This window comes from Spermophilus citellus, assembly GCF_964194105.1.
Source record: "Spermophilus citellus genome assembly, chromosome: 6".
Classification (NCBI taxonomy): Eukaryota; Metazoa; Chordata; class Mammalia; order Rodentia; family Sciuridae; genus Spermophilus; species Spermophilus citellus.
Window position 1 is genome coordinate 33,991,890 of NC_138187.1, and position 71,552 is coordinate 34,063,441.

Sequence of the window (71,552 nt, forward strand, 5' to 3'; positions counted from 1 at the left end):
AAACGAAGGTAGAATGGGACTGTTGGAATGCGCTTGGTGAGAGAGGAAAGGACCACTCGAAGAGAGGAGGGTCAACGTGACTTGGTTTAAGGGGTTAGATCATGTTGGGGGAGAAGAGAGGCAGAGGAGGTGGAAAATTCAGGCCAGTGCACGACAACGTCATGTCCTCAAAGCAGGCAGGAGATCGAACAGTCATGGTGTAGGGGAGATGCAATGATGAACTAGTTCTGTTCGACCTCGCGGTCAGACGTCCAATAAGTGATACACGTACGAATCTAGCAATGGGGTGCAAGAGCCAGGCCACTGACCCCCAAAGACAAGCAGAACGCTAGGATTCGAGGTGAAATTTTGACAAGGTGGCAGGGATTTGTCATTTTCCAAAGCCAGAATTAAGATTCTTCTTTTGGGGCTGGGTAACTCGGTGGTAGAGCGCTAGCCTAGCATGCGTGAGGTCGTGGGTTCCATCCTCAGCACCCGGAAAAAAAAAATCAGCCTTCCTTAAGTAAAAGAGTGTGCAGCCTGATGAAGAGCAGCGCCCCGCCCCGATGGGGTTCCACTGACCAAAGGGCCGAGGGTCACGCTCCGCACTCGGGGAGGGTGAGGCGCACAGGGAAGAACTTTCCTCTGAGTCCCTCGATCTTCGGGGTCCAGAGCTCTAGCATCCCGTAGCGGGACAGCTCAAGACCCAGACGTCCGCCGCGCGGTACTGCCTGGGGCGTAAGGGGCGGAAAGAGCCCCGCCCCGCCCCGCCCTGCTGCCCGCTCGGCCAATCAGCGTAGCCACTCCGTCGGTCGGCCGGCGCTCTGCTGACGTGCGAGGCCGGCCTGCGCCCGCCGCCCTTTGGCGACAGCCCCTCCCGCGCTCGCCGGGCCCGTTAGCTGATCGCCGCGCCTCTTGAGCGACGGCCCCTGGGCGGCGGCGCGTGCCTGCGCGGCCCTGGCGCGCCCCCTGGCGGCCCGGCGGGGAGCTGCGGGCGCGGCGCTGACCCGGAGGCGGCGGCGGCGGTGCCCGGATGGAGGCACGTCATTGTCCCCCGCCGGGCGGCTGGGCTGTGTGCGGCGGCGGCGGCGGCGGCGGCGGCGGCGGCGGCGGCCGAGGGGGATGGAGCGAGCGCCGAGTCGGGTCAGGTAAGCTCCCGCCTCCTTCCGCCCGCCGCAGGCCGGCGTGGGACCCGCCGAGCGCCCCGCTCGCCTCGGCCGCTGCTGGCCCAGCCGCCCCTCAGCCGGCGCGGCCCGCCGGGGGCTGGTGCGGCCCCTCGCCCGCCGCTCCCTCCGCAGCCGCGGGCCGCCTGGGACCCCGCCGAGCCGGGGGCAGCGCCGCCACCGCCCGGCCGGCCAGGCCGCCGAGGAGGGGGCGGCGGCCGTGGCGGGCGGGCGCCGGGCGGGCCGGGCTGCTCGGGGAGGCCGGACCCCCCTGGTTGCCATGGACACTGCGCGCCCACCCCCGCTGGCCCCAGCCCGCCCCCTCGGCCCGGGGGTCCGGCGGGCCAGCGGGCGGCTCCGGGGCGGCCGGGCCAGCGCTGGGCGGCCGGGGTGGGCGTGTGCCGGCCGCCACCGCGGAGCCGGCGTCCCCCGCCAGCCCGCCGCCCCCCGCGTGGCTGCCACCTCTGGGCCCCGGCGCCCCTCGGAGCTCCGAGCTGGCCTCCCCGCCCCCATCGCATCCCTAACAGAGACAAACTTTCCCACCCGGAGCGCCCGCTCCCGGGTCCCCCGTGCGGGGCGGTCTGCCTGGCCTCTGCCGAGTGTCCGAGTGCCCGCGCCGGCCGCCTGAGCGGGTGCGGGCACCCGAGGGGAGGCGGGCGGGCAGCTGGCCGCGGGAGAGGAGGAGCCGGGTGGCGCGTCCCCCAAAGCGTGTGTGCCTCCCTCTGGGTCTTTATCTCTGGGGCAGGAAGAGCCAACTTACCTGGAGAAGGCGGGGTTGAGGGGGTCCGTTTCTGATGTTTGAAAGGAAAATTTGACCGGACAGAAGTTTTACAATCTAGGACTTTAACCTTTCCATAATGAATACCGTTGAGATTACTTTCATTGAATAGCTCTTTTATATTCGCGAAGGCCTTAGGGCTTACTTGTTTATGGGAAAACATGTTGGTTATTTCAAGTAAATACACTCAAGTAACAGTAAAAGTGGTTGGAAAACTATTTAGTTAACGCCTCCTTTTCAAAGTAAACCATTTTACAGGTTCTGATACATGTCCTTGGAGCCTACATTTTTTTCGAAGATTTGTATTTTTTAAACACAATTTTCTTTTTATTGTGTTACTCATTCAAAGTGCATAGGGTCTATGAATAATCAGTTTCACTTGTTTGTTTTTTACTTAGGGTCAGTTTCACTTTCTTTTCTATATCATTGAATCAAGGCGACAGTAAGTATTTGGTTTGTAAAGGTTTAAGGTTAATCGTTTTGTTCACTTAAATATAATTAAAATCAAAAGTTTTGTTTTTGAAGCTTCTGTGTGTGTGTGTGTGTGTGTGTGTGTGTCACTTAAAACGGAAATGCTAGAAGAACCTGGATTACATTGTTTCTGAAATAGAGTGTAACAGTTTGTTTTTAAATGTGTCGATGTTATTACTTCAATGTATGTGGAATGCCACGTAATTTAAATACTGATATTCTTTAAAAATTAAAAAAAAAGTAACATCTAGCATTTGGTCACTACGAGGGAGACATAACATGTAAAGGACTTGGGAATTCTAAGGCTTTTGAGTAAAGGATGGTACTTAAAGCAGAGGAAACATTTGTGAAGTTGTCTCATTCTTTCATATGCAATCCAACTTTGTTTCATGTTCCTGTTTTGTTTTGTTTTGTTTTGTTTGTTTAAAACATGCTCTTATAACTTTGTGTATCATTAGAAGGTGTTAAACTTTTCATTGAAGTTGTTACTTCAAAGTGTTGGTATTTGTAACAGTAATATTTAGAGGCTTTACTGGGCATAAAGAACATGAATCCTAAGTCTTAACATTGCTTGGTTTGGAGAAAGGTTGTCTCTGTAGCAGATGGAATTTAGTTTGATACCTGATGGTTTTAGGGTAAGGTTTCATTGGCTGACTATATAAATAAAGAGTGGATGGGTTTGGTTTGTTTTTACAAAATTAAAATGAAAATATTGTTATTAATGATTTGTGTTTTCCTTAAAATTTTTTCCAAGAGTGTTTTTTTCTCTTTCTTCCTTTTACTGGAACAAATAAAATGATTTTATTTGGTCAATTTGTTAATCATTGGAGGGGATATTTATCCCAGGAAAATCAAGGTTTTTGCTGTTATTTGATATTGTTGTAAATAAGGCTGAGTTAACCTTTTTTTATTACTTGATTTTGGCTTTCTTCTTTCCTCACCCACTTCCTTCTCCTCTTTTTATTTTCCTATTCCTGTCTCCACAGCTTTTCATAATTTCTTTTGCTTTTTTGATGTGGAAAGTGTAAACTTTATTTAAATGATCGGCTCAAGCTTTCTTCTGAAAGATCCTTTCTGAATGAAGATCTTGTGTCCTTGGTTGTTTAAAATTTATATATATATATATATATATATATATATATATATATATATATATATTTTAAGCTTATTAAGATCTGATTAACAGTTTTTCTTTGGCTACATAAGCATCCCAAAACTTTTAAGGTTGTGCCTCTTGGGGATGATAATCTTGCCTTAATTAAAAATTATAAACAACAAAATGAACATTTTTATTTTTTGGTACTGGAGATTGAGCCCTGGGGTGCTGTTCCACAGAGCAACATCTGCAGCCCCCCCCCTTTTTTTTCCAGGGGTGCTTTGCCACTGAGCTATGTCCCTAGCCCTATTTATTTACTTAGAGACAGGGCCTTGCTAAGTTGCTGAGGCTGGCTTTGAACTTGTGATGCTCCTGCCTCAGCCTCTCCAATTGCTGGGATTACAGGCATGTGCTACTCCTGGTCCTCAGTGCTTTTTATATTTTATTTTGAAACAAAGTCTTGGTAAGTTGTTGAAGACCTCACTTAAGTAGCTGAGGCTGGCCTCAAACTGTTCTCTCCTAATCACTGGGTTTATAGGTGTGTGCCAGCATGCCCCACCAAAATTGAGCTTTTTTGGGGGAGAGGGGGTACTGGGCATTGAACGAAGAGGGTAGTGTAGGACACTGAACCACATCCCTAGTACTATTTTGTATTTTATTTAGAGACAAGGTCTCACTGAGTTGCATAGTGCCTTGGTTTTGCTGAGGCTGGCTTTGAATTCTCAATCCTCCTGCCTCAGCCTCCCAAGCTTGCTGGGATTACAGGCGTGTTCCACTGCACGCCTGGTGAGCCTTTTTCTTTTATGTGCCTTTATTTTTTCATGTGGTACTGAGGATTGACTCCATTGCCTCACAGGTGCTGGGTAAGCACTCTACCATTGAGCTACAACTCCAGTCCTAAAATTGAGCCTTTTTATAAACAACCTTATCATGAACAGCGAGTGCCTGGTAATATTTGAAGTGGCAAGTATATACATGGATATTTCATAATGCTTTGTACTTTACTGAATTTTTTTTTGAGAGAGAGAGAATTTGTTTTTAATATTTATTTTTCAGTTTTTCGGTGGACACAACATCTTTATTTTATGTGGTGTTGAGGATCGAACCCAGCGCCCCACGCATGCCAGGCGAGCGCATTACTGCTTGAGCCACATCCCCAGCCCCTTTACTGAATACTTTTAAAAACAAAAATTTAAGGCAGTCCCTACTTTGGAATTGTTAAAGTATTAAATGAGATGTTGTATATAAATCATACAAGACAAACTGAGTGCTAAAAACAAATGCAAGTTTTATTCATTTGTTGAAGACTTTTGTATGGAAGCTTTCTCCACACCAGTCAGGGGATATAATTAAGAACATAACAGAGAGCAATAAGTAAAATGGCTGTAGAGTAAATGCTGAAGTGCTACCATAGAAATTAGCATGGGGTGCTGGGGGATGTTTTAGAAGTGGTTTCTAACCCAGTCTTAGGCAAAAAGGAGTGGTCAAGGAAGTGTTGCAGAAGAAATGAATTGTAATCTGAGAAGTTCACTGGCTGAAGGAGGTAGGATGGGAAAGAGTAGATGAAAGAAAAGAGCATGTACAGAGTCTGGAGCAGGCAGTATGATGGGAATGTGACATGGGAGTGCTTGAGGTGTTACTAGGTCAGGGAGTGCCAAGTCTAGGTATTAGGACAAGGTGCTGTCAAAGGGCAGTTGCAGCACTCCTGAAAGGTTTTTCTTTTTTTGGTACCAGAGATTGAACCCAGGGGTGCTTACCCATTGAGCAACATCCCCGGCCCTTTTTTATTTTTTGAGACAGGGTTTTGCTAAGTTACGTAGGGTGTAGCTAAATTGCTGAGGCTGGCTTTGAGCTTGTGATTCTCCTGCCTCAGCCCCCTGAGTTGCTGGGATTACAGGTGTGCGCCATCATGCCTGGCTTGAGATAGGGTCTTACCAAATTGCTTAGACCCTTGCTGAGTTGCTGAAGCTGGCCTCAAACTTGGAATCCTCCTGCCCAGCCTCTGAGCTGATGGGATTATAGGCATGTGCCACCATGCCTGGCCCTGAAATTTTTTTCTGCACGGGGGTAAGATATCTAGATTTAGCTGCCTGAGCAATTTTGGGAACGTTCCTAAAAGTGCTATGTTCCTAGGTGGTTTAGCCAGAAGGAAGCCCAGCTGCGTTTATTGGACCTGGCTCCTAGTCCCAGTTGCTGACTAGTTTGTTATAATTGCTTCATTTTATAGACCTAGGAATCTCTGGTCTTTTGTAGGTTCATTATGAAAAGTAAGCAAGTTAATATATGTTCAGCATACAGTGCAATGCCTAGCATATAGAAAATGCTCAATTAGTAGATTTTAACAATAGGATTCAGAGAGAAAAATTATAATTACTTTTGTATCACATATTTGTATTCAGGTTTGATATCAGTAAAGTCTTAACAGGTTTCATTTAAAAAGTCATAATGAACCACTACAGAAAAGCAGTTTTGTTTCAAAGTATATATGTGTGTGTGTATATATGTATATATACACATACACACAAAGTATATATATATATATATATATATATATATATATATATATATATACTTTAAAAAATTTTTAAATATATATGTATATTTTAAAGCAGTGTATTTTATATAATGTCATTTTGGATTTTAAGCTAAAAATTAAAGTTAGATTTACTCTTCATGTAGCCAATACTTGTCCCTGAGAAATTATTTGAATTGAAAACTTAGTCAAATGTATTAGTATTGTATATAGTATTTCTAATTTTAAGGAATAGTGAGGAAAAAAGCATGCAGTTAGTAAAAATATAGAAATGGAAATTGAGGTACCTGATTATAAGCTGAAATATAATGTTCTGGGGCATAGAATAGGAAGTTCTAATTAAATGCATTCTTGAAGATTTTAAAGTAAAAATTGTTGAAATATTTGTATTAGCATGATTCTGAATGTCCCAAGGGAATTATTACAAACATGGTATAAAATTCTGTTCTTTTTATATTTGGGTAATTTGTTTGAAAATAATTTAAAATGGCTAGAAAACTTTTCCAAGATACAATGTTAGGATAAATGGATTACTTTTCTCGAACCTTATGAAAGAGATGTATGCTTTTCGTCTTTTGCAGAGTTGAACAATGACCATAGTTGACAAAGCTGAATCTTCAGACCCGTCAACCTATCAGAATCAGCCTGGCAGTTCTGAGGCAGTCTCACCTGGAGACATGGATGCAGGTTCTGCCAGCTGGGGTGCTGTGTCTTCATTAAATGATGTTTCAAATCACACACTTTCTTTAGGACCAGTACCTGGTGCTGTAGTTTATTCAAATTCTTCTGTACCTGATAAATCAAAGCCATCACCACAAAAGGATCAAGGTATTATTTTTTTTTAAAAAATGGGTTGGGGGGGCTGGGGTTGTGGCTCAGTGGTAGAGCACTTGCCTAGCATGCGGGAGGCACTGGGTTCGATCCCCTGCACCACATAAAAATAAACAAAGGTGGCCTGGGTTCGATCCTCAGCACCACATACAAACAAAGATGTTGTGTCTGTTGAAAACTAAAAAATAAATATTAAAAAAAATTTCTCTCTCTCTCTCTCTCTCTCTCTCTCTCTCTCTCTCTTTAAAAATTTAAAAACAAATAAACAAAAAGGTATTGTGTCCATCTACAACTAATATATATATATATTTTTTTTTCTTTTTTTTTTTAAATGGGTTGGTAGTTTCAGAGAGGGGCTTATTTTGCAAGAAATGGCCAGCATTCTTTGATGTATTTCATTTTCCTCTGATGAATGATTATTTATTATTAACCCATATATCACAACAGGGTGGATTACTTTTAAGTTAATATGAGTAGTTTCTTTTATTACTATTTTTTTGAAGGATAAATTTTATTTTGGAGAAAATCAATATGGGCAAGCATTACAATACATTACATCTGTCTTTTAATTTTTTTTTTCTTTTTTGTGGTGCTGGGGATTGAACCCAGAATTTCACCCATGCTAGGCAAGCACTCTTAACACTGAGCTACATCCAGGGTCCTTTTTTTTTTTTTTTAATTTTTATTTTGAGACAGGGTCTCACTAAGTTGTCCAGGCTGGCCTCCAGTTTGTGTTTCTCCTGCCTCAGCCTCCCAAGTAGCTGGGATTACAGGCATGCATTACCATGTATGGCTAAAGATGATTTTAAAAATCCTTGCCTTTAGATAAATGGACTCTAAATTTCTTTTCTTTTTTTTTTTTTTTCCAGTCAGTTAAAAATCATCTGTAGCACTGGGCACAATGATGCATACCAGTAATTCCAGCAACTCAGGAGGCTGAGATAGGAGGATTACAAGTTCGAGGCCAGACTGGGCAATTTAGTGAGAGCTTGTATCAAAAAGAGCTGGGCATGTAGCTCAATGGTACAGTACTCCTGGGTTTGATCTCCAGTACCACATAAAAAAACAAAACAACAACAACAATGATGACAAAAGACCCAAAAACCATCAGTAATAAAATTCTTTGAAAAAGAGCAGATAATAGAAATATTACTTTTGTTAAAACAACGTAAATATGGTTACATTTGTTAACATATGTATTCAGATAAATGAAACATTGACATTTTTATTGGAACTTGTAAGACTTTTGGATTTGAAAACTTGGAGATCTGAAATTCAAGGAAACTTAATAGAATTAGTTCCTACTCATAATGTTATTTGGTAGAATAATTTAACCTTTTTTTTTTTTGATTCTGGGGCTCTAACCCAGGACCTTAAGCATAAGAGACAAGGGCTTTACCACTGAGCTACATGCAAAGCCCCTTAAATTGTTTTGATGAGTCCTCTTAGTAAGTTCGATATTGTGGTGTAGGAGTGGGCAGTATGGTTTGATAAAAGTTTTTGTATCACTAAACACAACTTAATTCAATATTACACAGAGGTTTAAGGTCTTTCAGCTCCTTCTCCAGCAATACTTTCCTATAGTACGTCTTTTTGCAAGGCTCCAGCCTCCTGTCATGCTGCTAGGATTTCTCTTTCTCTTCATAAGCACTTAGCTCACTGCCCCTTTTGGGGGGGGGTGCTATTTTCTCATTCTCTCTGGATTAATTTCTCTTTTCCTAATTTTGATTTCCATATCCTATCAAGCCAAAGTCTGCCTTTATAGGGTATCTCAGCCTTTGATAACAGTGAGGCACTAGCTATCCTCTGAAAAAATTAATTTGCTAATTGATTATTTTGAACTTTTCTAAATAAATGGTTTCTTGCACTTGTTCTATTAGCATAGTTACTTACTAGTAGTCTGTTTATAAGTTTTAATAATGGACACAAACCTTTCACGGACATGTTTAGTATACTTACAAGTACATGTAGTGGTGCCCAGAAGCCTGACTTTAAAACTTGTTTTCTTAGTGGTAAAATGGGGACATTAGTACCAGCATTAGAATTGTGAGACTATGACCTGGTGAGGGCTCAATAAGTGATGTGTGATGGTAGGGATGGACATGGTGCTGCATGTAAGCATATGTGGCCAATGTGACAGGGAATTGACTTATAGTTTCTGTTGATTGTGTTTATTTAAAAAAAAAACTTGGATTTTTATGAAAAATTTTAAGTAGATTTAAGAGTAATTATAATGAACTCTCATGTAGCTATTAGCCACCTTTGACATGTATCAACTCATGGCCAATTATACCTCTACCCACTGATCCCTTCTCCAATATTTTAAAGTAAGTCCAATACTTAATATTTACCTGTAAATATTTAGTGTGTATAGCAAAAGGATTATTTTCTAAAAATTAAAACATCTTTATATTAAAAATCCAATCAATATTCAAATTTCCCTGGTTATCTTTTTTTTTTTTCCTATAGTTGGTGTTGAAAACAACATCCAAACAAAATCTACACTTTGCATTTGGTTGATATGTTTAAACTTCCTTTTATCATTTGCAATTTGTGTATTAAAGAGATCAATCATTCTCTCATTCTGGGTTCTCTGTTTTAAAATGTCCAGTTCTGCGCTGTATTTATGGCAAGCTGGTAATGTGATTTAGAATCATGGTCAGATTCAGGTTTGATCAAGTATTGCTATGTATTTAGCTTCAGAACCATGCAAAGCTTTGTTTTAAAATCTTTGCTGTTTATTGTTCCAGCCCTAGGTGATGGCATTGCTCCTCCACAAAAAGTTCTTTTTCCATCTGAGAAGATTTGTCTTAAGTGGCAACAAACTCACAGAGTTGGCGCTGGGCTCCAGAATTTGGGCAATACCTGTTTTGCCAATGCTGCTTTGCAGTGTTTAACTTACACACCACCTCTCGCCAATTACATGTTGTCACATGAACACTCCAAGACATGTAAGTGTTCTGTTCTGTGGTATGTTTGTAGTATCACGGATACTAACCTTTTATTTACTTTTTTCTCTGAAATAAAAGTGAAAAATTAGAATTAAGAGTTATATGATCATTAGAAGTTGGTTTATTCTTTTAGAGACCAAGGAGGACTGACTCTAAGGATTTGTATTCAAATTGATAAGAAAAATTTTGCACCTAATTTGACCTGTGAGGGTATTTTAAAAGAAACATTTTGTCAGCATTTGGCACTTCCAATCCTCCTGTTAGTTTTCTACACTTGTTAAAAAAATATTAATGTCTGATGCTAACAGCTTGAGACAAGCAAGGTTAAGAAATCCTTTCTCTACTAGCATTCATCTTGTTTTAGAAGGCTTGATTCATTGTCAGGCTTGTAAGCCCTAGAGGAGAGGAACCTTTATCACTGCCCAGAACTTCTAGAATCCATATAAGACTTTGCCTTATCATTTGAGAGCTCTTTCTTCAATCCAGAAGGCAGAAAATAAATTAAAACATATTAAGATTTTTTTTTAACTAGGTGGAAGCCCCCTCAGTGCCAACCAGTGACATTCAGAATTTAGAAAATCCATTTTTGAGGTTTTGATAGCTACATATAATGTGAATTATCCATCATCAGCCTTTATAAATGAAGTTTCCCTGTTCTTTAACCTAAATTAATGCTCCAATTTGTGTGCATGCTCTTATGCTGTTCATCAATGATCAGGATTAAAGAACAAAACAAAACTCTTTGGTTTCCTTTTTGAATAGTTCTTCATTTAGTGGAGAATTTAAAGTGGTTCTTTTAAAAACTGTTTTTTCCTCCAAAGAGCGAAGTAATGCTTGTAAAGAATATGGGAAGCACAGAAAAATTTAAGTAAACAAAAGTAAAATCACCTAGAATCTCACTACCTAGAAGTTTTTGTTATGCCAAACAGTTTGTAATTACAGAATGAACATTGCTTGCCCTCATTTTCTCCCTAAGTCCATAATTCATTCCCCACACACAGCTTTCCTATCACTTTTGTGCTTAATGAAAGTAGGGTATGGATAAAAACCCAGCACTGGCATTTGGACAGCAAGAAAGGAGACCAAGACAAAATTCAGAAGCTCCCAGTGTTCAGAATTAGGTGCCTATCTTTTATGCTTTTGGTAATTTATTTCCCTCTCTCTTTATTCCCCCTATTTTCCCAACTTTATTGAGGTATAACTGATATATAATAAATTGCACATATTTGAAAAAATAATTTGCTGCATTTTGACATTTGTATATACCTATCACAATTAAGAGAAGTAATGGTCATATCACGCCTAAAAGTTCCCTAATGCCCCTTTGAAATGACCCCTTCCATAACCTCCCCACCCCCATTTCATCTACTTCAGACAATCACTGATTTCCAATTTGTGTCACTATAAAATAATTTATATTATCTAGAATGTTGCAGATGTAGAATTATACAGTACATATTTCTATATTATCTTGCCTTACTTGGCAAGTTAATTATTTCAACATTATTCCATCTATTGCATGTTTCAATAGTTCATTTTTTATTGCTGAGTAACATTCCATTGTATGAGTGTACCATAGCTTGTTTCTCCATTTACTTATTGATATTTAGATTATTTTCTATTTTGGGCCATCAAAAATTAAGCTGCTATGAACATTTTAAAATCTTTGTAAAGGATGTGTTTTCATTTCCCTTGGGTAAATAAGAGTAAGATGGTTTAGTCCCATAATAGGCATGTATTTTATATTTTTAAAAATACTTCTAAAGCTGGGTGTGGTGTGCATGCCTGTAATCCCAGCAACTCAGGAGGATGAGACAAGAGAATTGCAAGTTCAAGGTTAGCCTCAGTAACTTAGTGAGTCCTTAAGTAATTTAGTGAGACCCTGTCTCAAAATAAAAAATAAAAAGGTTGGGAATGTGGCTCATTGGTTGAGCAACCCTGGGTTCAATCCTCGTGTGTGTGTGTGTGTGTGTGTGTGTGTGTGTGTGTGTAAATACATAAATACATAAATAAAATACTTCTAAACTATTTCCCAAAGGGATTGTAATATCTACTTTTCCATCACCAGCCAACAAAAGTTTTGCTTCAAATCTATCCCAACACTTGGTGTGGTCAATCTTTAATTTTAGACATTTTCATGGATGTGTAAAATAGTAGTATTTTTTTTTTGCTCTTCTTTTTTAATATGCTTGACAGTAAGAGTGTATTTTGATATTATACAAATGTGGAGTATAACTTATTTTAATTAGGATCCCATTCTTGTGGTTGAACACGATGTGGAGTTATACTGGTCATGTGTTCATATGTAAACATAGGAATAGTAGTACCTTATTGTGGTTTTAATTTGTACTTTCCTAATAAATATGATGTTGAACATATTTTTAGAGATTATTTGCATTCTGTATATTTGCTTTACTGAAATGCCATTGTAAATCTTTTTATCTATTTAAAAAGTGGATAGTTTTCTTATTGTTGAATTTTGGGAGTTCTTTATGTATTCTGGATATAACTTCTTTAACAGGCTTATGATTTGCAAATATTTTCTCCCAGGCTTATCTTTTCATTCTCTTCAGTGTTTATTGAAGAGCACATTTTTTGTTTGTTTTGAGAATTTTCAATTCATCACTTTTTTTTCTTTTTATGAATTGTGGGTTTTTTTTAGGTGTTGCATTAAGAAATCTTAACTCCAGAAGTCATCACAGTGATTTTTACTACATTTTCTTCCAGAAGTTTTTTTTTTTTTTTTTTTACATCTTTATTTTATTTATTTATTTTTATTTTTTTAATTAGCTATACATGACATTACAATGATCTTGGCAATTCATACATTTGAATCATTGGGGTATAATTTCTCACTTTTCTAATTGTACAGATTGCAGAATCACACTGGTCATAGAGTCATCTATATACATACAGCAATCATAATGTCTATTCTATTCTGCTGCCTTTTATTTTTATGTGGTGCTGAGGATCGAACCCAGCGCCCCACGAATGCTAGGCAAGCGCGTTACCGCTTGAGCCACATCCCCAGCCCCTTCCAGAAGTTTTAATAGTTTTAACTTTATTTGGGTCAGTGATCTGTTTTTATTTATTTATTTTTGTTTGAGATGTGAAGAATGGATAAGTTTTGCTCATTTGTTTGTTTATGGTATTGGAATTGAGTCCAGGGCCTCACATGTGGTAGGCTAGGCTCTGCCACTACCTAAGATGCATCAACATCCCATATTTTTTCCTATGAATATCCACTTATTCTAGCACCATTCACTGAAAAGATAATCCTTTCTTTACCAAATTATCTTGGCATCTTTGTCAAAATTCAATAAATCATACACATATGGATCTATTTCTGGAGTCCATTCTGTAACACTGATTCTTTACTATGACACAGTGTCTTTTTTTTGAAGAGGATACCAAGGATTGATCTCAGGGGCACTTGACCAATTGAGTCATATCCCCAGCCCTATTTTGTATTTTATTTAGACTCAGGGTCTCACTGAGTTGCTTAGCACCTTGCTTTTGCTTATGCTAGCATTGAACTTGAGATCCTCCTGTCTCAGCAACCCCTTACCCCAACCCCATCCTCACCCCTGCCTCAGCCTCTGGGATTACAGGCATGTGCCACTGTTCCTGGCCACAATGTCTTGATTGCTTTATGTCTAAAAGCTTTGAAATCAGGTAAGTCCCCTGACTTTTCAAAGTTGTTTTGACCATTTTTGGTCATTTGCATTTCCCAAATGGATTTTGGCTTTTGTGTATCTTAATGTATTTTAATTTTATTTGATACATAATGCTTGTGTGTATTTGTGGTACAGTGTGACATTTTAATTCATGTATACAGTATGTAATAATAAGTTGCAGGTAATGGATGTATCTGTCACTTCAGGCCTATTTTGTTTGTGTTGGGAACATTCAAAATCTTTTTTATTGGCCATTTTAAAATAATTAATTGTTGCCAACTATATTGTATTATAGAACATTAGAAATTATTGTTAACCAACTGAACTCCAGTACTCAATAGCCATTCTTTGTCCCTTTTTCCTCCTTCCTCCACACCTTTCCCAGGCTCTTGTAATTGATATTCTATTCTCTCCTTATTCGTGATCAGTTTTTTAGCTTCCACATGTGAGTGAGAAAACACAGTATGTTTTTATACCCTTATTTCAACCTAATATAAAGTCTTCTAGTTCACCCATGTTGCTGCAAATGACAGGATTTTATTCTTTTTTATGTTGGATAATTACTCCATTGTGTGTGTATATGTTTTATTTATTTATTTGTGTGTTCATCAACACCTAGGTTGGCTGTTATGAACATTGCTGCAGTAAATATGCTATTACAGATGTCTCTTTGACGTACTGATTTCAGTTCCTTTGGGTGTGTCCCTAGTAATGGGAATGCTGGACTAAATGGAATCAGTTTTTCAATTTCTTTCTTTCTTTTTTTTTTTTTTAAAGAGAGAGAGAGAGAGAGAGAGAATTTTTTAATATTTATTTTTTAGTTTTCGGGGGACACAACATCTTTGTTTGTATGTGGTGCTGAGGATCGAACCCGGGCCGCACGCATGCCAGGCAAGCACACTACCGCTTGAGCCACATCCCCAGCCCTCAATTTCTTTAAAAAAGCTTTTTGGCCACGTACAGTGGCACAGCCTGTAATCCCAGTGATTTGGGAGTCTGAGGCAGGAGGATCAAAAGTTTTAGGTTAGCCTCAGCAATTTAACAAGATTCTCAGCAACTTAGAGCTTATTTCAAAATAAATAATAATAATAATAAAGAATTCATGTATATCTTAAAAGAATAAAAATTTAAAAAGTAAAACAGTGGGGCTGGGATTGTGGCTCAGTGGTAGAGCGCTCATGGCCCTGGGTTCGATCCTCAGCACCACATAAAAATAAATAAATAAAATAAAGGTATTGTGTCCAACTACTTCTAAAAAATAAATGTTTTTTTTTTTAAAAAAGGTAAAAAAAAAAGTATATTTTAAAAATTAAAATGTGTCCCTGGGTTCCATCCCAGTGCCAAAAAAAAAAAAAAAAAAAAAAAAATTCCTGGGATTTTGATTGGAATTGTACTGAATTTATAAATCAGATGTGAAATCACATCTAACTTTTTATATTCTGACCAAAAAACCCAAGTATACCTCTTTATTTAGGTCATTTTAATTTCTTAGTAGTATAGTTTTCAGTGTGCAAAAACAATGTAAATCAGATATACATATTTCATATTTCTGATAATTATAAATGACATTTTTTAAAAATTCAATTTTTGATCAATTATTGTTAGAACATAGAAATATTATTTGTTTTTTTGGGGGGTGGTGGTGGTTATGGTTTGAACCCAGGGGTGCTTTAAGCACTGAGCCATATCCTCAGCCCTTTTTTATTTTGAGACAGGATCTTGCTAAGTTGATCAGGGCCTCACTAAATTGTTGGCTTTGAACTTGGGATCATCTTGCCTCAGCCTCTCCCAAGCTGCTGGGATTACAGGTGTGTGCCACTGTGCCTGGCTGTAGTTGATTTTTAGATATTGATACTATATTCTGGAACCATGCTTAACTCATTAATTCTGGTAGTTTTTTGTTGTTATTGTTTATTTTCTGAGAGGGTCTTTCTATATCATCCAGGCTGGTCTCTAGTTTTCTTTTTATTTATTTATTTTTTTTAAGATTCCTTGAGATTTTACAGAGAAAGTCATGTAATCTATAAATAAAGATAATTATATTCTTCATTTACAGTCTGGGTATGCTCTTCATTTCTTGCCCTTTTACACTGGCTAAGACATCTATTACTATTACAATGTTGAATATATGTGATGAGGTGATCATCCATATCTCTTTTCTCACCCTTAGAGGAAAAGCATTCAGTCTTTCACTGTTGAGTTTGATATTAGCTGTAGATTTTTCACAGATCCCTTTTACTGGATGGAGTATTTGATGCTTTAATATTAAGCATCTCAGGATGCTTTGCATTCTTGAGATATATTATTTCTGTGTTTTATTGGCCTTTATTTGCTAAAAATTATGGAATAATTTTATGTTCATGAATATTATTAGTCTGTAATTTCTTTTATAATGTCTTTGTCTTGTTTTGGGTAATGATGGTATCATGTTTGGAACAGATTTTTTTCACCTCTGTTTCCTGGAGGAGTTTGTATAGAGTCAGTATTATATTTTTTCCTTAAGTATTTGGTAGATTTCATCAGTGAAGTTATATGGAGTTGCTCATAGGCAGGTTTTAAAATACATGTTTAGTTTTATGTAAGGCTCTTCAGGTTATCCTTGGTTTTTTTTTTTTGTTTGTTTGTTTGTTTGTTTGTTTTTTTAATTTTCAACAAGCTTTGTTAGTTTATGTCTTTAAGGAAATTTGTCTTCCAGGGAGCAGTGGCACATGCCTGTAATCCAGGCTACTTGGGAGGCTGAGGCAGGAGGATCACAGGTTCAAGGCCAGTCTTGGCAATTTAGTGATATCTTGTCTGAAAAATTGAAAAAGCAAAAATAAAAAAAAATCCAATAATATTGAAAAATAAAAATAAAAAGGACTGGGGTTCCTAGTGTTGCAAAAAGAATTTAAAAAGAAAAGCAAATTTGTCTATAAACTTGTTTTTATTTTTCTTATTTTTCTTTTTTAACTTTGTTAGGGTCTGTAGTGATTTCCTCTTTGTCATTCCCAATGTTCATTTGAGTCTCCTGTCATTTTTCTAATCAATCTGACTAGAAACTTTTTTTTTTTTAGTTGTTGATAGTTGTTTTTATTTATTCATATGTGGTGCTGAGAATCGAACCCAGTGCCTCACACATGCCAGGTAAGTGCACTACTGCTTGAGCCAAAGCCACAACCTCAGCCTCCTGACTAGAGAGTTTTTAAAAATTTATTTATTTATTTTTTAGTTGTTGATGGACCTTTATTTATTTTATATACAGTGCTGAGAATTGAACTCAATGCCTCACACATGCTAGGCAAGTGCTCTACAGTTGAGCTACAACCCCAGCCCCTGACTAGAGACTTTTTTAAAAGAATATTTTTAGCTGTAGATGGACACAATGTCTTTATTTTATTTATTTTTTTTTATGTGGTGCTGAAAATCGAACCAGTACTTCACACATGCTAGGCAAGCGCTCTACCGCTTAGTCACAATCCCAGTTTGACTATAGACTTTTTAATCTTACTGATTGTCTCAAAGAACTAGCTCTTGGTTTAATGGTTATTCTGTCTTCTTTTTCACTGATGTTTGTTACTGTTATTCTTTTTTCTTGCCTACTTTGGGTTTAATGTTCTCCATTTTAGTTTTTTTTTTTCTTATTTAAGTGACAGAAAAAAATTCTGTAATTTATGTGTACTATGTGATGATTTGATACGTGTATACATTGCATAATGTTGAAATCAGGGTAAATATATCTGTCTCTTCAAACACTTTTTATTTCTTTGTGGTGAGAACATTTAAAATTCTCCCGTCTAGCTTTCTTGAAATACACTGTTCTTACTTAAGGTGGGGAACTTAGATGCATTTAAGATCATCTTTTCCAGTGTGTTTAATGCTATAAATTTCCCTGTAAGTGCTTTTTGATAAGTGCTCTTTCCCTGTAAGTGCTGTTTTGATATGTTTTAATTTCAGTTAAAAAAACTTTCTAATTGCTCTTGTGATTATTTAGGACTGCATATTTAGTTGCCAAATGTTCAGGGATTTACCAGAAATTGTCATGTTATTGATTTCTAATTTTATTCCATTGTGGTTAGAGAATATCTTTTTCAATGTTTGAATTCTTTTAAACTTTGTTTTATGTACCAGAACATGGTCTGTCTTGCTAAATGTTCCACGTATACTTAATCAGGATGTGTATTCTGCTACTATTGGTTGTAATTTCTATAAGGTAATCCTTTGTGTCCTGTTTTTTCTATCTACTTGTTATATCAGATTTTGAGAGAAGTGTTGAAATAAGCTATATTTGCAAATGTGTTTCTTTCTGCTCTGTCAGAAAGAATATAGCTTATTTTGTTGTACTCTCTTGAATCTTGTTCATTTATGGTTGTTATGCCTTCTCAATGACCTCATCTATCATTTATGAAGTGACCTCCTTTATCTCAAATAGTATTTTTTATTCTGAAGCACGTTTTGAGATACAGTCACTCCAGTTTTCTTATGATTAATGTTAACATATTCTTTTTATCTTTTCAACTTTAACCTATGTGTGTATTTAAAATGAATTTCTTATAAGCAGCCTATTATTTGATCTTGCTTTTTTATGCAATAGTAAGTCTCTGCTTTTTACTTTAGAATTTTTAGTAATTTACATTTAGTGAGATAATTGATAGGATTTAGTTTACATCTCCCATCTTGCTATTCATTTTCTATTTGTCCCATTTTTTATTCATTCCCTTTTTAATCTTTTTCTGTAATTTTTTGTTGTTGTTAATTTATACCTACTTTCTCTTTCTCTCTCTCTCTCTCTCTCTCTCTCTCTCTACCAGGGGAGGTGCTTAACCACTGAGCAGCCATATCCCCAGCCCTTTTTAATATTTTATTTTAGAGACAGGGTCTTGCTGAATTGCTGAGGGCCTCAATAAGTTGCTGAAGTTGGCTTTGAACTTGTGATTTTCCTGCCTCAGCCTTTCAAGTCACTGGGATTACAGGCATGTGCCACCGCACCTGGCTCTACTCCTTTTTTGAATTATAATTATCTGGTGACATTGCTAAACTCATTTATTCTAGGCATCTTGGGTAGATTCCTTGAAATTTTTTTAAAATTTTCTTTTTAGTTATCATTGGATCTTTTATTTATTTATTTTTATTTATGTGGTGCTGATGATTGAATCCAGGGCCTCACACATGCCAGGCAAGCACTCTACTACTCAGCCACAATTTCAGCCCCTTCTTGAAATTTTTTATATATTTAGTCAAGCCATACAAATATAGACAGTGTTACTTATGTTTTACTAATCTGTTTGCCTTGCATATTTCCTTGTCTTATTTCACTGGCCAGAACTTCTAGCACTTTGTTCAATAAGTGTAGTGAAAGCATTAACTCTTTTCTTTTTAAATATTTTTTAGTTGTTGATGGATCTTTATTTATTTATATGTGGTGCTGAGAGGGCTGGGGATATATGGTTTAGTTGGTAGAGTGCTTGCCTCTCATGCACAAGGCCCTAGGTTCAATCCCTAGCACCACAAACCAAAACAAAACATATATGTGGTGCTGAGAAGCAAACCCAGTGCCTCATACATGCTATGCAAGTACTCTTTACTGAGCTACAACCCCAGCCCCCTTGACTCTTTCCTGATCATAGGGAAAAACATTCAGCTTGTTAGCTGTAGATTTTTTTTCTTTTTTTCTTTTTTGGGTACAGGGGCACTCAACACTTAACCATTGAGCCACACCCCAGCCATTTTTGTATTTTAGAGACAGGGTCTCACTGAGTTGCTTAGAGCTTTGCTAAGTTGCTGAGGCTGGCTTTAAATTCATGATCCTCCTTCTTCAGCATCCCAAGTCCTAGGGATTACAGGCATGTGCCACTGCACCCAGCAACTGTAGATTTTTGGTAGATGCTCTTTACCAACTTATGGAAATTTCTTTCCACTTCTGTTTTCTGATTCTTATTTTTTATTGTGAGCAAATGTTGATTTTTGTCAAATGATTTCTTTATCAAATTGATAGGGTCATCTGATATCTTTAGCCTGTTAATATGGTAATTTACATTGTATAATATTGAGTTATCTTTGCATGCCCTGTAATAAACTCTATTTGATAATGGTATATGGTTCTTCATATATATTGCCCAATTTATTTGCTTATATTTCATTCAGTGCTTTTTACATCTATACTTATGAGAGATATTAGTCTGTAATTTTGTTTTTGAACTGTCTTTGTCTGATTTTGGTGTCATAATTAGATATGTTAATTCATTTTCTGTGTTTTGGAAGAGATTTTATAATTTTTTAATGTTAATTCTTTTTTATTTTTAATTAAATTAAATTAATTTATTTGTTTTGGTACCAGGGATTGAACCCAGGGTACTTAAACACTCAGCCACATCTCTAGCCCTCTTTATTTTTTATTTTGAAACAAGGCCTGACTAAGTTGCTTTTAGGGTCTGTCTAAGTTGCTGAGGCTGGCTTTGAACTTGTGAGCCTCTTGCCTCAGCTTCCCAAGCTGCTCGGATTATAGGTGTGCACTACCACACCCAGCTGTTTATTCTTTTTTAAATGTTTGGAATTTTCTAGTGAAACTATTTGGATCAGGAGATATCCTTTTCTGGGAGTTTTAAAAGTACTAATTCAAATAGGTATAGGACTACTCAAATTATTTTTTCTTGGGTGAATTGTGGCAGTTGCTTTGTTGAGGAATTGGTCCATTTATTCTCAGTTGCCTTTATGTGTGTAAAGTTAATCATAGAATTTCCTTATTACCCTTTTGATATTTACGTGGTCTGTGTTGGTATCCCCAGTTTCATTTCTGATGTTGGTAAACTTAGTTAAAATTTTCCCTTTCAGCACTGTTTTACTTCTGTCCCTATTTTAAAAAATATGTTGTCTTTTAATTTACATTTAGTTCAGTGTATTTTTTTATTTCCCTTGAGATTTACTCTTTGATCCACAGATTATTTATATGTGTTAATTAGTTTCCAGGTATTTGGAGATTTTCTATTATCTTTCACTTATCAATGTCTGTTTTTTATTCCACTGTGGTTGGTGAGCATACTTTAAATTTTTCAAGGTTTGTTTTATGCCTCAGAATATGGTCTGTCTTGTATATGTTCTGTAAGCACCTGAAACAAAATTTGTATTTTGTTCTTGGTGGGTGGAGTTGTTGTTTAAGTGTTGATTAGATCTGGTGACTGATTAAAAATGAGTTCCATATATTTGCTCATTTTTTTGTTGAATTGTTCAATAAGTTGTTGACAAAAAAATATTGAGGTTTCCATCTCTAAATGTGGCTATTTCTTTTCACTCAGTTATATCTGAGTTTGATTCATGTATTTTGCAGTTCTGTTTGATACAGGTACACTTATGATTGTTGTGTCTTAATGGGTTGATCCTTTATATTATGTAATGTCCTTCTTTTTGGTAGTGGTCTTTGCTCTCCAGTCTGCTTTATTTGATGTTAACATAGACATTCCTGGGTTTTTGTTTGTTTGTTGTTTGTTTGTTTTTTTGATTGATGTTTCATAGCATGTCTTTTTTTGTCCTTTTACTTTCAGCCTACCTGTATCATTACATTTGAACTGAGTTTCTTGTATAGTTAGATCATGTTTTTAAATTGATTTTGTCAATCTGTGTCATTTTTTCTTTTTTTCCCCTCTAGTATTGGGAATCAAACTCAGGGCCTTATACATCCAAGGCAAGTGCTCTACCACCAATCTTTTTTTTTTTTTTTTTCCTGAGATGGGATCTTTGCCAACTTGCCTGGGCTGGCCTTGAACTTGCAATTCTCCTGCTCAGCCTCCTGAGTAGCTGGGATTATAGGGGTGGTCACCATTGTGTGGCAATGTGTGGCTTTCAACAGGTATAGTTAGAATATTTGGACTTGATGATTATTGATGTATCAGGGCTTAAGTCTGACATTTTATATTTGTTTTCCCTTTGTTTTTGTTTAATATCTGTTTTCTTACTCCTATCTCCATCTCGGTTACTTGAATATTTTTTAGAAATATTCAAAATTCCACTTTGATTTATTTATCATGTTTTGAGTATATCTCTTTGTTTAGCTATTTTAGTGGTTGGTTGCGCTAGGTATTATATTATACATAATCACTCTCCTTATCTTGTTTGTTTGTTTTACATTTCTAGATTGAACTCAGACCCTTACGTGCTAGACAAATTACTCTCCCAATGAGCTACATCCCCAGCTCTACAATTTTCTTAAATATTTCCCTAACATACCTTTAAAACCATGTGAGGCAATGTTATAATTTTTGTTTGATAGATTCTTGGAGTGTTAAATGCTTTTATTTTACTTTTCTTCAATTGAAACCTGAGTATTTTTACATTTTGTTTTGATGTATGGGGTCTTAACTAACTCTGTTTTAGCTTTCCCTGAGATATCTAGGCAGAGGAAATGAAGTTATGCCAAGGTAGAAAAAAGCCCAGGTTCCCATTCAGCTTCCAATGTGGGGATTAGGGCTTTCAGTTGCTGCTGGTGGAAGTTCCAAGTCCCCGTGTGATCTCCACTGACACTGCAGTGGAGTAGCTTTGTTACCACTGGGTGATGGTGAAAGTCCTGACTCTGTGCAGCCAGGTAGAGGAATGCCTCTTCATTAGTTGTTGAGGATGGTCCTCACATGGTCTCCATGACCACTGTGAGGTGGGGAAGGGACTAGCACCTAGTGTGGGGGAAAGTTCCAGCCCCCAATCTTTCTTCTCTAACAATAACCCACTGGATGTGTTTTGGGGTGCCTTATTAAAGTCCTGTGAATGGAAGTTTAGGCCTTTGCAATATGGGTAGAGGTGAGGCAATAGTTTTTATGTAGTGTTTGGCTGTGCTTGGTGGTGTTTTATGTGATGGTTATTTGGGTGCAGCCTTAGAAGGAGATACAGGAGAGGCCCAGGGAAATAAAGATGATTATATTCACAGTCCCTGGGATACAGGAGGCATTGCATGCCACACAGGGCCATGTGGGAAAAATACCAGGGTGGTTAAGAGGAATAAAGACAGGAATGAGGGAAAATCATTAGGCCAAAGCCCTCATTGAGGTTTCCAAGTAAGGCAAGGCAGGGCAGGGTGAACAGTTTGCATTGGCTAGTTTTAATAGTTGGGGTAGGTGCAGAGCCATAGATGGGTGGTCCTTAGTTGCCTGGGATCTGATCCTGGGATGATTAATGAACAGGAATAATGATTCCTGAGGTGTACAGACCAGACAGAGGAGGATGGCTCTGGGTTGTTAATTTGCATAGCAATGGCATGCTCCTGGCTGAGCCCTTTCTAGTCTTTTAAGAGTTGAAAGGGATAGTCTCTTCCCCAAACAGAAAAGTTTTTAAAGGTGTCACAACACTGTCATTTACAGAAAAAATACACATGTGTACACACAAAGGCCAGAGTAGAATACTATTTCTAAAGTTGTCTTTTATAAAGCAGGGCTGTCCTTTTCCTTGTCCTTGGCTGGCAAGAGAGCAGGCAAGCTTTCTTTAGGGTTTGCTTTGTGCATTTGGTTGCTTACTTCTTCAGCTCCAAGTCTGGAATATCTGAAGGACAATGAAAATCAGAGAACTACTGCCATTGAGTCCTGAGGTCCCTAGTGTATCTGTCTTTTTTTCCCCACTAACTTTCATAGCCTTTTTATGTTTGTTGTATGTAAATATTCAGAGTTTTGTTTGTTTATTGTTGTTGTATATGGCAGGAGGAGCAGAGAAAACTATCCTTATGCCATCTTCCCAGAAGAGGAACTGTAACTTTTCATTTGTGATGGATGTGGGCATCATCATTTTTCTTTCACTACTTGAAAGATGTTACTGTAGTGTCTTCTAGCCCATGTGGTTTCTGACAAAAAGTCTGTTGTTACACTTTTCCCTTTGTTTCTTTATATATAATGTTTTTATTTCTAGCTGCTTTTAATATTTCTATCACTTAAACAGTTTGAGTGATCTTTTTGTAGGTTTCTTCATGTTTCTTCTGCTTGGAGTTTGTTGAGGTTCTTAGTTCTGTGCTTTCACTGTTTCCATCACATCTGAACAACTTCTGGTCATTTTAAAAAACTTATTTTTATACTTCACAAAATAACATTTTTGGTGTAAAGTTCTTTGATTTTTTTTGTTTGTTTGTTTAAGGGATTGAACCCAGGGATGCTTAACCACTGAGCCACACACCCCCATCCTCTTTATTTTTTTGTTTATTTTGAGATAGGACCTGGCTAAGTTGCTGAAGCTGGCTTTAAACTTGCGATCCTCCTGCTTTAGCCTTCTGAGCTGCTGGCATTGTAGGTGTGCATCACCATGCACAGCCAAGTTCTTTGAATTTTACCACATGTAGGTTCATGTAAGGCATGACCTCACCTCAGTCAGAATACAAAATCATTCCATCACTCTGAATACCTTCCTGTGCTTTCTTTCCCTTTGTAGATAATTATTTTTTGACATTTGTTCTGTCTCTTCACCTTCAGATACCAGTCAAAAACATGTATTATGGACAGCTTGAAATTGTTCACAGCTCACTGGCACACCTACCTTTTTGTTACTATTATTGTTTTTGCTCTGTGTGTCATAATGAATGTCTTCCAGTTCACTAATGTTTTCTTCTTTCTGTAATGTCTAATCAGTTATTAATCCCCTCTGGTATATATTTTACCTCATAGTCTACTGTTCAGGTATATTTGGATCTACTTATATGCTTCCTTTAATGTGCTCTTGCATTTTTCACTTCCTTGCACATCTTAATATGTGCATAATATCTTTTAATGTTATTGTTTTCTGATTCTGTATTCTATATCATATTTGGAGTCTTTTTTTCCTTCTCCCTTACTGCTGGTTATTCCTGCATCTTTATATGCCCTATACTCTTTGATTGAATGACGGACATCATGAATTTTATACTGGATTTTGTTTATTCCTATATATATTTTTGAGCTTTGTTGTGGGACATAGTTTATTGGAAATAGTTTGTTTCTTTCAAGACTTTTAAGCTTTAATTATATAGATTATGGGAAGATTTAGGCAGAACTTCTCAACCTTGGTACTATTGACATTGGGTCAGGTAATTCTTTGCTGTGTGAGGTTATCTTGTGCTGTGTAGGATGTTTACTAACATACCTGCCTCTATCCACTATATGCTGGTTAGCACCACTTAGCATGAAACAAGAATCATTTTCTACATTTTTTTTAAAGTTAAAAAAAGGAAGAAGAAAATGCAGTAGAGACCACCATATGTGACCAAGAAAGCCAAAATATGTATATAGAGATTTCTTAACCTGGCTGTGAGAAACATTCTTTTACCAGTTTAGACAGATGGTAGTATAAGAAAAAAAAATCCTTGTTTTTCCAGTACAAGTTTCAAAACTTGAAAAGGTATGATTTGGGTCTGATTATATGTCTGACCTTGGGCAAATTTTTAACTCTGAGCCATTTTTCCTCTCTCATAAAATACAACCAATGTATACTTATTGCTTTGATTTGTTAGAGAATTAAATGAAAATGAATAAAAATAACCCAATGTACACACAGTAGCTGTTACTGATATTTCATCTCAGAAGTGTGTCCTTTATTTGTAGTTTCCTATATATTCTTATTTTACTAATATGAGGATTAACATTTCTCTTTCAGGTCATGCAGAAGGATTTTGCATGATGTGTACAATGCAAGCGCATATTACCCAGGCACTCAGCAATCCTGGGGATGTAATTAAACCAATGTTTGTCATCAATGAGATGCGGCGTAAGTATTAACTATTATAGTTTATATCAGTGTTTTTTAGCTAGTTAGCTAGTTATTTGTCTTTTTTGCTTTTTCTTTTCTCTTTTAGATGGATTCTTATTGCCTGGGCTGGCTTTGAACTTCTGGGGGCTCAAGTGATCCTCCTACCTCAGGCTCAAGAGTAGCTGGGACTATAGGCGTGTACCACAGTGCCTGACTTTTAGCTAGTTTTCATGGCCTAAGATTCAAAAAAAAAAAAAAAAAAAGGGTTCCTGAAGTATTAGAAAACAGACACGTATTTTTATCATACATGGCAATGTCTTATTTTAATAACAAATTTTGGGTTAAACATTTACTATGTATTTGTTACTACTTATGATATTATGTAAACATTTTATGTTTTATTTTTTTTGATACTGGGGTTCAGACCCAGGGGAACTTTACCACTGATCTACATTCCCCAGTCCCCACTTTTTTTTGAAATAGTGTCTTACTAAATTGCTGAGGCTAGCCTTAAACTTGTGATCCTCCTGCCTCAGCCTCCTGAGTAGCTGGAATTACAGACATGAATTATTATGCCTGGATTGTATAAATTAATTTGAAATATTAATGCAAAATATAATAAGCGTTCAGTTTAATATAAGCAAATTTTAAATTGTTTGAAACTCAATTTGTTTATAAAATTATTACCTTTTTCCTGAGGCTTTTTTCTTCCAGATAGTTGGAATACTCTTGATATTATCCCACAGGTTTCTTTAATTTTAATTAGTTTTAATTTGGTGGATAAATAATACATTGTACTTAGTGACAGGAGTTGTCAAAATTAAGGTAATTAGTCTCAAAGAAAAATTTAGACTACTCAGTGAAACAAATTTATGGATACACTTCACTCTTTTCCACTTAATTTTAAAATTTTAAATAGGTTGAATGAAATTTTCTTCTGTACTTTCTATGTGCTTTTTGTAGTAAACTTTATATTCATTTTTTTAATTTTCTTTTTTAGTTGTAGATGGACATAATATCTTTGTTTTATTTTTTATTTTTAATATTTATTTTTTAGTTGTAGTTGTCAGTCCTTTAATTTATAATTTGTTTTTATGTGGTGCTGAGGATCGAACCCAGGGCCTCACCCGCGCTAAGCAAGTGCTGTGCCGCTGAGCCACAACCACAGCCCCTGTTTTGTTTATTTTTATGTGGTGTTAAGGATCAAACCCAGTGCCTTACATGTGCTATGCAAACACTCTACCACTGTGTCACAATCCCAGCCCATACTCATTTTTAATATAAATTCACTTTTAATATATATATTCATTTTATTTAACCAAGTAGTAATAAAAACTGAGTGAAAATTTTAAGAAACCTACTAATTTTTAATCTGGTATCTAACTGGGTAATTTATAAGGGTGCATAAGTATATAGTGAGAAACTATAATCCTTTCTCCTAAAAAGCTGCTGAAGATTTAATTGGTTCTTAGCATTATTGACAGGCCAAAACAAACAGTGCAGAAATCTTTAAAACATTGTTGTATATTGGCAGAATTTTAGCCAGGGCAGGTTTTGATTGTTTGTATCTTTACTTATTTTTTAATTTTTTATTTTTTGGGGTACCGAGGATTGAACTCAGGGATACTTAACCATTGAGCCACATTCCCAGCCCCATTTTGTATTTTATTTAGAGACAGAGTTTCACTGAGTTACTTACTTAGTGCCTTGCTTTTGCTGAGGCTGGCTTTGAACTCTCAACATCCTGCCTCAGCCTCCCGAGCAGCTGGGATTACAGGTGTGTGCCACTGCACCCGGCCCTGTATTTATTTTTATACATAAATTTGTAGTAGGCATGAGTGATATTTTAAATATAGTCTTTAAGAAAATATCACTGCTCTTGGCTGGAGCGGTGGTGCATGCCTATAATCCAAGTGACTCGGGAGGCCAAGATAGAAGAATCACAAGTTTGAGACCAGCCTCAGCAACTTAGCAAGGTCATAGTGAAACCCTGTCTCAAAATAAAAAATGAAAAGTCCTGGGGCTATAGCTTAGTGGTAAAGTCCCTCTGGTTTAATCCCCAATGTAAAAACAAAAAACAAAAACAACAACAACAAAAAAACCAATTAAAAAACCCCTTCATTGTGTTTGTGTTCTGTATGTATACATACATCCATAAAGCACATCACAGTTGAATCAAGAAATTGCCATTTTTATAAGTCAAAATTGGTGGAATATTAGCAAATTTCATGATCTGAGGTAATATATGTTTATGCACATTCATACATGTAAAATTCAATATATAATGTTTCATTGTGATTTCTTAATTTGTGTTGTTTTTATTTTTAAAATAATTTGATATTACAACTGCTTAGTGAGAAGTAGGACTAAAATATTACTGTGCAACTGAAAATATAATTTGTTCTATTGGTCATTGGATAGAATTGAGAGTGGTTGGATATTTATGTTTTTCATGGATTCTCTTCTGGAGATCTATTGCCATATTTAAAATTGTGTGCATCAACATAATACTTTAGACAAACTTTTGAGGAAATATGGCCAATGTTGATTTTATTTAAGTATAATTTTATTGACTTGATAAAGGCAGAAGCTCTGGGGCTGGGATTGTGGCTTAGTGGTAGAGCTCTTGCCTCGCGTGCATGAGGCACTGGGTTCAATAATCAGTACCACATAAAAATAAATAAATAAAATAAAATAAAGATATTGTGTCCATCTACAACTAAAAAAAATATATTTAAAAGAAAAAAAAAAAGAAGCTTTGGACTCTTAAGAAACTGCATCCCCTGTTGGATCTCAGTGACAGTATGTGGTCCTGGCGTTTTATCAAGGCAGCTTGTGTTAGTGTTGCTTCCTCATTAAGTAATTATTCAGGGATTTTTCTAATGAATATATTGTAAGGTATAACTTTTTGTGGTATAGCCTAGGATATAATATATAATGATATAAAGCCTCATCTTTACTTAAATTTTATAGGTATAGCTAGGCACTTTCGTTTTGGAAACCAAGAAGATGCCCATGAATTTCTTCAGTATACTGTTGATGCTATGCAAAAAGCATGTTTGAATGGGAGCAATAAGTAAGTCAAATAAAACATCAGTCGTTTCTACGTTTTGTGTCCCTGGCTTATCAGAATTTAGTTTTGCCTTTTATGTTGAAATCTGTTACAACATAAAAATCTGTTATACAGATCTGTTTACCTTTTGGCTTTCCCCTGCCTCTTCCCCACCTGATTTGCATTATTTTAAAATGATTGTAATTTAGAAAGTTACTTGTTATAACAGTTTTAATTTGTTCAATTATAAGTGTCAGAAAATGAATGTTGGCCTTCCCATAGTTTAATTTCTGGGTAATGGTGTACCTTAGCAGATATAAAATTACCTGCTTCTCCTGGTTGTTTCTCACATTTTCTTTGTTGACCTCTAGACTCACAAGTCTGTGTTTCCTGCCTCTTTCTCTCTCTCTGGTCAGTTATGAATTCTTATAGCTTTGTCCTAAAACCTAAATGCAGACATGAAGGAAGACTGGGGAGACAAATAGAAAACAGTCATAACCCACCTGCTCTTGCCCACATACACCTGGTACATTTCCCTTTGCATGCTGATCTAGGCCTTCATGTCATTCTTCTGGTGCAGGGTCACAAACCTGCTGAGAGTATCTTCTTTGTTGCAAGGCCAAATTCCTGCCTGGATTTCAAAGTCCCTTCATAATAGAGCTCCTTCTGTCCTCATCCCCAAACCCTCACTGTGTCTGTCAGGCAAGGGCTAGTTTTTGGCTGCCACATATCTTGAGGTCTTTTGTGTGTGTGTGTGTGTGTATGGTGGTGGGTTGGGGGTCTTTTTGAATCTTGTTCCTTTATAGATGTATATGCTTTTAAAATCTAGTCATAGCATAATTTTTGCATAATTCTTCTATTATATCACTTTTTAACTATTTTTCAGATTAGACAGACATACCCAGGCTACCACACTTGTTTGTCAGATATTCGGAGGATACCTAAGATCTAGAGGTAAACTTTTGTTTGAAAGTTGATAAAGTGATACATGCATGTGTTTTTAAAAATGCAGACAGTAGGAAAGAGCTAATGATGTAGATCTCCTGGCCAGCCCTGACTCCAATCTCCCCAACCTAATGGCAACCCTGTGCCAGTTGGTAGTTTAGCCTTCTGGTAATTTCTTAAGGGTGAACAAACTGGGAGCATATCATGTATGATACTTTCATTTTTCTCTAAGTATTATAGATCTTATATTTTAGCACAAATAAGTCTTAACAAAATCTTTCACAATTTCAGTAGTATTTCATTAATTTTGTTCTATTGATCGATATTTATGTTTCTATTTTGTTGTTATTACATCAGCGTTTCATTGAACATTCATGCACACATGCCTTTGTGTTTATGTAAAAGTATATATAGGATAAATCCTTAAAATTAGCATTTTTTAGGTCATAGGGTATATTTTAATTTCTATTATTGGCATGTTGTCATTCTAAGAGGTTTTTACCAGTTTATATTCCAACAAGTAGTGTATAAGGGGCCAGATTCATGACCTTTCACCTATACTGTGTGTAATATTAACTTAGTTTTTTCCCCCCAATCTAATAGAGTAAAAATTTTACTGGTTTAATTCTTTTATTTTGAAATAATATTTATATTCTGTCATTTCATAGTTGGTACTGATGTGATGAATACCCTTTGCTTATCTTTTGCATTTTATTTTTGTTTCAGTCAAGTGTTTAAATTGCAAGGGCGTTTCAGATACCTTTGATCCATATCTTGACATAACATTGGAGATAAAGGTAAATTGAATAATTATTTTTTAAAAAATACTATTAGTATTTAGCTGGACACAATCACCTTATTTATTTATTTATTTATTTATCTGTTTATTTATTTATTTATGTATATGTGCTGCTGAGGATCGAACCCAGCGCCTTGCTCGTGCTAGGCGAGCATTCTACCGCTGAGCTACAACCTCAGCCCCTGATTAATTATTTTGATGGTTAAGTTTAAAGTCTTTTTATTACCTTTTGACTTTTCACTTAAGAAATCTTATAAAATCAAATTTTGATCCCTGTATTAGCCAAACTTAGATGTTTATTATTATTATTTTTTAAATATTTATTTTTTTAGTTGTAGTTGGATACAATACCTTTGTTTTATTTATTTTTATGTGGTGCTGAGGATCGAACCCAGGGCCTTGCATGTGCTAGGCGAGCACTCTACCACTGAGCCACGAGCCCAGTCTAGATGTTATTATTTTTTAGAAACTGTTTTGCTTCTTGCATTTTAACTCCTATTTTTTTATTATTCTTGAGTTTCCATTTTTCTGATTACAGATGTAATACATGTTAATGATAAAAAGAAGCTTTGCAGATATATGTAAAACCTAGCTTTCATTATTAGTTCTTTAGTAGTTTGATATATATATACTGTTCCAGAATAGATGACTTCCTTTTCATAGAAGTGGGATTATGACTTAGTCATAATAGATTATGACTTAGTTTTTCCACTTGCTATTTTTATTTAATTCTGCTTGGAGACCTTCCACATCAGTGTGTTCTTTGGGTAGTTTTGTGGTGGTCCAGTAAGAGGATATACCATAATTCACCTATCTGGTTCCTTGCTGTTTTCCACTTTTATGCTATTCTAAATAAAGCTGTGGTGAGCAACCTCTTTACTTATTTTTGTTTACTGTAATCTGCATTTTTAATGGAAGGAGAAATAATTTGGTGTGAAGATGTGGATATCATCATAAAAAAAATCTTTTACATAAAAATTCATATTTGTTTTTCTGTGTGAGTCTTCTGCTCACATGTTCTCTTTTCCTCCCCCTCCCTCCTGCTCTTGTTTTTCAAGCTGTGGTGGTGTGTAGTGATATGGTCTTTATGCTTTTTTCTCCCAGGCTGCTCAAAGTGTTAATAAGGCATTGGAGCAGTTTGTGAAACCAGAACAGCTGGATGGAGAAAACTCCTACAAGTGCAGCAAGTATGATGGGTGGTAACTTTTTTAGTTCTTGTTGCTGGCTGTTAACAGTGCGGGTGGCAGGGAGACTTGGCTTGAAAGAATTTAGTGCATTCAAATGGCTCACTAAGCTGCCTTAAGCTTTTTTGTTGTTGTTAATACTTTTAATAGTAGATGGATGGACACAATACCTTTATTTTATTTATTTTTATGTGATGCTGAGGATCACAGTGATGAGAACCTAGTGCCTCACGTATGCTAGGCAAGCACTCTACCCCTGAGCCAACAATCCAGCTCCCTGTCTTAAGCTTTTTTCCTTCTATTTTTTTCTTTTAGTTTTCTTTTTTTAAAAAATATTTATTTTTTTTAGAAGTAGTTGGACATAATACCTCAATTTTCTTGTTTATTTATTTATTTTAAAATGTTTTGCTATTAATTAATTAATTTATTTATTATGTGATGCTGAGGATTGAACCCAGGGCCTCGCACGTGCTAGACAGGTGCTCTACCGCTGAGCCACAATCCCAGCTCCTTTTAGTTTTCAGTGGACCTTTATTTTATTTATTTGTTTATATATGGTGCTGAGAATTGAACCCAGTACCTCTCACATGCTAGGCAGGTGCTCTACCACTAAAGCTATAACCCTAGTCCTGCCTTAAGCTTTTAATGCCATCTGGAGAGATGTTGTTTCCCTGTCCACTAGAGGCCAGAACATGGAATGTATAATGTTTCCACTCTTTCAAGATGTGCAGCTTTGTGCCTTTGGAGGACTGGCACCTTACTCTGGGGCCAGTTGGATGGGAGAAAGCAAGCTAATATCATCCATACTCCACACATTAGTGTCTTCTCCCAAGACCTCACAGCGTGGGATAACAGTTTGTCAAACAGCATTTTCATTGACTTTCCTGTTAGAAAAAGGTTGAGAATAGGGTGGGGGTCACTTAACTCTCAGAAGAGCTAAGGATCTCTTTCTCTTTTATCAGTACCCAGAGTGTGGGGTAATGTCTAATTTAGATTATTCAGTAATATATTTATCCAGGCAGTAAAAAGAGCCTGTTTTAAGAAGGCCCTGTTTTCATATGTTTTAAGTAGATTTCTACTTTATAGTCAGGTAATATAGGAAATCTTTTTTTCATTATATATTTATTATGGGGGTGGGGAGAGAAGGCTCCCTTATCGCCAATACTATGGCACTTTCTCCTGTTTTAAATTTCTAGTCTTTATTTTTTTCCTTTTATATCTAGACAAAATATTTCATTTATTTTGTGTGGTACTGAGGATTGAATCCAGTGTCTCACGTGTGCCAGGCAAGCACTCTACCACTGAACCACAACCCAGCTCCTTTTATATCTGGATAGGGTTTGCTATCTGCTGTAACAGAACTATGCCAGCTTAAAAAAAATTTTATTTTTTTTTTGGGGGGTGGTACTGGGTATTAAACCCAGGATGCTCAGCCACTAAGATACATCCACAACCCTTTTTATTTTGGGACAGGCTCTTGTTAAGTTGCAGAGGCCGGTCTTGAACATGCCATCCTCCTGCCTCAGCCTCCTGAGTTGCCGGGATTATAGTTGTACACCACTGTCCTGGTTCTTATTAGCTTTTAAGTTTTTATAAATTTTTTATTATTATCATTTTTTCAGTGGTGGGGGCTGAATCCCAGAGCCTCATTCATGCTAGGCAAGTGCTCCATTATTGAGCAACACCCCCAGCCTGAGTTAACCTATTGGTAGTCTACATGGCTTGGTATTTTGGCATTGTCCTATTTTTCTTTCCTTCATGCTTTTAGGCAGTTTGGTATTTTTAATTTAATATTTTCACTATTGATTTAAGGTGCTGGTGTTTCTCATCTTAGTATCCTTATTTTGGAATCTTCATTTAGAATGTTGTAGAAAAATAACTAAGGAAAGACTAAAACACTGGAAAAATTCATATTTTTTTAATCGTTTGTTTCTGTGTGTTTCAAGGTGTAAAAAGATGGTTCCAGCTTCAAAGAGGTTCACTATACATAGATCTTCTAATGTTCTTACACTTTCTCTGAAACGCTTTGCAAATTTTACTGGTGGAAAAATTGCTAAGGTATGTTAATAATCTTTTATGTGAAACCTTACAAGGCATACGTGTTGGTAACTATTAAAGGTTATAAATGACCTAAGTGAATAATCATTAGATCAATTTTCTGAGTTCTTCTTGATAGCTGGGGAAAAAAAGAAAAAAAAAAAAAGATCAAATAATTGTGCCAGTAGTTTGGACAATGTGCTTATGAGTGTGTGTGTTTTAGTGTATGCTTCAGGTGGCTGGACTTTCTAGTGATAAAATTGGTAACTGTTATCTGCATTTGGGCTTCATAGTCAGTTCTTTGGTATCCATGGTAATGAGGGGATACAGGGACAGCTTGTATAATTTGAAATCCAAAGATGTCCCTGTTAGATCTTAGTTCATTTTCTTGTTTATTTTCTGATTTTTTCAGTACACTGAATTTTCCTGTTTTCTTTCCACTTACTGAAATTTGAATATGGTAAAAAAATTCAACAGCATGCAAGAGAAATAAATAATATATTCCAAAATTATTTTTATTTAAAATAAAAATAAGTTGTGATTAATGTCCAGAGTTGTCCTTTTGTTATTGTCTGGTAGATTTAATGGATTCACAGAACGTGGATCCTTCCTTGATTCTTCCTTGTTGAAGGGAAATAAAAGACACAGGGGCTGCCTTCAATGCTCTTAGGTTCAGGTGTTTTCTAGGTTAATTGTGTCCTTTGAAAAGGTGGCTAAATGCATTGGGGTTTTGCTGTAACATCACAGCATTGCAGTATCCTTTGAGTCTTCTTCCAGGTCACTCTAAATGTTCTGCACTTGAATATATGGATGGTGTGTTTCTTTAGAAATGACATTCTTTTTTCCTGTTCTCATTTCTGTTTAGGATGTGAAATATCCTGAATATCTTGATATTCGTCCATACATGTCTCAACCAAATGGAGAACCAATTATTTATGTTCTGTATGCAGTGCTGGTGCACACTGGTTTTAATTGCCATGCTGGCCATTACTTCTGTTACATAAAAGTAAGTTGTATAGATTTGCTAATAGTTATGTACCAAAAGATAGCTCTAGTGTTCTTGGGAGTAAAAAGTGGAACTTAAATGGTTAACCTGTGAAACTTAGGTTAACCTGTTGTTCTTTAATGTCTCTTGACTATGTTTCTTGTGAATATAACTAATCTCTCTATTTACTCTTTTGCAGGCTAGTAATGGCCTCTGGTATCAAATGAATGATTCCATTGTATCTACCAGTGATATTAGATCGGTACTCAGCCAACAAGCTTATGTGCTCTTTTATATCAGGTATTGTCATGAAAACAAGTTGTTAAATTTTTTGTTCCACCATTTCTTTCCTCTCATCAACATATTTAAATTCAATTTTTGAGCCTCCCCACCCCCGCCACCTTTTTCTTTTTTTTTTTCTGGTGGTACTGGGGATTGAATTTAGGGGTTTAGTCTATCACTGAACTATATCCCCTGCCCTTTTTAGTTTTTATTTTGAGACAGGGTCTAAGTTGCCTAGGCTGGCCTTGAATTTGCAATTCACCTGCCTTGGCCTTCTGAGTACTTAGAATTAACTTAAAATTGGCCAATATGTCTAGCCAGTTTTGTTTTTTTTTTTAAAGAGAGAGTGAGAGGAGAGAGAGGAGAGAGAGAGAGAGAGAGAAAGAATTTTTAATATTTATTTTTTAGTTCTCGGCGGACACAACATCTTTGTTGGTATGTGGTGCTGAGGATCGAACCCGGGCCGCACGCATGCCAGGCGAGCGCGCTACCGCTTGAGCCACATCCCCAGCCCTCTAGCCAGTTTTAAGTTATTTATTTATTTATTCTTTCTAATGATAGTTTGAAGATTAGCTCTGCCAATGGCCTGGAGAGTGAGCAGGTTGTTTTTGAGTATGGATTATGAGTTGGCCTTAGTTTCCAGCTCTTTTGGCAACTCAGCACTAAAAGGTAGAGAGGAAAGGAAAGATGACAATTTAGAAGGGTAGCTTATGCTGCTGGTGGCAAAACAAGTGGGCCAGGGGCCACTGAGGGCAGTGGGTGGCCTTGGGAAGGGGTCTCTGAGCACCCTTTGTGATCACAGCCAGCATCACCCCACTGCTGAGCTTAGGCTGCCAGTCAAGTACCAACTTGGGCCAACACTAGCACCAGTGCTCGGAGCTGTCCTGTTGTAGCTGTAAGATCTGACTTATCAGTTCCATTTTTTGCAGAAATCTGATGCATGCTCCAGTGTGCCTCTTGGGTTTTTTTGTTTGTTTGTTTGTTTGTTTTTATTGTTTTCTTCTGCAATACCAGAAATGGAATCCAGGGCATTGAGCAGGCTGGCCTAGCACTCCGTCCCTCAAGGTGTCCCTTTTTAATAGCTGACAATTAAGAATATCCTAAAATGTCCAACAGTAGCAAAATGATCATAGATAGCCATGTGTTGAAATATTACACAGTTGTAGTTTTTCTTTTGTTTTTCTTAGTACTAGGCATTGAATCCAGGAGCAGTCTACCACTGAGCCACATCCTCTGCTCTTTTGATTGATTGATTGATTGATTGATTTTTTGGTACCAGGGATTGAAGTCGGGGATACTTGACCACTGAGCCACATCCCCAGCCTTATTTTGTATTTTATTTAGAGACAGGGTCTCATTGAGTTGCTTAGCATTTCACTGTTGCTGAGGCTGGCTTTGAACTCGAGATCCTCCTGCCTCAGCCTCCTGAGCCACTGGGATTACAGGTGTGTGTCACTGTGCCCGGCTGATTTTTTTGTTTTGAAACAGAGTCTTGCTAAGTTGCCCAGGCTGACTTTGAACTTGCAATTCTCTTGCTGAGAGTGATTTTTTTTTTTTTTTTTTTTTTTTTTGGTACCAGGATTGAACCCAGGGGTGGAGTACTTAAACACTGAGCCACATCCCTAGCCTTTCAAAATTTTTTGAAAGGATCTTGCTAAGCTTCGGAGACTAGCTTTGAACTTGGAATCCTCCTGCCTCAGCCTCCTGAAGTGCTGGGATTATAGGCATGTGTGCCATCATGCTCAATTGAGAGTGGTTTTTTAATAAAGCCCCCCACCCCTTTATGCTTTAGGAATACTAAATACTGGTGAAAACCAACAATATGAATGAAAACAGGGGTGGGGGGCGGTGATGATCCAGCCACTAGATAGAATGGGAGCTGCTGCTGAGGGTCAACGTTGAGGAGGTGGTGTTGGAAAATGCCATTTTAATTACCCAGTTGCCCCTGTTGTGTCGTGATCTGAGCAACTAACATTGACCTAAAGAAGAAAACATGTATAGCTCTGTACAGAGTGACATAAAAGCACTCATTTGTCCATTAGTTTCTGAGGGGTTATGTGTTGTTGAATTTGTAAGTGAGTTTCTTCTAAGGAGATGTCCTTCCTCACCCTAAGTCATATCACTCTTTGTCCTCAGGTCCCATGATGTGAAAAATGGAGGTGAACTTACTCATTCCACCCATAGCCCGGGCCAGTCCTCTCCCCGCCCAGTAATTAGTCAGCGGGTTGTTACCAACAAGCAGGCCACAACTCCAGGGTTTATTGGACCACAGCTTCCTTCTCACCTGATAAAGGTAACATTCATAGGTGTAATATAACTGTTATGTTAATTTTAAAAATGTACCCTTGAACCCTGAAGTTAACATTGCAGTAGTTGCTATGTCCTCATGCACAACTAAATCTCTTGTTAAAGTTGATTCAAGCCCTTTATTACAAATAATGGCAAGTATACAGAAACTCTAGCATGAATAGAATGATCAAGAAGATGGTATGGGGGCTGGGGATGTGGCTCAAGCGGTAGCACGCTTGCCTGGCATGCGTGCGGCCCGGGTTCAATCCTCAGCACCACATACAAACAAAGATGTTGTGTCCGCCGAAAACTAAAAAATAAATATTAAAAAAAAAAAAAGAAGATGGTATGGGTGTGAGTATATTTAAATGTCAACTCCCACTGTGGACTCCTGCTCCATGGGTAAGATATTTGGGTTCTTAATGTTGGATACCAGAAAAGTGACCCTTTTACAAAGGGTCCATGTAGCTACTTCAGGTGTGTGGCATTTTATGTCTGCTGTCCACTTGAATTTGATCTTGCATCTGATGGTCCTGTCAGGAGGACTGCTTGTGTACCTCTGTTGTATGAAGCAGTATGCAGAACGAGGCCTGACTTGCCAGACTCACAGGAAATTGTGAGCAGCCTGTCGGGACTAAGCCATGTCACTGGTGTTGTGGTGTTCTACAGCTTCCCAGTTGAGTTTAATTTGAATTATCAGATTTTCTAGTTAGATGCTTTTTTTTTTTTTTTTTTTTTTAAAAGGACATTAGGTAGTAGTAGAATCCAATGCCTTTGTGAGCTGGCTTCTGAGTTGGGCTCTTCTTCAGAGTTGACATTAGGGCATTGGAAAACCAGAGTGTACATGACTCTGGAAGGGAACAGCTGTAATTGGTTTATTAAATTTTGTTGGGTTGGTTTTTACCATGAAACCTTCCAATGTTAAAATAACAACTAATTCAAATATTTAAGAAAACATTGTGAAAGGCTCAACATGATTTCATCTGTAAACCAGCTTTCATCCAGGTCCTCACAGGGATTTAGCATCAGTAGTGGGAACCTGGAGCAATAGACCTGCACAAGTAGAACCGGGAGATGACACAGGTTGGTGGCTGGGGTTGTCTAGTGCGGGTTGTTCTAGCCTGCCTTAGCTTTGAGGCCAGTGGTGATTTCTGCTTCCTGGTACTTTTGTCTTTGTGTGTGGGCCTCCCAGGAAACCCAGCTGAGGAGAATATGTGTGACTTTCTCAGAGTGACCTGGGAAATAGAAAGAAGTTGGTCTGGGGATTGTGATCTGGCAAACATATTTGTTTTTTTATTAATTAATTGTCAGAAAATTAGGGCCTTTTAAGGTGTATGTGGGTTGCAGCAGATGAAAGAGTGGTATTTCTAGACATGTGAAATCTATAAGTTATAACAAGGCCCACATGGGAAGTGCCCTCAGCCAAGTTGGACCATGTTCTTGGAGCACTGACATAAGTATGGTTTTTTTCCTTCCAGAATCCACCTCACTTGAATGGAACAGGGCCATTGAAGGAAACACCAAGCAGTTCCATGTCAAGTCCTAATGGAAATCCCAGTGTCAACAGGGCTGGTCCTGTTAATGCTTCCACTTCTGTTCAAAACTGGTCAGTTAACAGGCCCTCAGTTATTCCAGAACATCCCAAGAAACAAAAAATTACCATAAGTATTCACAACAAGTTGCCTGTTCGCCAAGGTCAGTCTCAGCCTAATCTTCACAGCAATTCTTTGGAGGCTCCTAACAAGCCTGTTCCCTCTTCTACCATTACTAATTCTTCTGCAATACAGTCTACCTCGAATGCATCTACGATGTCAATTTCTAATAAAGTAGCAAAACCCATCTCTCCGAGTGAATCCTGCTCCAAGCCAGTGATGAATGGCAAGTCTAAGCTGAGCTCCAGTGTGCTGGTCCCCTATGGTGCCGAGTCATCCGAAGAGTCTGACGAGGAAACAAAGGGCCTGGCCAAGGAGAATGGTGTGGGTACAGTGACGAGCTCTCACTCTGCTGGTGAAGAAGCCGAAGATGATGAGGCTTCTCAGCATGAGCTTCAAGAACCTATCACTTTAAATGGTGCTAATGGTGCAGATGGCAACCCAAAAGAAAATGGCCTATCATTTGAAGGTGCCAGCTGCCAAGTCCAGCCTACTATACACTCAGAAAACCCCTTTTCTAAAGCAAATGGTCTTCCTGGAAAGGTGAGTGAGTGGAAGAGGCTTTGCTTTGAGTCTCATTCTTGGCCATTCACTTGGCCAGACTTAAGTGAACATGGAGCTGGCAGCTAGAATTAAAATGTCTTTGTTTTTCATTGTAGTTGATGCCTGTTCCTCTGCCATCTCTCCCAGAAGACAAAATCTTAGAGACTTTCAAACTTAGCAACAAAGTAAAAGGCTCAACAGATGAAATAAGGTAAGAAAAGAATGAATTAAGAGGAAATGAACTTCATGGTATGACATCCAATAATGTCCGTAGAAGTCTTATATTGAACAATTTGAACCCTGGAATGATTTGGGGATTGAAGCCAGAACCACTCTCTGAGTGAGCTACATCCTCAGCCCATTTTATCTTTAATTTTTTAAAAAAATTTGAGACAGGGTCTTAATAAATTGCCCAGGCTGGTCTCAATCTTGTGATATCCCCACCTCAGCTCTCCTGGATAGCTAGGATTGCAGATATGTACACTTCATCCAGCTGAATCTTGGAATGACTTGCATAACAGTCTATAGGATTTATTATTTGCATTTTAGAAGAGTAAGAAAAAAATGCGCTCTGTGGGATTCAGTCATTACAGCATGGCACAATCCCGCTGATGATGCCCTCTCTGACCAGTGATGCTTTTGGTCCACTTCTGAATCTGATGTCCAGTGCCATCTTTCTTTTTTTTTTTTTATACTTATTTTTTAGTTGTAGTTGGACACAATGCCTTTATTTTCTTTCTTTATTTTTATGTGGTGCTGAGGATCGAACCCAGGGCTTTGCACGTGCTAGGCGAGCACTTTACCACTGAACTACAACCCAGCCCCCAGTGCCACCTGTATTAAGGTTATAGGGCAGGGGTTTGCAACTCTATCAGAAAGCAAGTGTTCTTTGAAGGCCCCTCCAGAAATCTAAAATTCAAAGAAAATATATCCTGCCTTGACACTCAATTAAAAAGAAAAAAAAAGTCAATGTATCACCAGGTGCAATAGTTTGTGCCTATAATCTACTCAGGAGTCTGAGGCAGGAAGATTGCAAATTCAAGGCCAGCCTCAGCAACTTAGATCCTGTCTCAAAAACAAAACAAAGGGCTGGGATGTATGTAGCTCAGAGGCAGAATGCCTAGTGTTGAGTCCCATGTCCTGTCCCTCCACAAAATTCCATATATTGACCTGACTGTAACTTATCTCAGGAATAAAATGAAAGGGGTTTGAAATGCACTTTCAGTGTGGAAACCACCAGGTAAGGCTGCACCAGGATATGGAGTACTCAGGTGTTGGCATGTGTGCACAGGTGCGCTGTGCACCTGGCTGTTTACAATGCAGCTTGAAGTCGACTAAGTGCCATGCACAGATTCACCATCAGGAGTACCAGGCTCTCTTGATGAAAACTTTTGGTGAAGTTCTTATCAAATCATAGCATGACCATCCATCTCTTGCTTTATATCGTAATTGAATTGCAAAAAATTTAGTGTCTTTGAAAACTGTGCTAATAACACAACTGGTATTTTTACCCTTGCAGATGTGAGAACATGTGGGATAGAGGATTCTTTCTCCATGTGTGGCACCTGTGCCATTGGGGTTCCCCCATCACTCTGGCTACCCCAGAAAATACCTGCCAGCTTCCCCAACTGAGAACCTGTGTTAGGGAGGTTTAATTGTTAAAGCAGAATTGGGTCCTTTAGGCAAAGAATACTCATTCTTAAAGACAGAATAGCTGGAACACTCTGTCTTGTACAGTGATTTTTCTGTGTTTTTTCTAGTCTAGTTTTGTGGTCCTCATCTTGATGTGCCTGGGAATTATTATAGATGACACTAACAAGCCCATGATGTAGTATGGCCAATCATGTACTGCTTTATGTGCTGAGCTCTGGGAGTCCTCTTCTACAGTGTCTCCATGGTGACTTCACAGGTCACAAGGGTTATCTCTAAAAAGTAGAGATCACTGGTATTTTATTATTTTCTGGCAGCTGTCACTAGCCTTGGGAATATGAGCCAGGAGCTCTTCAGCTGCTAAGGGTGTGTGAATTTATCACAGAAAGTCCTAAAGCCTCAGTGAGTCCTCCTCGGCTTCCATAATTCAGGGAGTTTCTGGTTCTATTTGGAGGTAGCTCCCCTGCCTCAGAAGCTCCAAGAGAAAGGGAGAAGGGATCTAGAGAACTTAGTGACCCCAGCATAATTTTTTGTTATCGTTGTTTAGATTTACTTTTTTAAAAACATTTATTTTTTTAGAAGTAGTTTGACACAATACCTTTATTTTATTTATATATTTATTATCATTATTTTTTTTTTATGTGGTGCTGAGGATTGAACCCAGGGCCTTGCACATGCTAGATGAGCACTCTACTGCTGAGCCACAACCCCAGCCCTAGATTTACTCCTTAAGAAGAATTAGAAATATATGGATATAGGAAGATTCTAGAACTGCAGAATCTTTGTTGCTGAAAAATAGGATAGGAGATAGGCTAAATACAAATTTTATTCAATAAAGGGAAAAAGAAAATTCTGATTTTTAGAGATAATAAATAAGCCTGTTACTAGGTTTCAGGCAGATATACTTAAAGTTATAAAATATTTAGCAAACATAGCCAATGACAAAAACCTGTACAGAAGTCAGGCTAACTCCTGGTTTGTTTCTCTGTTTTGGTGGGGCTGCAGTTTGACTGGAACAGAAATAAGTCCAGCTGAGGAGCCTGCTGCAGAGCCGGAAGTTGGCAGTACCACTGCTGGTTCTCACGAAAAAGTGGAGACAGTCACAAGTCTGAGCAGCAAGTTAAAGAAGGCTTTGCCACCCTCCGACCCCAACACCAAATCTACCAAAGAAGAAGTCTCTGAAAACATTTCAGCAAAACCTGATGAGTCCTTGCCCATTATTAACAATGTTTGTCACACCAACAAGAATCCCATGGGGGATGATCAACTTTCTAACCTGTGTGACACTGAGAATCTTACAAATGACCAGAGCAAACCATCCCAAGAGGTAAAAGGAATGTTAATTGAGAGTCCACAGGACTCTGCACCAGTGGAAATAGTGGAGAAGTTGAGCCCAACTCCCTCAGTACGTTCAGAAGATGAATGTGAGCATAAACTCCTAGTTTACCTCAGTAGAGACAGATGCAGGGATATAGAAGATCCTTCCAGAAGCACAGGCGTGTCTGCAGATGCACTGACCTCTCCCCAGCCAGACAGCAGGACCACAGGAGCCCACTCAGATGGGGGCGCCGAGCATAGCAGTGGCGAGAGATGTGATGAAAACAAGGTTGGACAGAAAGTTCAGGATCATTCTGCAGTTAAGGAAAAAATCGGTAGCCTCAGAAAAGTTGATCGAGGACATTATCGTAACCGTAGAGATCGTTCCTCCAGTGGAGAACACGCAAGGGAAAGTAGGAGCAAGACAGAGGACCATTATCACAAAAAGCGGCACTATGTTAGAGAGCGGGCCAAGCAGGAGCGCCACCAAGTGGAGCACTGTAACGGGAGTCAGCACCCCCTGTGCCACAGCGAGCGGGTCAGCCCCAGTGAGCGCCGCTCCCTGGGCAGGTACAGCTATCACCACTCTCGCAACAGAGGTGGGTCAGACCAGGACTGGGCCAGACACCACCACTCAGAGAGTGAGCACGCCTGGGGCCGGGAGAAGTACTACCCTGAGAAGATGAGGTGGGACAAGTGCAGGTATTACCATGACAGGTACGTCCCCTACGCAGCCAGGGAGATGAGGGAGTGGAGGCCTCTACACAGCAGCGGCCGGGAGCATGACCGAGCACGGCTGCACAAGGACTGCTACAGGGGCAGGAAGGGCTGGGAGCCTCCTGCCAGGGGCAAGGAGCGGCACCACTTGCACAGTGTGCGAGTGGGGGCAGCCCTTCCTCTGCACCCTGCGAGGTACCCCCAGGAGAAAACTGCACTGGGAGCTGAAGATAGCAGTTTCAGCCTCTCGGATCGGTTTCATGAACATGAAACTGTAAAGTCGCGGAAACGGAGGTACGAGATCATAGAAAATAATGATAGTCACTTAGAAAAGAAAGCCCACAGAAGCTTACAGAAGGACCCTTTAGAAGAGCCTAAGGTGAAGAAGCACAAGAAATCAAAGAAGAAAAAGAAATCCAAAGACAAACATCGAGAGCGCGACTGCAGGTGAGGATGGTGGCTCACTTGGAGCAAAGCAGAGGCGCTGCGCCCACAGAGCTCCCGGGGAGCTGCAGGCCTCCGGCACTTCTCACAGTAACCAGCAAAGGGCTGTGTCAGTTGCACTGGTTTGATTTGTATTCTTCATCTCTGTGGGGTTTGAGATTCCGCTATTTCTACATATTTCTAAAACTGCTGCTTTTGAGCTGCATTTGTATCGTAATGGCCAACAGCCTCATTTCTTAAATGATGTTGCCTTCTCAGTTAATGCTTTATAACCCTCCTAAGAGTAAGTGAAATGTAAGGTGGGAATCTCTGTCTTCAAGGTTGGTTTTTATTTGATGTAGTTATATTTTCATATCTGTTACATTTTCTTGAAATTTAGGAACAACAAGATAGGCAGAAAACAGGAGGCCACAGTTTCTTTGATATTTGCCTGCCTGCCTAGAGTGGGGGTCTTAGATGTATATCATTTATTTCCTCGGCCTGCCTTTGTCTATTTTTCTGTCTCTGTTTCTCAGTTCAAATCCTAAATGTGTTTATATTTTTAAAAAGCAGGTTGGCAATTGTCTTTAAAATGACTGATACATGCTGTGATGAGCACGTGTGACCAGTAGGGTTACTTTGTACTTTAGTTGCCAAAAGCCATATGTAAACAGGCAGCAGGTATATGAGGGGAAAGGAAATCACAAGCTTCTTCCCTTCTCTGTGCCTGAGACACATGACAAAATGCTATTTTCCTTCAGTCATCGGTTTTAGGAGAAGTTAGCCAGGTACCCCCATGGTGGTCTGGCCACAGCCCCAGCTCCTGAGTGCTGCTGGAGGTGGGTGGAGGTGGCCAGAGGTGGGGTCCAGGTTGGCTAATTTTGACCCTGGGATTAAAAAGTATTACAGTGTAAATGGACAACACATTTGTAACTAGGTAAGGATTTTATCTGTGTCTGCACACTGAAGTCCTGAGTGGGCATGAAAGCCCAGGGCCAAGTCCTATGTGAGGTGCTTCTGTGTTTTGGTTGTTGAATTCTGGCTGCTTCTTCTGCAGGCATCAGCAAGATTCCGATCTTTCAGTAGCGTACTCTGATGCCGACCTCCACAGACACAAAAAGAAGAAGAAGAAAAAGAAGAGACATTCAAGGAAGTCAGAGGACTTTGTGAAAGATTCAGGACTACACTTGATGAAGGCCATGAGCTATGAGACTGTCAGCCATTTCCGGAGAACAGAGGGCAGTTTTCTGCTCACTGATGGCCTGCCTCTGGAAGGCATCGGACCTTTCCAGGAAAAAACAAAGCATTTAAGGATGGAAAGCAGGGCTGACAGGTGCCATCTGTCTGAGTATGGCCAGGGTAAGAGAAGATAGCTTGGAATTAAGAAGATAGAAACTCTTAATAAATTTGTTTGGAAAAGGTGATTGGAACAATGAAGAGGAGCACTGAGCTTGGTTAGAGTCAATGGGGCTGGAGCAGAGGTTGGCAAAATTCAGCCCTCATGCCAGTGCCTTTGCATAACCTGCGAGTTTAGAATGGCTTTAACATTTTTTAAAATTCCAAAGAGTAATAATGTGTTTCACATGAATACTATGTGAAATTCAAATTTTAATGTCAACTCTGCTTGGGGCGTGACCAGGTTGACTGCTTTGGTGCTGCTCAGCAGAAGTGAGTAGTGGCAGCAGAGACCTTGTGGCCTGTGAGCTGAAAGTTTTCATCATTCTCTGGCCCTTTAGAAGGTTTGCCAACCCTGTGCTGGACCACCAGGGTTCACTTTCTTGCATAAAGACCATGCTGCTGTCATAGAGACTTTGGCACATCATCTTGGCTTTTTGATTGTCTAATGTGATCTGTGGGGGAGATCTGGGCAGGAGGCAGAGACCCTTCCCTACAGTGGTCCTTAAGTTACTGTTCAATTACTGGTTGAAAAACAAATGGTCCCCAGCAAGTAGGAGTGAAAAGAGAACCAGGAGCTGGGAGCACTGAAGAGAGTCTTGCGGAGGTGGTGAGGCAGGCTAAACTTGGAATCTTCCTGTCTCAGCCTCCTGAGTGGCTGGGACTACAGGCATGTGCCACTGCACCTGGCAATGTTTTTTGTGTTTTTTTTTTTTTTGTACTGGAAATTGAACCTAGAGATACATCTCTAGAACTTTTGTTTTGAGACAAGGTCTCCTAGTTTGCTGAGGGTCTCACTAAACAGTAGGTTTTGAACTTGTGGTCCTCCTACATCAGCCAGTCACTGGGATTATAGGCACGTGCCACTGCATCCAGCTCTATGTGTTTTTGTTCTTTTTTAAAAATATTTATTGTTTAGTTGTAGTTGGACTCAGTACCTTTATTTTATTCATTTATTTTTATGTGGTGCTGAGGATCGAACCTAGGGTCTCGCATGTGCGAGGCAAGTGCTCTACCGTTGAGCGACAACCCCAGCCCTCTTTTAAGAAGTTAATTATGTACATTTTAAAATTGGTTTCACATTAATATTTCAACAATTTGGGGAAGGGGATTGGTGAGGATTGGTCCTTTTCTGACCTCTGTGTGGTACTTAAGGATTAAGTGAGGAGATGAGTAGTATTTAAGGAGTAAACAGTGAGGTATATTTATAATCTATGTATTAGGCAGGATCCCAGAATTGTTGCCAAAATCTTCTAGCCTGGCTCCCAGAGATGGCTATGCTCAAGGGAAGGTAGGTTGAGTGCTAACCTCAGTGTTGCTATGGCATTAGGTGGCCGATTCCACTCATCCATTCCAAGTAGTGCAGTCAGGCTGTGTGTCTGAGTGGTGGCCCTGTGTTTCTATCCCCAGTCCAGTGGCACTGATGACTAGTTTGTAGCCATGTCTCTGTTATGAGCACAGACTGAGGGCCCAGGTGATGGGCTGCCTGTCTGGCCTAGGTGGCCAGGCCCTCTTGCACTGGCTGAGGACTAATACCCCTTCTGCTCTCTCCCACTCCCTTCTACATGTTCCTCTGCCCTGGCCTTTGACTACCTGCCTCTCTTCCAAGCTTCTGTCCTTGGGCTCCATTCAACTCTCAGTTAACTTCTGTGGCCTGAGATCCGTCCTAATAGGAAAATGCCCAGCAATTTGATGGGGCTGAGGAGGGCCTGTTCTTTCAGGGATGTGGCTCTGGGGGCATGCTTCTGCTGGGTCCTGTCACCATGTGAACTTATTTTTAGTAGGACACTTGGAGAAATAGCCATGTGCCAGCCTCTGTTTGCTCTTCCTCTTTGTAGAATTGATTTCAGGTGACTGATATTAAACTACAGAAAATGGATTCTAGTTTCAAATCCCCCAATTTGCACTCAGAGCACAGGCACTAAACATTTTGTACAATCATTATTAAAATCCATTTCCTAACCTTTGCCTTCCAGGTGATTGAAAACTTGGCCTCAAAACAAAAAATTCACTAGTTATGGTAAGCCCTTTTCCTATCTCTACATTTTGTCATTATAGAGCACTGAGAGGACACAGATCAAGTTTTAATTCTGAAGAAAACATAAGGGCCTTATGGTGCTGTTGCAGCACCCTGGCTGGGGCAGTGGCCTGGGGTGGTCCAGCTGTGGGGGTCTCAGCTCCCTTTAGCCAGGCCATCCTGGGCAGCAGACACTTCTTAGACCTGGAGATGTGTTTAGACCCCTTTTCCTTATTGGCTTTCCCAGGACTGACCAGGAGGATGCTTGTCACTGAAGTCACTCCCTATCCCTTTCCCTCATCTTAAAAAATGCCAGCGAAACTCAGAAGGAACAGACTGCCATTTGACTGGATTTCCCCAACTCAGACCTGCCATGTGTCTGTCCTGAGAGCCAGGCCCCAGGATCCCTATACCTGCACCACCATCCCTGCACACACCCAGGGCAGAGGTATAGAAGTCCTGCTCCCCTAGCAGGGTGTCAGAGCTGTGGCCATGTCATGTTAATGCTTGGCTTTTATTCATGGTACTGTACTCTGCACTTGCTGAGGGAAAGGTAACAGTGAACCATTTGGCCCTTGGAATTTTGTCCAAATGTGTCTATCATGTCAAATCATTAAGGAGGATTTTAAATGAATTTTAAAGTGATTATATCTACAGGAGAATTATCTGCAGTTAATTAACAAGCCTTACCAGTGTCTCCTCAAGGGAAAGAGCTAGGTCTAAGGAAACTAAAACTCCTCCCAAGTGAAAGTGGGAGCTGAGGATTGGGGCAGTCTAGCAGCAGTCTGGGCTCCAGGCAGGCCCAGCTGGGCCCAGCAGATGGCGCCTGCCTGGCCTCGCCACCAGCCCACGCCTCTAGAACTGCCTGGCATTTCTGGGTTCCTTTATTGTGATGGAAAGGCAGAGTGACCATTTCAAGGAAGAAGAGCTTCCCCAAAACCCTGGGGGGAGCCGCTGACAGGGTTTTCTGAAAAGGAGGGCCCATCTTGGCCTCCGTTCCAAACTAACGCCTGCGCCTCTTGTCTTTCAGATTCAACGTGTTCAACAGAAGCCATCCCCAACCCAGCTTAAATTATAAACATAGAAAATAACTTTGTTCAAATCTGCGTGGTGCTTCTTTAGTAAATATGTACAGATTTTACCATGGAGAACTTACTTTTTTTTGTTTTGTTTTGTTTTTTTTGTTTGTTTGTTTTGTTTTGTTTTTGTTTTTACCTTTTCTTAATTGCCCTTATTCCAAATGGATGAACACTTTCTACAACTGCTGACCACTGTAAGATACCGTGTATATATATCACAGTGAAAATAATGCCCTGGAATAGAACATCTCAAATGCTGCTTAATTACAGACTCAGGTTGATTACTTGTATTTCATGTAATGTTCCTCCAAGTTAGACATCTGGTGCAAGACCAACCGGGAAACCATGGAATTATTAAAAGTACAAACTGACAGTGTGTATATTTAATTTAAAGACTTATTTAAAGATTCACAAGCTCTCAACTAAACTTTTCGAGGGCAGTCTGTTTTCTGTAATGTCTGATACTAGAAACTAATTTGCTTCATATTTTAGTTGTATTCAAGATTTGAAAATGTATTTTATAGACAAGTTCTGTTTTTGAACTTTGTGGAACTATTCCAATCAATTTACCAGTTATGATGAGTATTTACATTATGAATGTATAATCTAAACATTATTTGTACAGCCTACAGTATGTTTTTATTACATAACACTTTTTTATACAGCGTCCTTGTCTTGACTATATGGTATTGGAGTCTGAGTTGTCAGCTTGGTCCCTTAAAGTTTCTAGTTACAGACAAAAATCATACTGTGATTTTATTTTTAATATGGATATGCTATCAAACTGTGATACACTTATAATTCACTGGTCCTGCATCAGGAGATGGAGTGGGGAAAACTGTATTTAATACAGTTTGTATCTGAATAATCTGTATGGTTTATACAGTTTGTGTTGTTCAGAGATGTCTAAAGTTTGATCTTTGTTTTTTTAAAGATTGAAAAAGCACTTGCCCCACTGTAAATAATACAGCATGTAAAATTTATATAGTATATAAATGGCAGCAAATTAAACATTTTGTGTCTTGTTTTTTACTCCTGTTTTCCCCATTTGCTTGCGGCATGTCTCACTGACTTCTTCTGCAGTCACTGTAGACCCACAATGCTCCTGCCACATGGTCTGTCAGTAGGTGCCTCCAGCCAGGCTGTCAGGCCTGGAACAGAGGTACAGACCCCAGGAATTGGTCAGGGAAAATCAGGCAGTGGTTTGCTGGACCCAACATATTTCTAATTTGAAGAACCAAGTCTTAGACAATCTTGTCTTAATAATACATTTGGTTTTTATTTAGTGAACACAATATCTACAAGAGTTTTGACAGCCATATACCCTCCAATTTTTACTAACTTCACTCTGCAACAAAATATCAATAGATATTTTGATATCAATATCAATAGAATATTTTTTCATGCAAGTTGTGGGAAATATATACATTGAATAACAAAACACTCCAGAAATCAATATATATGTACATTATTTACATACTGACTACATTTATTGTAAATAGAAATGTCTTCTAAGAAAAAAATAAGAAAATGAGAAATCACAACTTGTGGTTTCTGGTCTATAATAGACCTAACTTCTCAGCAAAGCACATCTGTGTAGATAAATGCATTTGTAACTCTGAAAATAGGCATTGCTTTACATGAAGCATTCAATGCTGTTTCATCTACAAACAGTTCCTCTTATGACTGTTTGGTACCACATGAACTGCTCAAAAGTGTTCTGGACCCTGAGGACAGAGGTGCATGTCTGGGTCCAGAGTCAGTCCAGTTAATCCTCAAGTGATGGCCAGGACCCAGGGAGCCGGGCTAGAGGGGCTGTGGAAGTTGCAGTCTCCAGCCCAGGGTTCCTCTTCTCTGCCTACTGCCCTTTGTCTCTGGAGGAAACTTTGTCTTTGGCCAGAATCGGGGCTAATCCAAGCACTGAGTGTAGACATTGGGGTGGAGAGGAGGATGAGCATGACTGAGGCTGAAACTGCTGTCCCCCTCTTCTAGAGTGTCCTGGTGGAGGCCAGGTGTGTATTTGCCACTAGACTGGAGGATTTTCTGGACCTGGCTTAACAACTCATCCACTGCCTTTGGGTTAATACTGTCACAACAAAACCTCAGATTAGGCAAGTTCACATAATACTCTTTGAGGGAAGTTACTTAGATTCTAAGTACGAAGGCCTTCTGGTATTGATCCCGGGTGACAGCCATCAGGCAAAGCTTGCTCACAAGATGACCGTGTAAACAAGATTTACCATCAGGTGACTTCATGCTCGCTTAACACCCCAAACCAGAAAGCTCCATGTTCCCAGGGCTGTACCTGGGTTAGACAGGAGAGAGGAAATGGCTCGTCCACATGTGGCAAACTGACCTGGCCAGCGCTGCAGCAGTCCTGGTTGGGGCAGCCCAGTGATGGCCTGGCAGAGCTGCAGCATCAGTGCTTGGCCAAGGGTCCAGGCAGCACTTGCACATGGAAGACTGGAGGCCAAGTTGCATATACACCAGTCAGGCATTTCAAGGGAGACTTGCCCAAACACTAAAGCTTCAGATTTGAGGTATCAGTAAAGTAACAAAGCCTAGAAGCTCGGGTATAAACCAAAACAAATCAGTCTGATGCAGGATGGAGAGTTTCAGCCTTGGACCCCTTTGCTTGTATGACGTAAAGCTACATCAATGTCAGCCACACAGAGGCAAAGGGCTCAGGCTGTGCTGTCTCCGCTTCAAGGCAGTTCATAAGAATAATTACTTCTGCTATTTAGAACAAAATAAGTGCATATGGTCTGAGGTTTTCACTCCTGGACTTAGATTTTGCACAGGAGTACAAATGACCTCCAAAGGGTGCAAATTCCAGGTGCAGATGGGGTAGAGAGAGCAGTTCCGGGGGGAAAAGGTCACCCACCAGCTGAACAGCCCATAGAGCTGAAGAAGGTCCTACATGCTCTGCACTGGTGCCATGAAGATGCAAAGAAACCATTCTACAAGGGGAGAGGGCTCTCTAATCCAGCCCCCATCTCATTTCCGCCTCATCCGCACCCTCATCTTTGTGTCAGCAAGGATGGAACCCAAGGTCCTGCACATGCTAGGCAAATACTACCCTGAGCTACATCTGCAGCCCCCTTCATCCTGGTGTGTGTGGGGGGCTGATATCCTTTTCACAGATGTCCTGAGCACCTACTATTGTACAGGGATGGCCACGTGACAATCCCCAGTTGTGGAGCTTTACAAGTCCCACCCTGGTGTACTGTTCACAGAAAACCCTACAGGCCACACACCTTCAGTCATAGCTTGCTCTTCTCACAGGGGAGATCAAATCTCTGAGAACATGATAGTAAGGAAGAATAAGATTATTTGTAGGTACTTATATATCCATTACATTTAAAAAATCAGATTAGTATAATGTCAAAATAAGCATTTTTCCAAAAGTTTTAAATATTGATGAATGTGGTCAAAAGCCTATCAGACCAATGTATTAAAGTTGAACAACATGAAACTGCTGTTTCTAGGGGTAAAAACAGTCAAATATTAGCAGTTTTGTGTGGTTTGATGCATGGATGATTTGTGTCCAGGGAAAGGGCTTCATTGTCTAGGATTCAGCAGTTACAGGATAAATACTTTATTTTAGAAAGCATCTGTGGGGCCAAAGCTGAGTTGAGGGGAGGTTGCAGAGCTGATCACACACGGAGCCCCCAGTGTACCCGTCCTCAAGGATACCAGGCACCACCTTCCCCAGAGCACCTGCCTGTTCTCAGCCAGGCCCTACAGCAGCTCCTACCCAGGGCAAGTGCCCCACAGCCCGCCCTCTGAGTGCTGCATATATAGACTTTTTTTCAGTGCACGGTATATACTTGTGTCCAGGAGTTAAATTTATAGCTGCCATTCTAAAAATACTACTGTTAGAAAGTAAGTATCTTTCATTATAATTTCAGAATATAAAAAGGCATATAAAAGCTATAATCCTATATATCTGAGAAAAATTCTGAATAAAAAAAGTGGTAGCTTTTCCTTTCCTGTTTTGATATAAAGCAGCGGCTTCTAGAGTGGTCAACTCTGCCCCAATGCGCAAGCGTGGCATGACTGGTGCAAACGCAGTTCCTGCTGCGCGAGTCCTGTGTGTGCGATGAAGATTCCCACAGCCCAGCCGGGGGGCCTGATGCTTTGGTCCTCTCCCATCATGGGTGCCCCGAAGGTGGCAGCTGACCACAGTCCAAGTCACAGCACAAGGCTTTGGCGTGTGTGTTGGGGCCGCAGTTCTGGGGGAGCTGTGAGTGTTGAGCGGTATCCCACCTCCCCGCCCTGCAGCTCTGCTGTGGGGTGTGGATTTTTCTGGTGACCTGCGGAGCCAGGTAAGTTCTATTTCTTATTGGCAATTCTTCTTTTCCTTGTGGCCAACATGTCATAGAAAGGATCCCTACTGATGCTTGCTCTGGGGAAAAAAAAAGTGAGCAAATCAGGGCCTAGGACAAGCCCTAGACCTCCACTTCCCACCAGCCCAGGGCCTCCAAGACTGGAGAGGAGATGGAGATAGGGTAGCTTCTCCAGCAGCCCATGAGCTCCTACAGACAGAGAACATTTGTCCCGTGAGTCCCCAAGGCAAGTGCTCACTCTGCTAGACCTTAACTCACTTGATGGATTTCATCCATTCCTCCTTCTCCTCTGGGCTCGGGGCAGAGATCCGGTACACCACGTGGTTCCCCTCCACAACTCGGCCATCGGCTTCTGTTTTGCAGGCCTTGATGACCTGCCCTTTGTGACTGGGATTGTAAAGCTCAAAGCAGTTCTGGTGGAGAGAAGGGGGAGGATGTCACGGGGGGGGGGGGGCAGACCAGGCTGTCTGCCATCAGGCTCCTTGCCTGGGGAGCGCCACCCCGTGGGTAGAAAGAAGCTGGCAGGAGAAAGCCACTTACAGGCTTCCGAGGGTCCTCCACCTCCCTGATGCTGAGGTTTTCCAGTGGGATGATTCCCCTAGGCTCTTTGTCCTACAAGAGAAAGGTGCACAGCAGCCTCAGCAGACCGTAGGCGAAGGCCCCTCACCACGGGGGGGCTCTGGTGACTGCTGGAAGGAGGAAGAGTGGGCTCCCCCCTTACCGTTGTGTATTCAAAGTAGTAGAGGCAGTTATCCGTCAGGATGAACCAGCGCCGCTTCCAGGTCTTCACACGCCCCCCTAGGAGCAGAAGGGCCCCATGAGTCAGGTGCTCAGGGCTGTGGAGCCCGAGGCCTGAGGGCTCAGGACCCACACCAGCTACTGCATTTGCAGAAAGACCCCAGGAGCCAAGCTTGGGCTTTAGTTTTCTCCTTCGTGAAAACCTTTATATTCTGACCAAGTTAGCAAAGTCAGGACAAGCTGTGTGGCCTGGCCGTCCAGTTGGGATGGCTGGGTGCATGGCTGGGGCCCACATGCACCCCCCACCCAGCCCACACAGGTATCTTCTCCATGGCCACCCAGGGTCACCCTAGATAACACAGCACTCTCAAATCTGCTTCCTGGAAAAGTCATAATGGATGGGTGCAATCTCCCCACATGAGATGATAACATGATGAAGTCAACGCCGCTCACCCAGGTCTATCCAGAGCTAATCCTGTTTCGCCCAGGCGTTATCACATTACTGGGTACTTTGGGCAGCCCTGGGATCCATCAAAGTCAATTACCCCTTGGCTCAGGGAACTATTAGATTGAATTAAATTAATCTTTTAACAAGATCTGGAGCACACACTACACACATGCACACACAGTCCGTCTGATCTGTTAGCCCTGACGCTCAGCACAACTTCAACTGCTGGCCTTGGCTTCTGAGGTGAAGTCAGGAGGTGTCGGGGCGGGTGGAAGTAAAGGAGGGAGAAAGAAAACACTGCTCACCACAACAGACCCAAGCGCTATGCAGATGCAGGTGAGAAGAGACCTACCTTCCCTTCCCCAGGGCTCCCCAGTACTGATGGGGTGACAGGGAGCTGGAAGAGTTGGGGTCTGGGATCCCTCCTCGGGACTGGGAGCACTGTGTGGGGCGTGGAGACAGAGCGGTGGAAGGAAAGGTGTGGGGGAAAGGCGAGGGTCATGTCCCGGGGCTGAGGCAGGAGCTTCCCTGACTGGGCTTCAGCTTGTGGAGACCCAGCATGAGGACACCAGAAGGAAAGTCAGTTTGGGAGGGAGAGAGCCTGACCCCGACAGGCAGAGGCCCTGCCAGAGCCCAGCTGGGACCTCTCCCTCACCCCTGCCTCACTCACTGGACCTTCAATCTGTCCTTCCTCGACAGCCTAAAACAGATCAGGAGTCCAGTTGCTACAAAAGCAAGGGCCAGGAAGCTTTGGCATCCAGTTGTCCCTCCCTCTCCCCAGACAGACTTGCCACCCCGCTCTGTCCTCACCAACACCATACCACTTCCATCAGATCCCCTCAGAATGTCCCTGGGCCCCTCCCCGCCACCAGATCACACCCTCATGCCACAGGCTCTGTGCTCAGGCTCCTCTGGCCTGGAGTGACATTCCTTCCTCTCAGCATCTCCACGCCTGGGTCCTGTTCCCAGCTCCTGCACACAGCTTCACCATGGAGTCTCCTGCTCCCATGGGCTGGGCCCGTCTCATCCATCTTGACAGGAAGACCATTCCTTATGGGGGCCTGATAGGGAGCCCATTCTGCATGGGAGTCCTAACAGGGTGCCCCACAGGAAGCTGGTTCCATATAGGGGACATGATCCCATTCTATATGGGGTCCAGGTGACACTCGGGGCAACCTGCCTTATCTCAAAGTTTTCCAGCAACAAGGGGATAGAAGGACATTCTGTGCCCTACCATCATGAGAAGAGGACAATGCTAATTCCTTCCAGGTGTCTCCCCAAGTCCCAAGGCCCTGTGCCACATCGGCTGATGGCAGCCTCTACCACTGCATCTATCACCATCTAAAGCTCTGCCCCTCGGGCACTAGTGCGTTTTTGGAAGCTGCCATGGTGCCCCCACCCACCCAGCACCTGCAGCAGCCAGAGGCGTCTTTTCAAAAGAGCCTACTGGTCACATCCCTCCCCTACTTTATACACCCAGAGGTTATGCTACACTCATTGTGAAGACCCAAATTCTGCGGCCCTGAGGGCTCCTGTGTTCTGCTGCCCTCCCAGCCACAGGCCCTGCCTCCACATAGCTGCGGGGGTCCTGGAGCTGTCTGTGATCCCAGGCAGCTCCTGTCCAGGGCCTGCTTTTCCAGCACACCCCACCATAGCAGGCCATCAGGGCTGCCTGGTGGCTCTGTTTGCCCCTAGAATGCCCATCTCCACTGTCACTGACCTGCAATCATCACTGGTCATGGAGATGGAGATGGATCTGCAGGAAAGAACCCTCAGCTTTGTTCCCTGGACCCCACCCCACTGCTTCTCCATTCAGTGTTGTGTCTGGAAAACCCACCCCCGTCCAGTCCTTGGTCAGTGGAGTCTCTCTAGCCAGGGCCGCAGGAGCCCAGACTGAGGTATGCCATAAGGGCTGGGCCCAAGTCTGCCAGCCCAGGACACCTTTCAGCTCAGAGGTAGGCCTGGCAGGGATGGGCAATGCTCTGGCCTCCGAGCCATGGCAGGTTCTGCTGAGAGATGCCAGAAGGCCCAGCCCACACTATCCATCCCCACGCTCACCTGCACACAGGAGCCAGCTTCTCCTCAACAGGTAAGCACTACTTTGATTTGTAAATCTCTATTTCCACTGCTCCCAGGCCTGTGAGTGCACGCACACACGAAGGGCACGCATGGCACAGGCATGCGCACACTTTCCCATCCATGGCAGCTCAGCTCTGACCACGTTCTGTGTTTTTGACATGAGTCACTATTGAAACCCATTGTCTTAAATTCCTCAACAACTGCAAGCCAGGCCTGCACACTATGCCTAAGCTCCCCCACTCCCAGCCTGGAGCAGCAGCTGCTCTGCAGCTAAATTTACACTGTGCGTGCGACATTCCTGTCTGAACGCACATTTGGAAACCCACATTCTGGAGTTTTACACTTGTCTAGCCAGGTGCCTATGTCCCTGCAATGTCTGCCCTGTACTGGGAGGGTTTCTGCGTGCCCACTCGGTACAGGGTCACACCTGGAGACTGACCTGAGTCACCAGACTTGCCTTTTGGCACATATATTATTCTCTTCGCCCTTTGGGGACCAATACCATTGGATGTACCTAGTGGCCAGGCCTGGGCTCCTCCATACAGTTGGGGCAGGCCCACAGGCAGAGGCACCTCCAGGCCCCAGGAGCTCTGCAGCGAGCCTGCTGTCATTCAGCGGCTCCAGGGCCTGTTGTGCAGAGTGCAGGCCTGCAAGGCCTTGGCCTCTGGCTTTCCCAAGGAGACAGCAGATACAGGGGCTGCGGGGCAAGAGAGCTTCACGTGCCAATGCTGCAGAGCAGCACCTGTTGCCCAGGCAGACCCCATGCCCCACTTGGCTGACCGCTGAGTTGAGGCCACATTTGGGTGCATGGGGAGTTCCTGGCACCCCGTCTGTGCCCAGGACAACTGCACAGAAACACGAGCGCTCTGTGCACTCCCTCATGGCCTTCTTATCTGCTCATCCAGAAAACACGCTACAGACACAAGAATTGTCTTGTGCCTTTATTTCATTCACTTATTTATGTCTTCAGAGCCGGCCTCCTCCCCAGGAACAGAGGCCACTTGAATGGCTGTCACTGTCCCTCAAGGGGGCACTCTTGGGCAATGCAAGAAATGGAAGGAAGGAGTTTAATCCAATGAGTGCCCTACTTATTACGGCTGAGTGCAACTGCTGGTGACTCCAGATGCGGTCCTCCTGCTGCCCCACTCCAGGACACAAGCACCACATGACTTGGAAGGTCTGGGGTATATCTGCTGTCACTCAGGCATCTGAGTCCAAGGCTATAGCACTCAGTATTCAGGCAAAGATCCAGAATCCTTCTAAACACTGGCATAGCCAGAGAAGAGCTAGAGAGCAATGCCAAGGTTGAAGACCCCAGTGGGAACAGGCCCATGGAAACAGCCCCATCCCATTAGCTCAGGTGGCCTGTGCCTGTCACACTGTCATCATGCAACATCTCATCCTCCCTTCATGAAAAAATAATAAAAATCACCAGAATTCTAGCCCTCAGGTCTGACAGGCCACATAGCAATCATCTGTTCTCAGAAGTACCTCGAGAAAATACAGCAGTCACATCTTGTGGCCTTTACTGTCAACGTAAGGTAAAAATCCATCCCCCACAGAGTCAAAATAACCCCTAAAAATTGCTATAATTGCCCATAAAGTGTAAGAGCCATTAGACTCGTCACCAGTGAGAAAGCCTTCAGAGCATCCCCAGGATGTTTCCAGGAGCTGTAAACATGCAGTGCTTGGTTAGTATGGGGAGACTGGTGAGGCTGTGGGACAGGCTGGTTACCAGCTTCTTCACTGCTGCAGGACCTAAAGATGGGGCAGGGGTGGGGGGCAAGTTTGTTCCCACACAGTGTCCCCATGCGTTCCTGGTCCCAGCCGATGCTGTCTGTCCCTGTCCCTGGGGTGGGTGCCAATACACCACACCGTGCACAACGCTGACCCAGCAAGTCCAAAGCCAAATGGATCAGATGAATGGCAGCCACAAACCAGAGCTTCACACAGACCAACGTGGGGGAGAGAAACCGAAGGAGGAGTGAGCCGCTGGGGAGGGGAGGAAGCCACTGGGTACCTACCTCCTAACGCAGGACAAGCAGGGACAGCCCGTCACAGAACAGAAAGGTGGGAGCCACAGGCAGAAGGAAAACAACAAGAAGGCACATTTAAACCACTCGTCAAAAATCACAGCCACGCCAAACCAAGAGAAAGGCACACAGGTTCTTTGGAGATAAATGCACTTGCTTCTCATACAGAAAACTGCCCTGGATTTACATAAATGCTAACTCGGCAGTTTTCTGGGATAGGTTGTGCAGTCCCTGCCATGGACACAGCAAGTAGGGCCTCACTCTGAAAGGCCACACTTCAGGGAAGCAGCCAACGGCCTGGCACGTGCAGCTGCTGAGAGTAGGCTTTGGCTCAACGGAATTGTCTTTTAATGTTGCTGCCAAGTGGTAAGGGGCTTTGCTACAAGAAGCTTGGGAGAACCCCACGGGAGCTGCTGCGTGGGCTGAGGGGCCACGAGCACAGGTCACACACAGCAGGCTCACCCAGCTTCAGAAGCCAGCCTTCCCGGTCTGGGTTGAAGAACGTGTGCGTCAAGTCATTCCCATCATCCTCTGGGATCTTAAACGGTTCATTCTTAATACTTTCATACAAGTTCTGTAAGGAGGAGAAACAACAGCAAGTTCAGGGTTTCAAACAGGAGAAGTAATTGCCCTTTCTCTCTATCTCCAGTGAAGAAGGTGCATAAAGTGAGCAGGACCAAGATAACAAAAATATGCCCAAAATATGCAATTCGAAACCATGAGTCAACAGGTATGGTGGTCCCTGCCTGTAATCCCAGCTCCTCAGGAGCCTGAGGCAGAGACCCTGTCTGAAAATACAAAAATAAGTGATAAAATTAGATAAATAAATCAGAACTGCCAATTTTCATACATTTTGATAAATTTGAGGAAGGAGGAGAAACAGCAAGATGCAGTTCAGAAGCAGGGTTCTGAAGCTGGACACAGTGGCACATATTTATGATCCCAGTGACTCGGGAGGCTGAGGTAGGAGGATAGCAGTTTAGCTTCAGCAACTCAGCCAGGCCCTGTCTCAAAATTAAAAATAAGTAAAAAGGGCTAGAGATGTAGCTCAGTGAAAAAGTACTCTTGCATTCAATCCCTGGTACCACACACACACAAAAAAAAAAAAAAGAAAAGAAAAGAAAAGAAAAGAAAGAAAGAAAGCAAGCAGCAGGGTCCTGCGGGACTCACCCTCAGCAGCTCCTCTGGGAGGTCCCCTCCCTCGTTGATGCCGCGATTCATGGTGATGAACCGCTCTGCAGTGGGTTTGTCACGCACATTGTGGTTGTGAAGGCTGGTGTTGAGCATGATGATTGCAAATGACAGTACATAGCATGTGTCTGCAACAAGTCAGTGGACAGCAGAGGGCTCAGCAGCCTGAGCCAGCTGGAATTTCTACATGGAGAGTATGGGACCCACAGGACGACCCATGCAGGAACCTGTGTACTGGCCCTGCCACGCATGCCTCGCGGGAGGGCCCTGGGTCTACCCCCTGAAGTGGCAGCTCTCTGCAGAGTGGGATGGGTCTGATGCATGGCTACAAGCAGGACCCTCCTGGCTCAGGGAAGGCAGGTTCTAGGAACAAGCTTGAAGGGTGGGGGGCTAGGCCACAAGCTGGGCCACTGACCTGTAGACTGGAAGACTCCAGGGTTGCACAGGCAGTAGCGTGAAGCAAAGGCCTCCATCATGCGATCAATTTTCTGAGCCTCTCCTGGAAGCCTGAAGCTCCACAAGAACTGCCTGTAGAGAGATGGACATTCACCCCATGGCCACGCTAAGGATGGACCCAGCCTGGAACCTAGAGCAGCTCCTTCCCTGCCCAAGCAAAGACGTTCTCTCCCTGGCCTGAGATGCCACCCTGGCAGGGGTGCCAACAAGGAAAGATTCAGTTTCCTTCTGCTTGGTAATTCAAGACAGGCTCTGCCTTTTTATGATACAACCAACTCTTCAGCAAGGTCTGCTGCCACTGCCTTTAAAACATCCAGGATGCCAGCACTTCTTGCCCTTAATTGTCACCACCATCTGCACCCATCACATGGCCACATGAGCCCTCCCACATCCCCATGCCTACCTCCACCCACAACGGCAAGGTCAGAGTCAGCAGGACAGACTCGATGGCCCATCCACACCATTGGGGCCACCTACAGAGTCTATCTAGTTGCTACCTAGATGGGGCAGACACACTTCTACTTTAGGGATCATGCCCAAGGTAATCAAATGCTTCTGTTCTCAGATGTTCCTTCTCACTGAGGTCTCCATGAGTCTGCCCTACCTAAAATGGCAAGCCCTGCGCCAATACTCTTGTCCCTTTCTTTGCTTTCCAGCTGCAAGGCACCCAGTACCACCTATTACCTGTCAGCCCTAAGCCCTGAGGGCAGAGATGTGGCTGTCCTGCACCTTGGGGTCCCACAGCCAGCCCGACTTCAGCACAAGGATGAGGGATGAGATTGGAACTATAAACTCCAACTAATTTCTGGACTGTCCTTGGTTGTAAGGTGCTGCTCCTGCAGTGATCAGATGCTGCTCCCCTCCCTCTGAGCTTTTCTTCCTCTGCAGGTCCCATAAATGCCCTCACTCTACAGACTCCTGCCACTTGGGTCCCTCTTTTTGAGGACTTGCTTCAACAGCTTCAGACTCAATATCCTGCCTGATCCCAGGATATCACGACAGCTGGCTTGGACTGGGCCACTGCTGACTTTCTCCCTCTTTGCCCCATGTTGATCAGCAACACACCCCCACCAGGACAAATGATCTCCTGCCCTGCTCCACAGAATGGATGGCTTCAGTTAGCCCCACACCTCTGACTTCCTCAGAATAAAAGCCCAAAGGCTCCAGGTAACTCCTCAAACTAAAGGAGCACCCAGGGGCCCCTCCCTGCTGCTTGCTCCATCAGCGCACCGTCCTTGGCCCTAAGCCACCCTAGGCTTCCCTGCCACCAGCCTGAGGACCCCTTATCCAGTCTCACTTTTGCTGCCATAGCAACTAGCTCCTGATAAGCCATGAAACATAGGTTTTAGAAATATCTATTATCCCTTCTCTCTCTGCCCCATGTAAGCTCTATGGGCACTCCCAAAGACCAGCAGCCCCACTCTCGGGCACACTGGGACAGGCCCAATGACAGAAGTGCGACAAGCCAAGCAGCACTCAAGGACCCACTGGAGTAAAGCTGAAGTGGCAGCTTTCTGCCCTCTCCTGGCCTTTTGCTATGGATCAGAAACTAGCCAAAATAAATGGTACCACAGAGGTGATGCTGGCTGTGCCGTAGATGTACCCGCCACACTCCCAGGCCTGTGCCTTTCTCTGGATGAACAGTTTTCAAAAACTGAGTCTGAAAATGGAAAGCAGGGCTGCAGGCCTCCTGTGTCTGCGCACTGTCAGTGCACGGCTCAGCCCCGGGCTGACCCTGTGTTATGAGCATCACACAAAACACCACGCATATTTCAGTCTGCAGCTGAAGTGAGGCCACAATGTAAATAAGACCATGTAAATAAGACCAGAGTACAGGGAAGGAGGTCTAGAATGTGAACAGACAAGACATGGCTATGATAGCCTCAGCTCTGGAGCAGGACAGGTGGCTCCCACTAGAGGCCTGTCCCTGCAGCCACTTCCTACATAGGTCAGTGGGTCAGAATTAGTACCCAGACTAAATGAAGAGCCATGCCACCCAGCCAGGACACAACAGATAAAGACCAAGAGACAGCCACTCAAGATTGCAGGGCCAGCTGTTCGAGTGGGCATTCAGGGAGTATACTGTGGGTGCCAACAGGGCTGCACAGAGTGTCTAAGCATTGTCCTCCTCCATCCTTGTGCTTGGTGCTCAAGGCCAAGTCTAGTGGAAAATGGGTTGGGGTGATGTTAAGGTCACACCAACTAGAGCATGCAGCAGAAATGTGAAGAAGACACACACACACTCCTGCATGTCATTCAAAATGATGGACAACAAAGAAACCACGAGCAGGATGCAGAACTGGAAGTTACAAGGAGGCAAGAGTGATTTGCATCCCTGTGTGCATGTTCCAATTCCTGTACAGGGCTGCAGAATGTCACGCAGCAGAAGGAACATGGGAATGAGCAGCCAGTGTCTGTAGGACTTGCAGGCTCCCTCTGAGTTCCTTGGAGTGAATCAACAGCCACTACTGCTCATGACTCCTCCTCTGGTCTATGCCCAGGGTTCAGCAAATACTAACCTTAAGGCTTGTACAAGGTTGAGATCAGCAAATTCATGGAGTTCCACAAAAGCCTGAAGAACTTTGATATTAAATTCATCCCTAGGAAAGAGTGGAAATAAATTCAAGTCTAATGTATGTAATCTCAATGACTTCAAAAGAAAGACACGTCCTACAGCAAGATTTTGCAATTTTAATTTTATATGACTACAAGTGAAAATTCTCCTCTCACTATAAAAATTTGTTCTCAGGCTTAAAACAAAACAGAATTAATAGGATTTTAGGAGTGTACTTTCATAGTAGGTAAGAGTCAGGAAGAAGAACATTAAAATCTCCCCAAAGGACAACCATCATGGCCAATCGGGTCCACTTAGATGCCAAGCTGTGAGGCCTACCCAGTGCTTAGTGTGCACCCTGAAACCTTCAAAATGGCCCCATGAGCTAGGCCTATTACCACCCCCATTTCACCAATGGGGTTTTTGAGGCTCAGAAAAGTAAATTAACTTGCTCAAGGCCATGAACCATAAGGTACAATACTGGGCTCAGAAAGCAAAGCTTGGGAAAGAAACAATACCTTGTATTAGCTTTTAAAAACTAATCGTGAAAATAAATGACAACAAAAAGGAAATGACTTAACAATGTGTGCCATTGGCTCTTAACTGAAAGATGCTCCACAGGACCTGGTCACAAGATATATTGAGGATACCCCAAGTATCAAAATGCTGGGGTTCTACCTGCCCCCACCACTGGCCACCTGAGGGTAGCAGAATGTTGGAATTAACGTAGGCCAGTATTCTCAAAACACTTGTACCTTACAGGAGACACCTGTGACTTGCCCTAGTTGAGAGAGCCTACAAAATGCAGCCTGGCCAGCATGGTGGCATATGCCTGTAATTCCAGCAGCTTGGGAGGCTGAGGCAGGAGGATCGCCAGTTCAAAGGCAGCCTTAGCAAAAAGCAAGGCACTAAACAATTCAGTGAGATCCTGTCTCTAAATAAAATACAAAATAGGGCTGGGGATGAGGCTCAGGGTTGAGTGTCCCTGGGTTCAATCCCTGGTACTAAAAAAAAATGCAGCTTGAAAACCAGTGTTCACTCTCTGGGCAAGTTCACTGACCGTGTCAACACTACAGCCTATGTCAGCATCAACACTAGACATGGCTGTGGGCAAGTGCCATCTGTTCACAGGCAGCTCCCCCATCTGGGGCTTGCGGGGTGAAAGAGGGAGGGAAAGATAAGTGCAAGGGCACCAAGGTCATGTCCCAACTTCTCTCCATCTTTCTCTTTGGGATCTGCATGTGGAAGGTGTGGTGTTGCAGTCTCTGATGTTGTTTCAGGGTCCTGATGGCTCCTGTCTGTCCCAGGAGGGCAGTGACCACAAAGACCCTGTCCTAGGAGACAGGAAGAAAAACTGAGGATCCAGACCTGTCTGTCTGACAATGCACCTGTCAGCTGATTCCCACTAAACTGGCACAGTGGCACAGTACAGGGCACACTCACGAGTGAAGGTCTGTGGGTATACATGCCTGCTGTTGCTGAGTGTGGGAGGAGGTAGCATCAGCCAGGTTACGGGGATAGCGAGTGGCAGGCCTGTGACCACATCAGCCACTGCCACTTCAGGGGTCAGTCTTAGAGATATAAAGGCAAAACCCCACTGCCAGAAGGGTGCCTGAGCTCCACAGAGGGAGCATGCTTGCCTGTCATGGCTCACAAGTTGGTGCAAGCTGGTGTGAAGCACCCCAAATACAGGTGTTGAATATAAGGTGGGATTCCCATCACTCCTCTTCCACCAGTCCCCTGTTCCCTACTCTGAGATGGAGCAACCAAGTCTCAATCTTTGCCTTACCCTCTTGGCTATCCACCACCATGCCATGTGGATTTCAATACAGGCTGAACATCTCTAATTAAAAGATCTAAAAACCATTATTTTTGAGTATCATTGGTGCTCTGAAAGTTTCAGAATTCAGGGAATTTAGGATCTTGGATATATCCTAGATATGTCCTTATTATATTTATATATGACTTGCAGATATCTTTCTCCTAAAGGATTATCTCTTTACTTTCTCATTGATGTCATCTGAAGCACAAAAGTATTTCTGTTGTTTGTACTTTTGATGTTGGATCTAAGAAATCCTGGCATAATTCAAGGTTATGAATATTTACCTGTATGTTTTAAGTGTTTTGTGGTTTTGCTTCTTACATTCTTTTGCATGTGGTATTCAGTTGTCCCAGCACCATTTGTTGAAAAGACTATTCTTACCCCAGTAAATTGCCTTGGAAGTCTTATTCAAAGTTATTTAACAGTAAATATTAGGGTTTATTTTTTATTCTAAATTATATTCTATGACCTTCTGTATGTCCATCCTTACATCAGTACCACATTCTCTTGATTAGTGCAGCATTAGTCTATTTTGTAATCAGGAAGTGTAAGTTCTCCAAATCTGTTCTTCTTTTCTTTTTTAAATAACTTTATTTTGTTTATTTATTTTTATGTGGTGCTGAGGATCAAACCCAGGGCCCTTTACATGCTAGGCAAGAGCTCTACCACTGAGCCACAACCTCAGCCCTCCAAATTTGTTCTTATTTAAGACTGTGGCTATTCTGGATCCTTGAAGTTCCATATTAATTTTACAATGAGCTTGCCAACTTCTGCAAAGAAGTCAGCTGGAATTCTGATAGGGAGTGCATTTGATCTACAGATCAATGTGGAGAGTATTGCCATTTTAGCAATATTAAATTTTCTGACCCATGAACATGAGCTGTCTTTCCATTTTTATCTTTTCTTTTTAACAATGTTTTAGTTTTCAGAGTAAATATTTTGTGCATCCTTTGCCAAACATATTTTTAAATATTTTATTATTTTTACTGTTATTTATAATGGAGCTGTTTTCTTGTTATCCTTTTCAGTTTGCTAATTGCTACTGAAATGCAGCTATAATCCAGCTACTTGGGAGACTGAAGTTGAGAGGCCAGCCTGAGAAACTTAGCAGACCCCTGTCTCAAAATAAGATATAAAAAAAGCTGAGGGTGCATCTCAGTGGTAGAATGCCCCTGGGTTCAATCCCTGGTACTGAAAAAAAATTCAGTTTTGTATATTAATTTTGTAATCTGCAATCTTACTGAACTTGCTCAGTTTTAATAGTTTTTCAATGACCCCTTCAGATTTTCTACACACATGGATCATGTTATCTACAAATAAAAATAGTTTCATTTGCCAAGTGTGATGATGCATGTCTATAATCCCAGCAGCTCAGGAGGCTAAGGCAGGAGAATTGAAGGTTCAAAGCCAGGATCAGAAACTTAGTAAGGCTCTAGGAAGTTCAGTGAGACCCTGTCTCTAAATAAAATATAAAAAGAGCTGGGGATATGGCTCAGTGGTTGAGTGCCCCTAGGTTCAATACTTGGTACCAAAAAAAAAAAAAGAATTAATTGTATTTCTTCCCAATGTGGATGTTTTTATTTTCATTTTCTTGTCCAACTGCCCTAGCTAAAAATGCCAATACCATGTTGAATAGCATAGTGAAAGCCAACATTCTAGCCTTGCTCTTGATCTTAATTATGCTAAGCTACTTTTCACAAATGCCCTCCATCCTGTTGAGGAATTTCCTTTCTAGTCTTAGTTTTTTTTGAGTGTTTTTATCATGAAAAGCAGTGTTGAACTTTGTCAAATGCTTTTTCTGCAGTTATGGGAATGATCATGAGTCAGATTCTTTATTCTACTGATATATATTATACCTTTGACTTTTGCATGCTGAATTAACCTTGTACTGGTGGAATAAATCCCATTTGGTGTGTAATCCTTTTTATTTATTGTTAGATTTGTTTCCTAAAAAATTATTTTAAAAAAAATATTTTTAAGTTGTTGATAGGCCTTTATTTATTTATTTATTTATATGTGGTGCTGAGAATCGAACCCAGTGCCTCACACATACCAGGCAAGTGCACTACTGCTGAGCCACAGCCCCAGCTCCCTAAAAAATTATTGAAATATTGTATTTCCATATTCTAAGAGATACTGGCCTGCAGCTTTGTTTTCTTGTGATGTCTTTGGTTTTGGTCTCAGGTAGTAGAAAGCTCACAGAATGAGTTGGGGAATGTTCTTCTGATTAAGTATTTTTAATAAAAAGCTGGAAACAGAAACGATCTGATTGAGCAACCACTGGGCTTTTAACAATATTCTCTTTGGCCCTTGACAAATCTATTTAGGCACACTTGGCATGTACTGCTTAAACCTCTGCTAAGCACAGTAAGTGGACTGTTGGTGAAAAAGGTTGGGAAAATAAGTTTGACCTGCTGCTTTCTACTTTAAATATGAACAATCAATTCTTACCTTCATTCACACCCCACGAGATATGGGGAGGAAAATCACTGAGACATCTGGGGTATTTATGGGCCAAACTTCAGAAGACCAACCGGTTATCCAAGATTTTGAGAAAGGCAGCAGTGCTGTCAGTTGTCTCGATTCCCCAAGGGGCACAGATCTCACCTGGACCCAAGTGCCCCCATACCCATCCTTCCACACAGTAAACAAGAGGAATAATTGACTGTACTATGTACTAGGTTCCCCCTGTATGGGGGTCAGCACATGCAACCCATACTTGTGGCTAAGGAGCTGCGAGAACCCCAAAATGGAGGGTAGGCCCAGGTGCAGCTGCCCATCCTCCTTTAACTTACCTCTCACCCAGATAGTCCCCAATGACAGTCTTATTTAGGCCTTCTCCTTTATAGAGGAACTGAGCGACGTCTTCTGGGGAACTCTGTAGCAGGTCATTCTCTATTAGAAACTGAATTCCCTGAAGATCATAAGACAGAAAATGATGATTAGGAGTGCCACTCAAACTCAATTTTCAAGGATGGAATTATATTCATTTGGTCAGAGCAAAAATACCAGAGACCCACTAAACTTCTGACTTTCACACTACCATGCTACATTTCATCCAGCCAAGAAAAGCACATACCTCCACCCTGGGAACTAAACAGGTTAAAAGACAGATAAATGGGTTGCTGAACAAACCACTTTAAGTGATTGTTAGACATTCTAAAAGCAGATGTAATGTAATAATGATGTTGGATTTCTTAAGCCTGGGAAATGATTTGTTTTGTGTCGGGGTACTCCTCACATGAGATGGATGCTGCTGGCTGGGCAACCTAACACCCAACCTAAATGCCTTTCTCTGTCTCATCCTACACTAGATAATCACTCTCTCAGCTGCCCTTGAAATTCAAAATGACCTTGTTACCACAGATTTGGCCAAATAGTCATAAATGAAGCCCATGGCAAACAGCTGAGAAACATTTTGATTTCCTGGTAAAAGAATTCCCAGGAGCTAGCACTGCTCTTCTTCCTTCTTCCTAGTTTGTATAAGGATGTGATGACCTGAGCCAGAGCAGCCATCATATGAGGGAAAGGCTAAGATGAGCACAGGCACCTTGTTCCTGTCACTTAGGAGCCATGGACTACATAGCAGCTATGTGAGAAGATAAATATCTATTGTATAATCAAAAGGCAATTTTTTTGGCTAAAATTTCTGTTACCTGAGACCAAAAACACATTAACTGATATGCTACCACTGATCTTACACCGGCTGAAACTGATGCATACTTTAAGGACCTACAGAGCAGAGCTGACAATTTCAAAAAGCAAGAAGCTACCTCTAGCCTGACCCAGTTGCGCTCTGTCTCAGGGGAACCCCAGGGACCCAACATGAGAGCAAAAGTTTCTCTCTGGCACAGTTTCAGAGCTGGTTCCAAGATGCACATTGGCCAGGCCAGTAAGGGAACAGGGGATTCTGGTATCTATCTGCCAGGAGGCTGTTCCTACCAATTCAGACAGGCTTTTCTAGCTAAAATTCCCAGGCTCAAGGCCAGGCTTCCTCATACCCACATAGTCCATCTGGAGATTTTTTTTTCTCTCAAATACACAATTGTCTATAGCAGTCTATTTTAGAGTCTCCAAAAACTGGAAACAATCAACCAATATGGCAGATAAACAGGGCTGGGGTTCTAGCTCAGTGGTAGAGCGCTTGCTTCATATGCGTGTGGTACTGGGTTTGATCCTCAGCACCACATAAAAATAAATAAAGATATTGTGTCCATCTACAACTAAAAGAAAAATATATATTTTTAAAAAGGCAGATAAACATGTTATGATGGATACATGATGAAATAATACCTACAATGAAATGGAATGAGCACTCATTACCATGAAAGCTTCTCGCAGACATGAAATACAGGAGCTTATTTGTTTGGTACTGGGGATTGAACCCAGGGTAGCTTTACCACTGAGCTACATCTCTGGCCCTTTTTATTTTATTTTTAAAATATTTGTTTATTTACCTATCTATTTATTTATTTATTTTTGGTGGTGCTGGGGATTGAACCCAGGGCCTTGTGCATGCAAGGCAAGAACTCTACCAACTGAGCTATGTCCCCAGCCCGAGAATGAGTGAGTATGAATGTGTATCCGGAATCGGCTAGCTCCCTGCCCATGTGAGGATTCAGTAACAAGGCAGCTGTCTGCAATCTGAAAGAGGGGCCTCACCAGGCCCCCATCATGTTGGCACTCTTGTCTTGTAGCCTTGTAGCCTCCAGCACTATGAGAAAATAAATACCTGTTGTTTGAGCCACAGTCTATAGCCTTAGTGAACCCAAACTAAGTGCTACAGCCATAAATCTCTGAAACCATGAACCAGTCTAAAAGCAAATAATTTTGATAATTTTTCATCCACATTGCAGACTTAATGTGCCTCTGCATTTACTGAGCAACATGATTACAAATAAGTTGTTGAACAGAACCAGTTAAATTAGTATAAAAATGTCTTTTTGGTGAAAAGGGACACAAATGAAGCCTATTCAGCAATTTGTCACAACCTGATTAAATCCTTACTTCCTTGGATGTGGCGAGCAGCCACCTTGTGAACACTGGATTGTCTGGATTCGGAGCTCCCTACCAACCAACCACAGGGTCCCACCCAGCTCAGCAAAGTACTAAGTTTATGGTTTGGACCTGAAATGTCCCCCCAAAGTGCATGTGACCTAAGAGGCAGCAGTGTTCAGAGGTGGTGACTTTGAAAGATGACTGGATGATGAGGGCTCTGATCTCCTCAATGGGTGACTCCATTGCTGAATTCATAGTTTAATGGACGCTTGGGAGGCAGTGGAAACTTAAGGGGTAGGACCTAGTCAGAGAGAGTTGTCCTTGGCATGCCCTTGAAGCCAGTATCTCCCCAGCCCCTTCCTCTCTCTGCTTCCTAGCTGCCGTGATGTAAGCAGCTCTGTTCCACCACACGCTCCCTGCCATGATGTTCTGTCTCACCACAGAACATAGGGCGAAGCGATCGTGGACTGAAACTTTTGAAACCATGAACCAAAACAAACCTTTCTTCCTTTAGTTTTTCTCAGGTATTTTTCACAGCAATGGAAAGCTCAGTAACACAAGTGGTTATAGGCACTGAGTCATGAGTCTTCCTTGCTCATGATAGTGGGGTGTTTCTTAATTGTCCTGTGCTTTTTCCCAAACTGTGAGACAAGAATTAAAATGGAACCTCCCTACTTTATAAGGTTGCTGTAAGGATTAAGTATATTAATTAAAGTGCTTCCTTCACATAGTTCCTGGAAAACAGGAAGTTCTCAGTGTTAGCCCTTATTATAAACCTGACACATGGTACATGAAAAGTGAGAGGACAAGCTAGAACCCACAGAGAAGATGTCAAAAGTATGAGGTGAGTTCACATTCATGAAACTGAAGCCTGATGCACAGGGGTAGCATCACTTTAAGAAACAAAATCAGCATTTATTTATCTGCATGTTCATGAGACTTGAATTTATTTACAAACTCATTGGTATGCTACACTGTGCTATACTTGGGTCCCTTTAAACATGAAGTCCAGTTTCAAAACATTCACCAATGCTTGTGAAATCTGCTGATAATTTAACTCAGTAAACTCAACTTCTAAACAAAAACAAAAATTTACTAACCCCCAAAATGGAATCATTACCAAATGCACAAAAATCATTTCAATTGACAACTCCATTCCATTTTAGAGTTGATTTATGCCTCAAGAACAGAGAATCAGAAAGCAACTGGAAATTTTTTATGGTGGCTAGAGTATACCAGTTGAACAAAAACCCTATTCCAGCTGTAGATATGCTAAGCTCTAAGAAAATCCGAATCTGCAAATCATGCACAAGGAATGATGATATACATTTTTAGGGGGAGGAGGGGGTTGTTTGTTGTTTCAAGACAGGTCTCACTATGTTGCCAAGGCTTGTCTCAAACTCATGGTCTCAAGTGATCCTACCAACCTCAGCTTCCCAAGTAGCTGGGATCTCAGGCATATGCCACCATGCCCAGCTTGATAAATATTTCTTCAAAAATGATTTTCAGTGGAATTTGTACTTACAAAAAGTGACTTTACAAACCTTAGACCTTGTACAATGTATTTCCCACAAGAAACATTTACTGGGGCTGCGGACATAGCTCAGTTGGTAGAGTGCTTGCCTTGCACGCACAAGGCCTTGGGTTCAATCCCCAGCACAACCAAAAAAAAAAAAAAAATTTAAAAACAAACAAATAAATTTACTAATTTGTTTAGAAGCTCAACATCAGAATAAACAAAGAAAAATAAATGAATACCAATCTTAGACCACCAGTAATGAATAAACCAGCTCTTCAGTTAGACCTTCCATGGGATACCTATCCTCTCCTCCACCATGAGCCTTTGTGACTAATGCAGGTCTACTCTTTTCTTTCAAAACCAAAACAATGTGACAACTGAGTCATGTGTTCTAAGAAGCTTTACAGATTCTGCCAAATCTTTTAGTTCAATCTCAAAAACAAGAGGTTTCATTGTTTTGGGGTGCTTTCCTAGAAAATCCAACTTGAGGAAAGAACAAGGTATTCATTTCAATCAGGAGAATTCCGTGTTATTTCATGGAGGCACCTTTCCCTTAGGGACAAGACAGGGATAAGGTCCTCTTACTTGAACTCTTCAGCCCAGATGACAATGAAATCTACAAACACTGTGCACCTGGACTCCACTCGCACCTCTGCCCTCATTGATCACAAAAGTCCCTGTGAGAGAGCCTAGCTTCTTAGGAAGATAAAGGGAGATAAACCTTGAGGGCAAGGGCCCTGCAGGGTCCCATGGCCAGGGAGTGGTTCCTGCTAGTTACCTGGAATCACATGTGTTCTTGGAACTCACACAGCAATAAAAGCCTTTCTGCCTGGAAATCAGCTCAATAGGCTGCTTCTGCTTTACCCTGCTCAGGAACAGCCAGACCTCCCCTCCCTGCTTTTGGTTTTTATAAAAATGTAATGTTAATCCCATCTTTTTATGAGGTGATACGGCCACCTCTGTCCCAAGGGAGATAGCCATTAAAGCTGAATAACCAATCATTCACATGCCAGAAAACTGAAAGTATTCTCTTACCTTTTTGGGGTCCATGTTGAATTTCTTTCTTCCCATGGCTATTTGTTTGTTCCTCTGAGTAGTTTTGCTATTCATTTGAAATAATTAAAAAAATCATTAACAGGTACATTTAGAGAACACAGCATTTCACACAACACAGCCCAGTCACAGCCCTTCAGCACATCTTCCCTCTCACGACAACAACACAGGACAACTCAACAAAGTAAAAAGCATGGGTACACTTGGGGAACTCTGGCTCTTTTTAACATATGATAACTTGAGACATACTTCTTCAGAAAAAAATAATGATGAAAAATAGCAACTTTTTTTAAAATAAAAAAGCACAGTTTCTTATGATACAGAAAATTTATTTCTAGGTAGTTACTTCTGATTGCTTGTGCTTACTCCCAAACTTACAAAGGTAGACAAGGTCTTAGAGGAAATAAACTGCAGAGCTGCAGCCCTGCCTCCCAGGAGGAGGAAGGAGCCAGGGACAGAAAATGCAATGAACAGCTCCAAAGACCCCCACAACCCAGGCCTAGTCCTCTCACCCCTGCAGCAGACACCAGTTGACAAGTTCAGCTAGAGAGTGGAGGCGGGGAGCAAAGAGATGAAGCAACTTGAAAGCGAAGCCATAAATTGCTTACCTCTCCTCCACAGAGGTTAAGTTGTCAATCTCTGTCATCACTTCTGCAATTTCATATTTTAGCCTCTGCCAAAAAAGAAGGATTTGGGGGTCGCAGGGTGTCTTAGCCTTCTTCCACCTAGGCTCAGGCACGTTTTAACCTTGTAGATACCACCTTCCCAGAGGGCTCATTGGAGCATTGCAGGTACCACAGGTACCAGCA

The 71,552-nt window shown here is 41.4% G+C and overlaps 2 protein-coding genes across 4 annotated transcripts in view; one reads left to right on the plus strand and one right to left on the minus strand.

Moving 5' to 3' along the window:
• Positions 1-995: 995 nt before the first annotated feature.
• On the plus strand, positions 996-48,508 carry USP42 (ubiquitin specific peptidase 42; the record flags this gene model as incomplete). Of its 3 annotated transcripts, XM_081297178.1 has the most annotated exons (18): positions 996-1,127; positions 6,602-6,848; positions 9,602-9,802; positions 25,045-25,155; positions 28,111-28,213; positions 29,076-29,143; positions 29,861-29,931; positions 31,038-31,120; positions 33,064-33,175; positions 34,020-34,160; positions 34,339-34,439; positions 36,558-36,714; positions 38,189-38,905; positions 39,022-39,116; positions 41,561-43,036; positions 44,070-44,371; positions 46,384-46,427; positions 47,455-48,508. In XM_081297178.1, the coding sequence occupies exons 2-17, from the start codon at positions 6,611-6,613 to the stop codon at positions 46,389-46,391; spliced, it is 3,984 nt and encodes a 1,327-aa protein (XP_081153304.1). In that variant the 5' UTR covers positions 996-1,127; positions 6,602-6,610. The 3 variants fall into 3 exon arrangements, with proteins under 3 accessions (XP_081153304.1, XP_081153302.1, XP_081153303.1); XM_081297176.1 differs by lacking the exons at positions 46,384-46,427; positions 47,455-48,508 and having other exon boundaries at positions 44,070-44,385; XM_081297177.1 differs by lacking the exons at positions 996-1,127; positions 46,384-46,427; positions 47,455-48,508 and adding an exon at positions 3,656-4,614 and having other exon boundaries at positions 44,070-44,385.
• Positions 48,509-51,085: 2,577 nt separating this feature from the next.
• Positions 51,086-71,552, minus strand: part of CYTH3 (cytohesin 3) — an 88,454-nt gene continuing 67,987 nt past the window's right edge. Inside the window, exons 3-13 of the mRNA XM_081297561.1 lie at positions 71,352-71,416; positions 70,726-70,792; positions 65,969-66,087; positions 61,317-61,397; positions 58,757-58,869; positions 58,321-58,469; positions 57,613-57,724; positions 52,574-52,650; positions 52,393-52,464; positions 52,111-52,265; positions 51,086-51,911 (exon numbers count right to left, since the gene is read on the minus strand). Of these exons, the coding sequence (XP_081153687.1) occupies positions 51,839-51,911; positions 52,111-52,265; positions 52,393-52,464; positions 52,574-52,650; positions 57,613-57,724; positions 58,321-58,469; positions 58,757-58,869; positions 61,317-61,397; positions 65,969-66,087; positions 70,726-70,792; positions 71,352-71,416 (1,083 nt within the window). The 3' untranslated portion in view covers positions 51,086-51,838. The remainder of the gene's footprint in view (positions 51,912-52,110; positions 52,266-52,392; positions 52,465-52,573; positions 52,651-57,612; positions 57,725-58,320; positions 58,470-58,756; positions 58,870-61,316; positions 61,398-65,968; positions 66,088-70,725; positions 70,793-71,351; positions 71,417-71,552) is intronic.